Genomic DNA, 69,733 nt, shown 5'->3' with positions numbered 1-69,733 from the left:
CAACCGGGACAGAATCTGGCGCCCCGACCGGGACTAGAACCTGGTGTGCCGGCGCCGCAAGGCGGAGGATTAGCCTAGTGAGCTGCAGCGCTGGCCTCCGTTCTTCTTGATTCACAGCTCCTTCAGTGGCTGGCTGCCTTGCGCTGCCGTGAAAGCCACTCACGGTGTCTCACGTTGGGAAGGAAGAGCACGGGCTGGGATCTAGCGGCTTCATCTGCTTCTCCACGGTGCCCTTCTCTTTGCTCTGGTTTTGTTTTTGCTGTTTCAGTTTCCTGCTGAAATGTTCCAGCTTGGTTTCGTTTTCTTTGAATATCGTCAGGGCAGTTTCAATATCTCAGATGACGTGCAAGTCTTCGTATTCATTATTTCAACTCTCTCTCTCTCACAAGGTCTTGTTTAGAGTATGCTTAGCTAACCTGGTTTCTGGACTTTGCATTTGAAAAATTATCTAGAGCCTTCGAAGTCTCCCAGGAGGATTTTGTTTGCTTCTGACATGGATCTGGGAGACGCTACACGCTCAGGGCCAACCTCATCTAAGATCGAGTTTAGGGTCGCCTTCGGCTCTCCAACGACACAAAGCTAAAGCCTGCACGAGGCTGAGTTTGTGGCCAGTTCATCCTTTCTCGGAGCTGACATCAGAATCCTTGTAGTCTGGCTTCCGGGTGCCGTCCCATGCGAGGCTGAGCTGGGGAGCTCTTTCCTCCACGCCCCAACGTCATGAGCGCACGGCCTCCCTGGGTTTGAGCCCAGTGTCTTTCCAATTCCTTGTTAGTTCCTTGATCGTTTAATAAGAGAAGCTACTTGGATTTTGAGCAAATTACTAGGAACTACGTTCAACAGTGTGAAAGGGATGGGTTCCCATGATTTAGTCTGCCCTGAGTAGGATGGGAAACTCTCCTATGGCCAATCCGGGGTTCCGGGAAGCCCAGCGGGGGATGACTGGTCTTAGGCACGCAGGCCTGAGCGCTGAGTCTTGTCAATCAGACAATCGCACGGAGTCGCTGCCGTGAGCAGGGTGGGGTGCAGACGTGAATTGGAGAGCACAGCTGAGCTCAGGGCGCTGGGGGACGGGCCGGGGGACATGGCAGACACACGAGCACCGTGGGGCACACACGGCTGGCCACCCTGCCCGGCGGGAAGGCGGCACGCGGAAGTGATTTTTCCCCTGGGTTCTGCAGGGTGGGCGTGCTGGGTCCACTCTGGACTGGGGAACAGAACAAGCTACGGTCAGCATGTGGTGAGAGCCGAGAGGGAGCACGGGAAGTCCCTCTTGGTTCCTTTGCACGTTCAAACTCCCCTGCTTCCTTCCTCTATTTTTAATGAGATTATGTGTTTGCAAGGCAGAGCAACAGAGCAGGGGGAAGAGGGAAGGGAGAGTGAGATAATGAGAGAGAGAGGAAGAGAGACCTTCCATCCACTGGTCCACGCCCTGAGTGGCTACAACAGCTTGGGCAGGGCTAGAATGAAGCCAGGAACTCCACTGGGGTCTCCCACCTGGGAGCCAGGAATTTCACTGGGGTCTCCCGTTTGGGTGGCAGGGACACAAGCATTGGACCACTCTCCACTGCCTTCCCAAGCTCATAGTTTAAAGCCAGGACTAAACTGGCTCTCGGTGTGGGATGCTGGCTTCCCAAGTGGTGAGCTAGCCCTCTGTACCACAACGTTGACCCCCACCCCCCGCCCCTGCTTTCCCTCTCTGCCCCTAGCTTGTAAGTCAGGGGCATAGGTCTGCTTCCGAGGGGCGAATTTTTGCCAAGTGCTGTTGAAATCCTGAGTGCTGGGCGTGGGCCTGGATGGCCAGGGCAGGAACAAGGATTGCTGTGTGTATGAGTGCGGGGTGGGGGTGGGGACACCAATGCCATCTCTGTAGTGGGTTAGCAAGGCTGCCTCAGGCTCTGGCAAGCTCATTCAGAAAGGCAAACTTCAGTGGCTGGCGTGGCACGGCGGATAAGCCGCAGCCGGCGACGTCGGCATCCCATACACGAGTATCAGTTCAATCCCAGCCGCCCTGCTTCTGATCCAGCTCCCTGCTGATGTTCCTGGGAAAGCAGCAGAAGATGGCCACAGTGCTTGGGCCCCCGCACCCACGTGGGAGACCTGGATGGAGTTCCAGGCCCCGACTCCAGCCTGGCCCAGCCTCAGCCATTGTGGGTATTTGGGCAGTGAACCAGTGAATGGAAGATCTCCACCTCCGTAACCCTGCCTTTCTAATAAATAAACATAAATCTTAGCGAAAGGCATGGTTTAAGAGAGTCGGCTTTGTTCAGACTGTGCACCTGCGGCTTCGTGTGTTTTTATAGACCGTCAGCGCCCCCGGAACCCCCGCCATCCCCATGTGTCCACCGCGGCACGCCTCTCTTGGCCCTGGCTCTGAACCTGAGGTTCCCTGAAACGCACACACGAGCCGGGAACTTTGCAAGCAGATTCCGCACGTTGAAGTCTAGCTGAGCACCTGCTCTGAGATCCGCGGGCTGGCACCGGTGTCTCACTTCCTGATCTGCCGCTGAGACGCCGCCGGGGGGGTTGCTCCCAGCATGCCCGGGCCCCACGCAGAGCCAGCCTCCTCCGGCCACTTCGGTGAGGTTGCAGATGGAGACGGGGCCCTCGCGCTCTGTCCCCTGCTGCGTGTATTTCCTTGAGATTTTACGCACGCAGCTAAGGACAGAGCGAAAGAAAATATTACTTGTGTATCAACTGCCTATTTGATTAGGCTTTGCTTAAAGAAATCAAACATTCCAGAGACGCTGGGACCCCGGTGTATGAGTACTTAATGCCAGTACCCTCTCTTCCTCAGGGAGAGCACTGCTGTGAACTTAAGTACTTCCATGCATGCTGTTTTATGCCTTATAACATATCCACACTCCCGTAAGTATGATAGGGAACTGGCTTATTGTAGGCTTTTAATCCAAGAAGTGGAATAAGATTAATGATACTGTTGGACTGATCCGCTTTTTTCCTTTTTTAAAAAATTATTTTATTTATTTGAAAGGCAGAGTGATAGACGGGGGGGGGTGGAGAGAGAGAGAGAGAGAGAGAGAGACTTAAGCGCACTTACAGAAAATGGAGACTAATTGGATAAACATTTTGCACATCGCTCATTGAACATCTACCACTGTTTGCTTTTATTATCTGGAGTTTTGCTAACTCATTATTTACCTTCTTAAGTTATTGCGTTGTTAAGGTTTTCAGTGACCACAGCGTGTCTCTACACTGTCACGGGGGAACAGTGACATGTCTGTACACTGTCATGGGGGAACAGTGACAGCGGAAGGTTTCAGTGCCCGTGCACAGCACGAGCCGACCAAGCCACGCAGCCAGGCTCCCCTCGCCTCATCGCGTCTGTCTGCCGGGGGCCACCCAGCTGCTCCGGCCCAGTTCTGTGCTCGGCAGCTAATGCCTTGCTGTGGACTGGGGTCCCCCTCCGCACTGTTCTGGGCACTCCACAACTTGTTTCTTCTCTGATTTCCTTCCGTGCCTGGAATCCAGCCTCCTCCAGCCGCCCGCTCTCGCCCTCCCCAGCCTCTGGTTATCCCCGTTCTAAGATCCGATTGGAGAACATGTGTCTTTCTGGGTCTGGCTTACTTCACGCCACATAGTCGGCCCCCAGTTCCAATGACGGGGTCTCATTCTCTCTCCTGGCTGAATCATGTTCCCTGGCGCACCTACCCTGCACTTTCTTTATCCATTCATCCGAGAACTCCTAGGTTGATTCCATTTCATGGCTCCTGGGAGCAGTGCTGCCATGAGCAGGGGGTGCAGGTAGCTCTTTGATTTGCTGGTTTCACTTCCTGTAAACGCACACCCAGAAGCAGGGTAGCTGGCTCCAACGAACGGTGGGCCAATTTTTAGTTCCCTAAACATTTCCTCTTCTCTTTAATGGTTGTACTAATTTGCTTTCCCACCAACGGTGCATAAGGGGTTTCCTTCACCAATGTCTTTTTTTCGCTGTTGTGAATGAGATTGGTCTTACGGTTTCTTTCTCAGTGAGTGGACTGTGTGTATAAAAATGCCACGGCCTCCTGGTAGTGTCTGCAGGCTTCTCTCCATACAGAACCATGTCATCTGCAAATAGGGACAATGTGACCGCCCCTTTCCCTATGTGTGTGTCTTTTATTTCTTTCTCTTGCATAAAGGCTTGCAGTGGGGAGAATGGACATCTTTGTCTGACTCCAGGTCCTAGAGGGAACTCTTTTAGCTTTTCCTGGTTCAGTATGATGTTGGTTGTGGGTCTGTCACATATAGTCTTTCCTATGTTGATGTATGTTCCTTCTATACCAAGTTTTATGAAGGGTTTTGCTATAAGGAAGGTCAAATTCTTATAAAATGCTTTTCTCGGTGTCTATTGTTAAAATGAAGTTCCTCCTTCGTATTGCTAATGTGGGGTATCAGAGCTCTATCAACTTCTGCAGACCGAGCCATGGAGCCATCTCTGCACCCCTGGGATAAATCCCACAATGTCAATGATGCATGATCTTTTCATTTTTTAAAATTTTATTTATTTATTTTAAAGGCTGAGTTACAGAGAGGCAGAGGCAGAGAGAGAGAAAGGTCTTCCTTCCATTGGTTCACTCCCCAGATGGCCGCAGTGGCTGGAGCTGCGCCAAACCGAAGCCAAGAGCCAGGAGCTCCCCGCCCCCCGCCGCCAGGTCTCCCATGTGGGTGCAGGGGCCCAAGCACTTGGGCCATCTTCTACTGCTTTTCTAGGCCATTGACAGAGAGCTGGATTGGAAGAGGAGCAGCCAGGACTCGAACTGGTGCCCATATGGGATGCCAGCACCGCAGTTGAAGTCTTAGCCTATTATGCCACAGTGCCGGCCCCTGAATGATCTTTTTGATGGGTTGAATTCATGAGCATTTTGTTGAGAATTTTTGCATCTATATTCACCAGGGATATTGGCCTATAATTTTCTTGTGTTTCTTTCTCTCTCTCTCTTCTTTCTTTCTTCCTCTCTCCTTCTCTTCCCTTCCCTTCCCTTCTCTTCTCTTCTCTTCTCTTCTCTTCTCTTCTCTTCTCTTCTCTTCTCCTCTTCCTTTCCTCCTCCCTCCCTCCCTCCCTCCTTCCCTCCTTCCCTCCTTCCCTCCCTCCCTCCCTCCCTCCTTCCCTCCCTCCCTCCCTCCCTCCTTCCCTCCCTCCCTCCTTCCCTCCTTCCCTCCTTTCTTCCTTCCTTCCTTCCTTCCTTCCTTCCTTCCTTCCTTCCTTCCTTCCTTCCTTCCTTTCTTTCTTTCTTTCTTTCTTTCTTTCTTTCTTTCTTTCTTTCACATTCTTGTCTGATTTTGGAATGAAGGTGATGCTGGCCTGATACAGTCAGTCTGGAAGGCCTCCCCCTCCCGGCTTTTCAGAACACTTTGAGGAGAATTGTCATTCTTCCTTAAACATTTGGTAGAATTCAGCAGGGAAGCATCTGGTCTTGGGCTCTTCCTTGGGAAGATGTTTGACCACTGATTCACTCTCATTACTCATTATCGGTCTGTTAAGGATATCTATGGTCTCATGGTTCGATTTTGGTAGGTTGTATGTGTCTAGAAATTTGCCCATTTTGGGGCCAGCACTGTGGTGTAGAGGGTAAAGCCGGCGCCTTGCAGTGCCCATGTCCCATGTGGGCGCCAGTTCAAGACCCAGCTACTCCACTTACAATCCAGCTCTCTGTTGTGGCCTGGGAAAGCAGTAGAAGATGGCCCAAGTCCTTGAGCCCCTGTACCCACGTGGGAAACCTGGAAGAAGCTCCTGGCTCCTGGCTTCGAATTGGCGCAGCTCCGGCTGTTGCGGCCATCTGGGGAGTGAACCATTGGATGGAAGACCTCTCTTTAACTCCTCCATTGCTGCCTCTCTATGACTCTCTGCCTTCCAAATAAATAAATACATATTTTCTTAAAAAATAAATTTACCCATTTCTTCTAGGTTTCCAGTTTGTTGCATGCAGTTGTGCATGATACCTCCGGACCCCTTGTATTTCTGCAGTGTCACCTGTAATCTCAGCTTTCACCTCTTGTCTTATTTCTGTGGGTTTCCTGTTTCCTCAGTCCAGATGAAGATGGGCTGAGTTTGCTTATCTCTCTTAGAAAAAAACACCAGCTCTGTGTCAGGGATCTTTGGTTTGTTTCAGCTTCTGTTTCATTCACTTCTGTTCTGATAGTTGTCATTTCTCTCCTTCTCCTAACTTTGGATTGTTCTGGTTTTCCTGGGACCTTGAGATGTGCTGGGAAGTTGTTCGCAATCTTCCTCTTGTCCCTTGCAGCCACTTTGTGCTGTGAGTTTCCCTCCTAGCATTGCCTCGGCCGCTCCCGTACTTTCCCGTGTGCTGGGTTTCCGCTTTCATTAGTCTCCAGGAATTTTTAAATATCGCCTTGATGTTTTCAGCGACCCACTGTTCATTCAGCAGCGAGCTGTTCAGACTCCGTGCGTCTGGAGTTTGTTTCATTATTGTTGGTTTTATTCCATTGTGGTCAGAAAAAAAAAATATGACATGACTTTGATTCGTTTAGCTCATAATGCAGAACTATCAGATTGTTAAAGTAGACATGTAATCAAATGTACATGCCCCTTTTACCAGTCTCTGCGTGTTTTGCCACTGTTCGTTCTTTTTGATGTCTTCTATTTGTTTTTAAATATGTGTTTTAATAAGGCCGGTAGTGGGAGGTTGGAAATGTCATTTGGCTGTCTCTCCTAAAGGACACGGGGGCTCAGAGGCAAAGTCGAGATGGAAACTTGCAGTGAGTCACTCGGCTTTCTCCAGCTCAGCTGTTGCTGAGGAGAGGCCAAGGTCACTGCAGGCGTCGGCCTAAGTGCTGGAGAGATATTTCTTCCAGCATCGCTTTCGTATTCCCCGGTTCAGGCAACTCCTCAAGGAGACAAAAGCAAATTGTCTCTCCAACTTCTGACTCCCACAGCTGACGTCTTTTTTATTGCTTTATCTCATTTTTCTTCTCTGATCTTGAGAACGTAAAGTTCTCCCTCCATAACAGTGAGTTTATTTCCGTTTCCATCATTCCTGCTCTTCAAAAGTTCATGGAAGATCTAAATTACTGAAAGAAAGAAAGAAAGAAAGAAAGAAAGAAAGAAAGAAAGAAAGAAAGAAAGAAAGAAAGAAAGAAAGAAAAGAAAGGAAAGAAAGGAAAGAAAGGAAAGAAAGAAAAGAAAGGAAAGAAAAGAAAGAAAAGAAAAGAAAGGAAAGAAAAGAAAGGAAAGAAAGAAAAGAAAAGAAAGGAAAGAAAAGAAAGGAAAGAAAAGAAAGGAAAGAAAAGAAAGAAAACTATTTGTGGACTTAAAAATGTTTGGGCACCAGAATAAACTTCTCTGTTAATTCCACTTTCCGTGGACTCCTGGAAATGCCTTCTTGCTAGGTGGGAAGTCTTACCTGTAAGTTCCAGCTCGTGCTGTCCTACACATCACCCCAGCACGCAGAGCTGTAGAACCGTCGCCGTCTCATTACGCTTGCAGACCCTGCGAGCTAGGATTTTATACACAGAAGGCACAGGTGTGGGGCCTTAGCTGGGAAATTGTAACAGCCGAGGTTGACTTCAGTGTCTGGGGCTGGACTCTTCGCTCCCCTCCCTGCTATGTGGCGGGGGTGACCCGGTGGCCACGCTCAGTGGAAATGTCAGAACACCTACGTGTGTCCTTTCTATGTGGCCTGGGCATTTCCAAAGCACAGGGGCCCCACGGTAGTCAGTCCTTACCTTGTCCCTCTGGGCTCCAGCAGCAAGGTGGACCCTGCCTGGCCACGGACGCCCACGCTGCGGAAGTCACACAGCACGTCTTCCTCCTTCCTCGACTGGCCAAGAAGTCCACTGTCCGTCCTGGTTGACGGGAATCACACGGCGCTAGGAGTGCTTAGTCTGAACCAAGACATGTTGGAAGTACAGACCATACTCCCACTATCGGAGCCTCAGTGTCTAAAACAGACTGTAACACATCTCATTGTTAACTTTTTATATCTATGACATGGAAATTACACAATTTGGGGGGATATTCCTTTAAATAAAATAAAACATCAATTTCACCTGTTTGGCCATGCTGCTCCTAGAACCTTGAAGGTGAAGCTTGCCTTGTATTTGTGGTGGACAGCAGGGGAGAGAACACCCAAATTTCTCTTTCTTTTCGAAAAAGATTTATTTATTTATTTATTTATTTGAGAGGAAGTGTTACAGACAGTGAGAGGGAGAGACAAAGGTCTTCCATCCACTAGTTCACTCCTCAAATGGCCGCAATGGCCAGAGCTGCACCGATCCGGAGCCTGGAGCTTCTTCGAGGTCTCCCCCGCTGGTGCAGGGGCCCAAAGACTTGGGCCATCTTCTACTGCTTTCCCAGGCCATAGCAGAGAGCTGGATCGGAAGAGGAGTAGCCGGAACTAGAACCGGTGCCCATGTGGGGTGCTGGCGCTGCAGGTGGAGGATTCACCTACTGCACCATGGCGCCGGCCCTCAAATCTCACAGGTGGGAGCACAGACTGCCTTCGAGTGTCAAAGCCCCTGTGCGCACGCCCACACCGCCTCACTGTGCGTTCCCGCTTCCTACCTGGCCTGGCTCAGCTTGCTCAACCTTCCGTGCACGCACTCCCCGGCTTCCCTTCCTTGTCTGCTTACGTCATCCTTTGATTTTTGTCCCAGAGATCTGCTCTCCCCCTAGGGGTTTCTGTGGCTGCTCCACAGAGACCACCTCTTCTGTACTTTCTGGAGAAGGAACAAAGAATGACCTCTTGAGAGGCGTGTCTCCCGAGCGTGCCGGGTGAGCCCTGGCCCGCCTGCCCCTTTCATCAGCTCGCTTGTTGTGAGAAGAAAGGTGGCAAACACACCCCAGCGGCCTCTTTTCCTGCCCTGTGGAGCCGCAACAGAGAACAGAGAAGCGGCTGTCCATTTCCTGGCTGGCCCCAGGACTCTGAGCTGGGGATGAGGAAGAAACACAGAGAATCAAATGCCGCCTGCCTTTGATCAGAGCCTCTGTCTTCATGAAGCGGAGGAGATAAACACGGTAGGCATGAGCTGATCCTGGACACCTTCTCCTGGGTGCAGTTCTCTCGCTTGCTCCAGTTGCTCTCCACCCAGACGCTTGAATCGGGCTCTGAGTCGGTGACTCTGTCAATATGCAGATGCACTTTTACATTTGCCCATATTTTAATAAGACGGCAGGGGAGGCAGCCTTGGCCGTTCCAGCCACGTGTCATTTTACACCAGGATTCGGGGCGTAGCTTCTAGCAGACTTAACTTTTCTGAAGGCAGTTTTATGCCCACAGCCGACTTGGGTGGAAAATACAGAGTTCCCCGTACCCTCTGCCCCTAGCTCCACCCAGAACCTTCCTCACCTTCCATAGGTCCACCCATGGCAAAGAGGACAACCTGTTCTACTCAGACCACCAGTTTAAATGTCAGTATCAGTCCCAAACGCCCTCCCAGAAACGTCCAGACGACATCTGACCTGACACGTGGCCACGCTACACCCCAACCAAGTGGACATTAATGAGTGACCATCACGTTGACCCCTGTGGGGTGCCTGAACTGATCAGCTTTCCAAACTGCAGTTTGTAGTTCCCAACCCGAAGAAATCCTGGGACGAGCTGCTCACCTTACGTTTGGCAAAGAAGAGGAGGAAATAAAGAGAAGGCACATGGAAACACATAAGCCAAGCAGGGAAATCAGGAGTCCAAGGGTTCAAGGTGCGGGCTGGGGAGTGGTGACAGCTAAGAGCTGCGATGGTAGCCAGGGGGCCAGGGGATCTGCATTCCTGCCAGGGGACCTGTGAGTTACCCAGCAGGTGATAAAGGGTTGTAAACACGGCACAGGTGCGCTCAGATCTTCAGTTTCCGAAGGTCTCCGACCCTCTTGGACAGAGCACTCACTCTCTGTGTTAATTACTCAACCGCCACCCTGGCTGGGCTGGGGAAAGGCTAAATAAAAATGACTCCTGTGAGAACCGTCCAGTGTACTCCTGCACTGACCTGCAGTGACGGATGACACCACCAGGGGGCGTGGGTCTGAGTCAGCGAGGCAGGGTGTACTGCAGGCGCCGGGCCCAGGGCCTCCTCCAGTCCTTGGGCATCATTTCTGGCTAATGAGACTTTCCAAGAGGGAGAAGAGCTAGGGGGTAGTCTATGGATACAACAGACCCACTGTTAGAGAGCTTGGCCTCGGCTCCAGTTGAACCCCACTCTACCGGGGAAGATCATGGCTTAGGACAGCATGTTGGGTCTTTTAGCATCCAAGGCTGACTTGGACTTCACGTCTAAGAGTTCACACACAAAGTTGCTCTGGTAAGTAGCCACAGGTGCCCAGGAGGAAGGGCTGGAAGGGTAGGGGAGCAACAGGCTCTGATTCTCTGCGCTGGCTTAACGGTGGAATCTGTAGGGAGAAGACCGATCTCCCACTGCCATGGTCGACCCTGGCCTCTGCCCATCAGGTCTTCAGCTATTCTGGTCTTGAAGTCGGTTGACACCCTCACCAGGCATCCGTTCATCTTACCCCTGGGAGCAGTGTGGTCTAACAGCCGTCATCACCAGTTTCCAGAGCCGCTCTTGTTACCACGCCACTCGCTGCTGGTTATGTTAGCACACTGTGAGCATGTGAGCCTTGTGGAGATCATTTTTTTTTAAATACTTATTTATTTATTTGAGAGGCAGGGTTACAGAGAGAGCGGGAGAGACAGAAAGAGAGAGGTCTTCCATCTGCTGGTTCACTCCCCAAATGGCCACAATGGCCAGAGCTGGGCAGATCTGAAGCCAGGAGCCAGGAGCTTCTTCCAGGTCTCCCATGTGGGTGCAGGGACCCAAGCACTCAAGCCAGCTTCCATTAATTTCCCAGGTCATTGGCAGGGAGCTGGATTGGAAGTGGAACAGCTGGGACTTGAACCGGGGTCCATATGGGACACCAGTGCCTCAGGTGGAGGCTTAACCTACTACTCCACGGCTCTGGCCCCTGGAAATCATATCACGTCCAATTACTAGAACGCCTGGCTCTGTGACAGCCTTTTTTTTTTTTTGTGCCAGCCCAGCCCAGCGGTGGCCACTGGGCTCCAAAGCCCAGGTAGCTCTGTCCTTGGTCGATTGTTGTTGGCTTGGTGAAGAAGCGCCTTCCACGACTGTTGGGGGATGCTGGGTTCTCTGGTCCCACACAGCTAACCTTCCTACATTCCCACTCGCCTGGCCCTCCTGCGTCTTCCTCCACTCACAGCCAAGGCAGATCCAGGACCTCCCCTTCACTCTCTAAGGGCTGTCATTGGGTCAGCGCTTCAAGGAAGCATGCTAGCAGCAGGTTCCACTGGCTCCACGTGGCGGAGAGCTGAGCCGTGGGAGATGCTTCCAAGTCAACGGGTTCTCCCCATCAGCCTTCTGTTCTCTTTGTCATCTTTCTGGGCCCACTTCCCCAACCCCCCAAATCCCAGGGCGTCTGCTCCCTAGTTCCTAAGAGCACACATGTGCCAGTTCTTGAAATCCTTGGAGCAATAGACTTTTCTTCCCCAACTGGGGATTCTACGCCCGTGAAGCCTGGCCCTGCTTATTGATCTGAGGCAACAAGGGAAGATAGGGCAAGACCTGGAGAAGGACACGGATCACCTTGTGGGACTTTATGCCAGGGGTGGGCAAGCTACAGCCTGTGGGCTGAATGTGGCCCACCACCTGTGTTTGTCAATAAAGTTTTATTGGAACGCATCCACTTGTTTATGGCTTACCTGCAATGTTTTTAGGCTGAAACAACCAAGTTGAGTAGTTGTGATTGAGAGACCATGGTTTGCAAAGCCTCAGGCAGACTCTCACCAGGGCGCCCTCTGCTGGGCTGGCTCTGGTGCACCTGTTGGCCCCAGCTCCTCCCACCTGAATCTCAAGTCCCCTTCGCGCCTTTCAGACACCTGCAGACTCTGGGTCCTGGGTGTATAGCTTTGAGCTCAAGGCGCCGGCTCCTGGGACCACAGAAGCCAGAGGCCTCTGCAGAGAGGTGATGTGTGAGACTGTCCGAGCTTCCGCAATGACGTCATCTGGAGGAGAGAAGGCTGGTGAGCAGTGGGGAGCCACTCCCGGGAGGCCTAGCGCCAGTGAACGGAAGGAGGAAGGCACTGAACTTGGGGCGCAGAGGAGTGTGGGGAGAGATGGGAATGAGCTCCGAGAGAATGGGCTAAGCAGCCGGGAATCCCGGTGCTGTAACAGGGTCCTCCCTTCTTTGCTGTGCGGCTTTGCATAAGGCACTCGACCTCTCTGGGCATCTAGTTGGCTGTGGTAAGAATTCCTGTCTTCCAGCTGTGTTGTGAGAGTCAAGAGAAAGGGTTATGCTCTCTCTCTCTCTCACTGTCTAACTCTGCCTGTCAAAAAAAAGAAAAAAAAGAGAGAGAGAGAGAGAGAGAAAGGGTTATGGAGTTACCCTGTGTAGTGACATTAACGGTATAGCATCTTCCCCAGGGTACAGGAGAGGGATCCACAACTGTTTCGTATTGATGACTTTTGTCTCACTGGCAGTCTCCCTGGTGGTCCCTGTCATTGTCCTAACACAGTGTAAATTAGGAAGATGTGAGAACACTGGTTGATACAGATGCCCTCTTTCAAGTGCATAGCTTCTCTCCTAAGCCTGGCCATGGAACCACATATTTTTTTTCTTCTGAGGCTGTAACCGTCATGATTAAGAAGCAACAAGAAGGGGTCTTTGCTGTGGCATAGCGGGTAAAGCCTCCATCTGCAGTGCTGGCATCCCATATGGGCGCTGGTTCGAGTCCCTCGGCTGCTCCACTTCTGATCCAGCTCTCTGCTGTGGCCTGGGAAGGCAGTGGAAGATGGCCCAAGTCCTTGGGCCCCTGCATCTGTGTGGGAGACCTGGGAGAAGCTCCTGGCTCCTGTGTTTGGATGGGTGCAGCTCCAGCCAATGCAGCCAACTGGGGAATGAACCAGTGGATGGAAGACCTCTCTCTCTCCGCCTCTCTTTCTCTCTCTGTGTAACTCTGATTTTCAAATAAATAAATCTTTAAAAGAAAAAGAAGCAGCAACAAGAAGCCCTTTGTGTCCAGCAACCCACGTCCACCTCGTGGCTCACCGCAGCAAGGGCGGGCCGAGGGGCTGTGGTCGGCAGATGCACAGAGCGGCCCTTCCCGGGAGCGAAGGCTGAGTTGTTCGCAGTCAGCAGGACCCTCTTAGAAACCTCCCGGCCCAGCTCAAGGTTTCCGGGTTGTCACTGCCAAGTCCTGCCAGCCAAAGGATGTCCTCCAAGTTTCTATAGATAAAACCATTATAGGAAATCAATGGGCTCCTGCATTTCTCATTATAACCCAGCCGGAATGCCCCAGATACAGCCTGGGGAGCCAGGAGCTAACGATTGGACGAGGGGGAAGGCGGCCCAGGCGAGCTCCCTGCACAGAGCCTACGCAGAGGGGCCCACTCCGCCTGGAGTCGCTGAGCCCGTTTCTTCCCCAGGTTGCGGGAACAGATTTATTCTACCGCTCTTGCAAAACTGATGTCCTGCGCTGAGCGTTCTGTCCATCAAAGCTTTTTGTCTGAAAGCTTCCTGCACCCTTCTGCTTGCCTGAGTTTGCACCGTAAGGAAAGATGGGTCTGTGGTTTGCCCCGGGCTGTCTGGCAGCCAAGTATGAGGGGCGACAGGGGGTTAGCATCAAGGGGCCGAGGTTCTGAGTTGGCTGCAGTCCAGCTACAAGTTCTAGTTCAGCTCTCCATGACTACTGATGTGGGAAAGTTCTGAGTCCAGAACTAAAATAAGCCATTGCCTAAACAAGAAATTGGTAACTTACTTTCCTGGAGAGGGATCAGCTGATTACCCAGGGACCAGCTCTGGGAAGTGGGTGCTGAATTATAAGGTAAAATAACAATGATACAACACTATTAATTAATATGCAATAATATAATTAAATGATAATTAATGGATTGATTAATATTGATTATAAGGACAACCCAGTGTACTTGATTGGATCAGAACTTTACCTATCGCTCCATGCTTTTTTTTGTTTTTAAAAAGATTATTTATTTATTTACTGGAGAGGTAGAGCCACAGACAGAGAAAGGGAGAGACAAAGAGAGATCTTCCATTTGCTGGTTCATTCCCCAAATGGCCTCAATGGCCAGAATTGGGTCCATCCAAAGCCAGGAGCCAGGAGCTTCTTCTGGGGTTCCCACGAGGGTGCAGGGGCCCAAGGACTTGAGCCATCTTCTACTGCTTTCCCAGGCCACAGCAGAGAGCTGGATCAGAAGTGGAGCAGCTGGGACTAGAACCAGTGCCCATATAGGATGCTGGTGCCAAAGACGGAGGCTTAGCCCACTACGCCACAACACCAGCCTCCTTCCATGCCTTTTGTACTGTCTGACTTTTACCCAGCACACACACACACACACACACACACACTCACACACACAACCACCTGTTCATTAAACAAATACTGAAAGGGCAGTCAGTCCCTAGACCTATTTCCTTCCAGAAATAGGACACACTGTTGTGACTCTAGCCTCCAGTTCTCTGCTGAGAATGCTTTCCCCTCCTTTGTCACCCTCATTGTTTAATAAAGCAAGATGTTAGGTATTATAGCCCCATGGTAAATGAATTAAATGACAAATAAGGCACCCCGTCCTCATTAGGTCACTGAGAAGTGTGCAAAGGCCCCGTCCTGCCCGTCAGAAGGACGCATGCCTTGGGTGGAGAAGACAGGGACACGCTCGTCTCATTGCATCTTCTTAATTGACAAGAGCACTCGCGGGGGCCCCTGGGATGTGGCCAGATAAAGAGCGTCACCTCCACAAAGACGCCAGGCGCTACTGTCACGGCAGGCCGATGGAAATAGGTTTCCTTAATAGAATAAATGTCACCGCCAACTAAATTTAATAGCAAGTGCCTGCTCTGTGGGACCTATGGAATGTTGCCTGACGGCTTCTCAGAGGTGTTGAAGCCTTGGATTGTGGGGGAAGAGATAACCGGCATGCCCGGTCTGTGTAGCCATTCTCCCAGGCATCTGTGAGCGTCCACCGAGGACGAAGGAGGAGTAAGTTAGGAAAGATGGTGGCCACGTCTCAGAAGCGATGATTTGCTGCTGAATCAGCATTTTGCCCTGTCTGCCCAGTAGGATTTATGACGTGGTCTTGACCTCTGACCTCAGAGCATCCTCTTGGGATTTGCTGTTCTGATTTGAAAGCTCAGGGCAGAAGATGCTGCTCACAATGAGCCCGGTCCTAGGGCTGATCCTATAAATTGCCTGGGGGTGGGGGTGGGGGTCTCCGCCTGCCCGACCCCAGCAGCAAGTGCTTGGTTCTCAAGGTCTCACATTCTGTCCTTCCCATCAACTTCGCAAGCCTTCATCTTTATGCACCCACAGAAACTTACCTTTTCATTCCATTTTCCACGAACCCTGAAGCACCTGCTTGCCTATATGGGAAGAAATAGATGCGGAGAGGTTGGGCAACTCTCTGGGGCTTCCACAGCCAGCTTGGTGCAAAGCGGGAACCAGGATTATTCAATTCACCTTAAGGTTCCCGAGGGAGCCACTTCTGCAGGGTAAAGGTGTAATAACCCCCCTGGCCAGGGGAGGGTAATTTGGGTCAGCACTCAAGGTCAATTCTTCCCCCCAAAGAGGCTCAGCAACCAATAGAAATAGAGCTTGCCAAGAGAGGACGTCCTCCTGGGTGGTGCCTGGTTCCAGATTTCATCATTTGACTATTTTTATCCTTTGACCAATTATGAGATTCACAGAGGGCTATAGCTGTGGGCCTGCGCTCCCTCCAAAGCACCGACCTGTCACTCATTCCGCAACGTTGGCAGCCATACTGAGAACTCTGTAATTCACCCCATCATTGACCCAGCACGGAGTGTGACACACAGCAGCTGTTCTGCAGCGCCCGGCGGAGGGACTGCTCTGGGCTGTTCTATGGAGACAACCACGAAGCTTTGATCAGCGTCTCAGTGGATCCTGTCCATGAACCCACCGAGTAGAAGAATCTTCTAGAGATAAGTGGAAGATGAAGCCTGATTCAGGAGCAGCAAGGGGCCCTGGCCTCGTTCCAATCAGGCGTACGGAGGATGTGCTTGCTAGGCACGGACCATGAGTTAGAGACCGGGAATATGTCGGAATGGACTCCGGGCAGGAACCTCGCAGCCAGCCCAGCTGGGAGAAAGGCTGTAGGTGGGTCTCGGGCAATGCCTATTCCAGAACCATTCAGGGATGAGGACGCCCTATCCCTACCCTTGCCGCGACTGTGCTGCGGGGCAGGTCCGACTCCGTTACAGAACTGAGCACATTGGCCGGCGCCGCGGCTCACTAGGCTAATCCTCCGCCTTGCGGCGCCAGCACACCGGGTTCTAGTCCCGGTCGGGGCACCGGATTCTGTCCCGGTTGCCCCTCTTCCAGGCCAGCTCTCTGCTGTGGCCCGGGAGTGCAGTGGAGGATGGCCCAAGTGCTTGGGCCCTGCACCCCATGGGAGACCAGGAGAAGCACCTGGCTCCTGCCTTTGGATCAGCGCGGTGTGCCAGCCGCAGCGCGCCAGCCGCAGCGCGCCGGCCACGGCGGCCATTGGAGGGTGAACCAACGGCAAAGGAAGACCTTTCTCCCTGTCTCTCTCTCTCACTGTCCACTCTGCCTGTCAAAAAAAAAAAAAAAACCACCTGAGCACATCAGACCGTTTGAGCTTCATGCTGTTTGATCGTGGAGCGTGTCACCTTGGTCAGTGTCCACGGTGCACAGCTCTCCGGCCCTGTCCCATCTTCTGTTGGAACTGACAGCCGGCTTTGCCTCTCATTGGATACTGTCTGATGGGGGAGGGGGTGTTTAATTAGAGCTCATCCTACCTAGATGAGAGATGGGGCAATGCTGGGCCACAGGGGTTGGATGTGAATTACAAAGAGAGAAGCCAAAGAACTAAAAAGATTGGGGTCCCGGCATCTGTGGGGACCTAAAGTATGCATTAAGGTTTCTTCCTACTGACCCCCTGCCTACCTATCAACTTTCTTACTCACAATCTTCTCATCTTTCTATTCCCACGGAGAATCAGTGCTCAGCCTTCTTTTGGAACCAATGAATGAGTCAACAATGTTTACAGAACAGGGATGGGGTGTCCAGATGTGTGATGTGGACAGGGTTGGAGCTAGGAGCACCTGCGGGGGGGGGGGGGCGACAGCAAAGAGGTGGGATTGGTAGGGTTCAGAGAGGGGTGGGTGAGGAGGGCAAGGTGTCGGGTTGAGAAGGATGGCACAGGGTGAGGGGCATTGCCTGGTGGAGGGTGGTCTGTGTGTGCACCTGTGGAGGTGCCGAATCAGGAGGAGTCGGGGGGGGGAAGTGGCTGGAGTGTGACAGGCATAGTGGGGTGCAGGTGGCTAAGGGCACCGTGAGCCTAACCAGGCACAGGCTTTAGGGGACCTGGGCCTCAGTACGGTCAGTGAGATGCTGGGCTTTGCCCCCTTTTAGATGCCAGCCGAATGTTTGGTGGTTACTCAGCCAGGGAGCGCGTGCTGTCACGTTTCACCCATGTGAAGATAAAGCCATCAAGCCCCCTTCAGCGCGCGTCTCAAGAAACTGCGCCAACGCTGGAGATTAGTCAAAACAAAAACAAAAGCAAAAAACCATTTTTTGTTATTGCGCCTGCAACTATTTTCAGGGCTTGGCTGCTTCCTCCCTCTACCCCTTCGGAGCCCCTGAAGCCCTGGCACCGTCTTCCCTCGGGAGGATGGGGGCGCTGTAGACATCCGTGTGCTACCTCCTCACTCTAGGGAGTAAACTTGCATTTCCTTTAGCCTCAGACTGTGGCTTCGTTATTCTGATCTGGCATCGACGACAAGGTCGGGACTTTCTGCAGCAGAGGACACAACCATTAAAGCTCCATGCGGGAGGCCGCGAGCGCTCCGCGATGGCTATAAGCCAGCACCCTGGGCTCCCCATGAGGCGTGGAGCTTGAGCAGGTCCCTTCCTTGAGAAAATGTAGAGCCTCCTTGCAGGGCTACAAAAAGCAAGGCCCCCATTTCAACAGGGAGCAGAGGTTGAAGGTTAGAGGTTGAAGGTTAGAGGTAGCGCGTGCCCGGATGGGGAATGCACAGAGCAGCCATGTGGGATTACTCATGCCGTTGTGGGAGGTCCACTTGGAGTGAGGATGGGTCTGACTTGGGGGGAAGTACAACGGATCCCCCCAAGTCAGGATGAGGCCCATGCCGGGCAGGACAGAGCTGCGGAAGCACAGGAGGCAGCGGAGGGGCTGAGAGGGGGCATCTCAATGGGACAGGCACACCCAGGGATCCTCAGGCACCCACTGGGAAGGTCCTGCCTTCAGGGCAAGGGGACACCCTCCTGCAGGGCCGTGGGCTTGATCAGACCACACATCATTCTTAATAATGCAACCAATGGAACTGCTTAATAGGCACCAAAGCATGGAGGAGCCTGCACACGGCTCAACACGGATTTTCTTATCTCATTATTAGCAATTTCCTGGTCATGTTTGGCATTTAGATTTCAGGCAGGATTTCATTACTTATTGTTCTTCCAGCCGTGGAGGTGGAGTTCTTTTGAAGTCACCAAACAAATTAAATAGCAGCCGTGGAAAGACCTTGGCCGAGTGGACCTAGTTTTAGGCAAGGAGGTGATGGGTTTGGAGAGGGCTCTGGTGGCCCGTGTCAGGAGCAGAGGCTGTTCCAGCAGGTGCAGCCAGACCAGCCTCCCCACAGGGACCCGGCTGGGTCTTTCCCTCTGTGCTGGGGGCTCACGACTGAGAGTGGCAAAGGCGTAATAGAAGCAGCCCTTCCGCAGGAGGCCAAGGGACTCGAAACACAGACTTTAATTACAGGCTTGTATGCTGACAACACAGACACCTGGAGAGAGCTGAGGGGATTTAAAAAACAAAGGTACCACAGGGTGGGAGGAAAACTGCCTCCCTCCCTCCCCCCTCCTACCTCCCCCGTCCTCCTCCCCCTCTTCCACCTCCTCCTCTTCCTCCTCCATCTCCTCCCCCTCCCCCCACCTCCTCCTCTTCCACCTCCTCCTCCCCTCCCCCTCCTCCTCCCCCATCTCCCTCTCCTCTTCCTCCTCCATCTCCTCCCCCTCCCCCCAACCTCCTCCCCCTCCCCCCACCTCCTCCCCCTCCCCTTCCTCCTCCTCCCCCCCTCATTTAGTGTGGTAATACTTGCAGGGAAAATTTTGTAGAAAAACTAGCAACTATTTTGTCTGCCTTGCTCCAGACCTCCCAAATGCTCGTCCATATTAGAGGCGTTTACTTTGTTGGAAGGCCATGTACAAATATATGATTCTTTTTTAATTAATTCATTTATTTTTTGTTTATCTTTTTTTCTTTTTGTGCCTTTTCAAAGATATCATAAACTTGTGTCTGATTCAGATAGTGGTTGGTTTTATGTTCGCGCTGGGAGATCCCCCTCGTCACCCAGGGATCTGGTCCCTGCGGCAGCTCCAGCAGCCCCCCAGACACCCCCGTGAACGGCTTTGGGAAAGGTCCTGTCTTGGTTTCCCATTCTTCCTTTTTATGAATCACCTTTCAAATGCTCAGTTCAGTCCAGATTGGACAGCTTGTGTCAGCTTCAAACATCTGACGAGTTTCTTGTCGAAGTCGTGGGTAAGGGGGAAAGAGACTGATTTGCAACAGAACAGGGTTTTCCACCAAAAATCTCAGCTGGCCACCATCAGCTGCCGGCTCTGTGGTCTCCTCCAAGGGGTCGCTAGTCTCCTCCTACCCTGACAGACCACCTCATTAAGGACGGCCACATACTCGGACAGGGCCGTTGTCTTCATCTTCACGTTAGCGTAGAGATCTCCACACATCTGTATAAGTATCTTGATTTTTATTCCAGGTCCTTGCCCCTACCGAGAGAAGAATTCAAAGCAGAGACAAAAATGCAGGGCACGAGTGAGAGCAGGATTCATTTATTTATTTATAAGGTATATTTATTTACTTGAAAGTCAGAGTTACACAGAGAGAGGGAGAGAGAGAGATCTTCCATCTGTTGATTCGCTTTCCAAATAGCCACAATGACCAGGCTGGACCAGGCAGAAGCCAGGAGCCAGGAGCTTCATCCAGGTCTCCTATGTAGATACAGGGACCCACGTACTCGGAACATCTTTCACTGCTTTTTCCAGGTGCATGAGCAGGGAGCTGGATCAGAAGTGGAGCAGCCAGGACAGGAACCAGTGCCCACATGGGATGCTGGCACTGCAGGGGGTGCTTCACCTGCTATGCCACAGCGCCAGGCTTAGAGTATGAGAAGTCAGATGGGTTAATAGGCAGCCAGGGTGGTCCCAGGGAAAATTTGGGGTGCAGACTGCTTGCTTTCCCCTAAGGGTTGTCTTCAGCAAGATCAAAAGTGCCTACCTGCCTGCTCTTTGAAAGCTTCCAGTCTTCTCAGGAGAATAGGAAGGGAGGGAGATTCCTACTGAGTTCACTGTAAAGTAAATTAGCTATCCCACCCTTCCCATAGCTCTTTGTTTTATCTGGAGCAAGCCAGCCAAGATAAAGGAAATCAGGTCTTTGTCCCCGCCTTGTAACTGAATGTCAATGATTGTCAAGTTTTTTTTTTTTTTTTCAAAATTGTGCTTAAAAACTCCACTGCCCCCTCCATGCCCTCTAGCTGGAGGTCTTTGACTCTAATAAATCTTGCTTTTTAAATCTCCCTGCGTGTCCACTTGGAAGTCCTTCTTCCAGGTGAGACAAAGAACCGAGATAGTAACATTGTCTCCTCCGTCACTTCACCCGTAACAAGAGCAGGAGTTAAAGGTGAGAGGAGCGTGGGCCACCTCACGGGGAGACACCTGTCATGAGCAGACCAGGGGGAAAGAGAGGAGCAGCAGGAGGCCAGAGAAGGACCCATGAGCAAGCTCCACAAGCCAAAATGCAAAAAATCAAAGGGTGGTTCCCTGTGTAACCCTTTTCACGAGGTCGGGGGTGGTGCCCTAATTGAATATACAAATAGGGTGGCATCTGGGTGGGGCTTAGGGCACACGCACTTTCTGGGAGCTCCACTACTCCTCCATGTGGAGTTTAACTTCCATGTAGCCTTGCTGGCGTCTCCTCCTTCCTGGTCCCAGAAGAGACAGAGGTGCATCATGGGAAAAGGGACGTACTGGATTGAGAGGTGAGAGGTGGGGCTACAGTGCAGGGCTGTGTAGGAGTCGTCAGTAGCAACTCCCTGCTCACCTTCTCCTCCCTGGTCGTCCTGCCTGGTTCCCCCAAATCGTTGTCATGGAGTTTGATCACCAAGGCGAGCACAAGAGTGTCTTAGTTCACGTAAACTGGAATGAGAAAAGTCTATTGCTGCACAAAAATTGGAAATTCATGCATAGCTTTTTGTTTTAAAATATGTGCTTTTTCTTGACATTTTTGAGGACCTCTTGTCCAGAGATAAGGGAGAAAGCCAGTAACGGAAGTAATTTGAGATACTCAAGGAAGTTAGAGTCGAAGTGGGAAAAGTGAGGCTGAATCTGACAGTCTGAGGGTGCTGCCAAGTGTCTCTGGAAAACCGAACTCAAGGGTAAATTTATTTTGGCTCAGAAAGTGTTTGGGTTCCACACTCCTGAGAGATCTTCCAAAAATTCACGGAAAATGTGAATCGGATTCCAAAACTGTTTTAGAATGGAATAAGCTTATCTTTTATTCCATTTTTCCACAAACTTTTTAAAAAATGATTTTTATTTTATTTGAAAGGCAAAGTTACAGAGAGAGAGAGAGAAGAAAAACAGAGAGAGAGAGAGAAGAAAAACAGAGAGAGAGATCTGACCATTGATTCGCTCACCAAATGGCTGAAACAGCTGCCAGGAGCTTCTTCCAGGTCTCCCACGAGAATCAGAAGTGGAGCAACCGGGACTTGAACTGGCGCCCATATGGGATGCCGCCACTGCAGGCGGAGGCTTTTCCTGATACACCACAGTGCCCCCCCAACACAAACTGTTTAAGTCCCCTCCTTAGACCCCTGACTGCTGTAAGTTCAGGTCAGCAGGAGGGCTGGGATCCCGGTGGCTGACAGCAACACTGGGGTGTGTCTTCTTAGTTCACAAGCACGCCTGGTCTCCCAGCACCTTCACCCTTAATCTTGATATTGCGCGAGAGGCCACGCGTGGCTGGTGTGAGCCCCTCCTCCTGCATCCCCAGCCCATCCATCTGGACGCGTGTGTGGCCTGGGACACCAGCGGGCTTCCTTGGGGAACCGGCAAAAATCTCCACCCTCCATGGGAATCGGACATCTGCCCTTTCGGCACATGGCTGTCTGGTCTCAGGACGCCGGCCGCCCAGGTCACTTTGCGGGGCGCTGGCCTGGCCCTGTCCTCCCACACCAAGCAGACATTTGGTTGGAGCTCATTTCCTGACAGCAGGCTGGTTTGATCTTTCCTGCCCACTCAGACGTCCGGATTTGACTTGCAAATGTTGCCAAGTCCAAATAGTTCAGCTCTGTCTCCTTAGCAGTCATAAGGATGGAGAACACGTAGTTTCAGAAACTGTTAAGCATCTGTCCATTACATTACGGAGAGTCCCAGGCATCATTGCAGGGTGCGTCTTATTAACTGCAGTTAATAATCCCTTCTTACTGGTGCAATAGTTCTCAGCTGGGGCAGGGCTAAGCGATCATCTGGCACTCGGGCGATAGGCGCATGCTGCCTGCCGAAACGGCTTGTTACTGTCTGGCTCTGAATGGCGGCTGCTGCCTGGAAGGGCTTCCTGCCACTAATTAGAGACCCCCCCTCCCGCCCCCCAAGTCCTGCATCTTGCGTCAGCTTCCCCGTGTCCCAGGGAAGGCAGCCAACGAGAGTCGGGATCACCAGGCTCTCTGGAAATGTGTTCAGGGCTCAGAACACCCCTGGAGTCCTCTCGCATGGAGGTGGAGCCTAATTCCTCCCCCTATTACCTGTGACCTGCACGTGGGACTCCCTTCTAAGGGATTACAGCGACGGGGGGTGGGGAATAGAGAGTCATTTCCCAGGGGAGACACGCGGCCCACACCTCCTCACACAGGGGACCGGGGCCAGCAGCAGCAGTGGAGCCCATGACCCGGCACGAAGGGAACCACACTTGACCTCTGTGGTCTTCCTCCCAGAACCCCGCAGCCCTCGTGGAATCCTGGGAGCACAGCAGGCCGTGCCATTGGAAGGACATTGTGCTAAGGCCTCGTCCGTGCACCTTCCAGCTGCCAAGGTCGTCCCGGCCGAGGGAAGTCTGAGACACAGCCACAGCCAGGAGGAGCAGAGACCTGGAGAGTACACGTGGTCTGCAGGATGTCCTGGTCCAGGCAGCGGACATGAGGGGGACACTGGGCCATCTGTGTCACGAGTGGACGACTTTACCTGGTGACAGTGCGCCCACGTGGGTTCATCAGTCATGACGGAGCTGCCATACATGCTGTTAATTTTAATTTATTTATGTGAAAGGCAGAGGGATGGGAGAGAGAGAGGAAGGAGAAACCCTCCGTTCACAGATTCACTCCCCAAATTCCTGCAATGCAGGTCTCCCCCTGTGTGACAGGAGTCCAACTACTTAAGCCATCACCTGCCGTGCATCAGCAGGAACCTGGAATCAGGAGTGGAGCCAGAACTTAAATTCTGAACGTAACCAGGACTCAGTATGGGATGCTGACATCCCAGGCAGGTGTCTTCACAGCTCCACCAAACCCTGACCCCTAAATGACCCTTAATAATGTGAGACGCCAGCAACAAGGGAACTGGGTGTGAGGCATGGGGGAACTCTCTGTATTATATTTGCAACTTTCCTGTGAATCTAAAGCAACTCTTAAAACACTCAAACCTGTTTCACCCGTGCGTTTCATTTATCCGCATTCTGCAGGTAACAGAAATAAATAAATGCAACCAACAAGCAAACAAAAGCCAGGCCGTGAGCTCCCCGTGACAACCTCCCCTGCATGCTTGGAGCTTGGGCTGATGGTACTCTCTGAGGACCAGGTGGTGGCAGTAAAGGCCCTGTGGACCAGCTGCGGTACAGGGCAGGGAGTGGGCAGCAGGCACTGTGGGTGAGGGCGTGGCCGTCCTCGCCAGGGCGCACCGGCAGGCTCTGTGGGTGAGGGCGTGGCCGTCCTCGCCAGGGCGCACCGGCAGGCTCTGTGGGTGAGGGCGTGGCCGTCCTCGCCAGGGCGCACCGGCAGGCTCTGTGGGTGAGGGCGTGGCCGTCCTCGCCAGGGCGCACCGGCAGGCTCTGTGGGTGAGGGCGTGGCCGTCCTCGCCAGGGCGCACCGGCAGGCTCTGTGGGTGAGGGCGTGGCCGTCCTCGCCAGGGCGAACCGGCAGTGCCCAAAGCACCTGGGTGTCCAGGGACTCTGGAAGTGGCTCCTGCACCAGGCGGGGAGGGAGCCGATGGTACCGTGAATACCAAGCCACGCCCTCCCTCTCTGTGGAGCTGCAGGGTTTGCTGGTTTAAATGACTCAGCAGCGGCTCGCACTGGCCCTCTGAGGCAGGCAGACGTTGGCTGCTGCTGTGCCAGCCCTTCGCCAGCCTTTGAACCGGCCACAGACAGGCCGACAGGCTGACACTCCCGGTTCTGATCATTGGCCCTGACCGTCTGCTAAGTGGCTGCCACAGCTCTGGTCTCTTAGCTCCAAGCCCCAGCTTGGGGGTCTGCTCAGCCTCCCTCAGCACTGGTAGGCCAGTGGGCTCCTGTCTTTTTTTTTTTTTTTTTGTAATATTAATTTATTTGAGAGGCAGAGTTACAGAGAGAGAGAGAGAGAGAGAGAGAGAGAGAATCTTCCATCTGCTGGTTCACTCCTCAGGTGGCTGCAACAGCCAGAGCTGTGCTGGTCCAAAGCCAGGAGCCAGGAGCTTCTTCTGGGTCTCCCATGCAGGTGCAGGGGCCCAAGCACTTGGGCCATCTTCCACTGCTTTCCCAGGCCATAGCAGAGGGCTGGATGGGAATTGAAGCAGCAGGACTCGAACTGGCGCCCAAACGGGATGCTGGTGCTGCAGGCAGAGGCTTAGCCTACTACCCACAGCTGGGCTCCCATCTTTGTGCCATTAGAACAGGCTTTAGACCAGCTCTGAGCTTTGCTCCCCTCCCAGCTGTTAGCATCCTTACTTCACGGCTCTCTAATGCTGGTCTCACAGAACACGCCGTGCCAGGGATGCGTCCATGATCAGGTAGGGGTAGGTAGTCTATCCCACACTACCAACACAGTTCCTAATGGGAAAGACCAGGCAGGTTTTTTTTTTTTCCTTCCTTTAATTTCCAATTTGCTTAAACCAAGACCTTTATATAGTAAAATAAAAATAAATCACAGGTAACATAATTACAATAACTCAAATTACTCTAGGAGTAGTACAGTAAAAAAAATTACAGCGATAAAAACACACGGAAATACAAACCGATCTTGTTCGCTATCGAATTCAGCAGACAGACAATTACTCTGTTGGAATGCACCACAGGATGTGCCTCCTCTCTCCTTTCTGGCTGCCTCCCGCTGTGGGCAGGGAGCCACTGGCTCGCTCCTGGCTGCCACGCACACCTGCAGGGAGTGGGTGACCCACCTGGAGCAGCCCCGGCAGAGAGAGGCAGAGGCACATCCTCGCAAAGGGTCCCGCCCCTCCTGCAGGCTCCAATCATTGCAAGTGCCTGATGCCTGTCCCGCCCCCATCAGCTCGGCAGGAAGGAGGTGGCCCTCGCAGTGGACAGCGTCCTGTCTGGACATGCTCTCCTTGGGCAACTCTCGGCTTTGACCTTCTAGGCTAGAAGGCTACAGAGGTCACGGCCCTTCCCTTCTCTTAGAAATCAGCTGCAAACAATCCAAAGTAACACAGAATCCATCTCAGAGGATCAAGGAGGAAGCGAGGGCTTCCGCATCCAACTGTAGCCAAGGGCCGGGGGAGGGTGCGGGGTGCAGACAGTGGCCCTGACAGACTCCAGCGAAGCCAGCCCTCTCCAAGGAAGACAATGCACCCTCGGTCCCAAACCAGAAAAGTGGTGGTTTGGGGCGCAGCACACACGGTGTGAGAAGCGTGATGCCGGGCACCTGCCTGTGCTGGTCCTGGCATGGAGAGAGGCGGCGGGAGCTGGGGTGCTGGGGTGCACCACTGCTTAGCAGTGAGCGTCAGGTTGAGGTGGGAGGAAGGGAGATGGAGAGGCCCAGCCACTGTGACTTCTGCAAGACAGGAAGGGAGTGGAAGTGGGCAACGCCCCACCCCTACCCTGCAATTTCTTTCCTTAAGCAACCTGGCGAACCCAACGGAGCGAGGGTGTGCCGACCTCCAGCCGGGCCTGGGACCCCATGCCCGGGCCTCCAGCACACAGCTTTTCCCTAGGACTGAAGTTCTCCCTTGTTTGCTTTGTCCTCGCAAGGCTGAGTATTGACTGGTAAGAGTTAGTTATTTTCTTGAAAGGCAGAGTGACAGGGAGGGGATGGGGAGAGGTCATCCATCCATTGAGTCACTCCCCAAATGGCTGCAATGGCCAAGGCTGGGCCAGGCTGAAGCCAGGAGCCTGGAGTTCCATCTGGGTCTCCCACATGGGTGCAGGGGCCCAAGCACTTGGGCCATCTTTGGCTGCTTTCCCAGGTGCACTAGCAGGGAGCTGGATCAGAATTAGAGCAGCCGGGACTCTGGGATGCTGGTGTTACAGGTGGCACTTTAGCTACAAGGCTGACCCCAAGGGCAGATATTTAAATTTTTAAAAATATTTATTGATATATTTGAAAGGTAGAGTTAGTGCTATGTTCAGCTAGCGTACGGCTACTCTGCCAAATTTTTATGAAAGTTTCTTTGAAAAGCTTGATGTGATTTTTAAAATTTTTATTTTTAAGTGTACTTATTTTTAAGGCACCGATCCACGTATTCAACGGGTGATGAGCCAATCAGGTTATTAGCATTAAATATGTCTTCATTCTCTTGTAATGATAGTACGCATTTAGGGGATCCACTGTGAGAACATACTACACGCAGATCCAATCGTGACAATCAACCCTGCTCTCTGCTGTCTTCTGTCATCACCCCACACGTGGAGCCCAGGAGCTCCTCTCCCCTAAATGTTCACAAAGTACAGAGAAGGTTATCGGGAACCACAGTCACCCCACCGTGCTGTAGAACACACTGTTTTCCTCCAGCGGTGTGCTGGCAGGAGGTGGCCCTTGGAATAGTCCCTGGTCAGTTAACAGCTTCAGAGACGCAAAGATAAATTTCACTCGGCCATGAGCAACCAGCAAGGGATCGGAACAGGAGCTGTGCCAAAGTTAGGAGGAGAGGATGGGCAGAAAAAGAAATGGCGAGTGAAGAAACGCATGGGGAAAATACTGCCATTAGATCGTGCCAAGGATATGCCACGGTTGCAAAAAAAAAAAAAAAAAAATGGAGCGAAACAGTCAGCTGTGTTTAATGAAAGCTCAATGTGCAGATAAGAGGTGAGGAAGAAAATGGCCGCAGAGGGAGATAAAACAGGGACAGGGCAGGGCAGGCGTCGTACCCGGAGGAGCTGGTGCATTGATGCGACCTCAAGTGGGTGGTGAACGCTCGAGATTTATAAACCACAATTTCACATGCCCTTTGACTCAGGGGTTCTACTGTTAAGAATCTATCTTCCAACTACCTGCTTTGTAAAGGAGCGGAATGATTTGTCTGAGTATGTTAACTCGGGGCCGGCGTTGCGCCCCAGCAGGGTAAGGTATCGTTGTGACGCCAGCGTCCCACATCAGGGCACTGGTTCAAGTCCCTGCTGCTCTGTTTGCAATCCGGCTCCCTGCTAAGGAGCCCAGGAAAGCCGCAGAAGATGGCCCAAGTGCTGGGGTCCCTGCCGCCCGCGGAGGAGACGGGATGGAGCTCCTGACTCAGCCCTGGCTGTTGTGGCCATTGTGTGTGTGTGAGGGGGTGAACCAGCAGGTGTAAGACTCTCTCTCTCTGTCACACTGCTAATTCAAATAAATTAAAAAACTTAAAATTTTTATATCATGATATCTATTACCAGTTCACAGCAGTACATTAAGCACCTTATTTAACAAGAAGCAAAGTGACACCACAAAGCCCCACAGAGCAGGCAGTGCCGCCATTCCTACCCTACAGAGGCACTGAGAGCCAAGTTGTCAGGGTTGGAATTCCTGCTCCGACTCCTGCGAGCTGTGTGGCTGTAGGGATGTAACTGAACCTCTCTGTGCCTCATATGGCAGGACCGGCGGCACTGCCTACTTTGTGAGGCCTTGTGAGGATCAAGACAGAACCCTAGTGCGCAGTGCGGGGCTCACCGCGGCATTCAGGTGCAGCCAGCAGGGGGCGTGATGCATGATGGCTGGCCTGGAGCGAACTGACTTTGGGCGCCGCTCTGTGATCCAGAGCCAACAAAGCTGTCTTCTGCTTAGCCGGTAGATAATTCTGGATGGTCCAGGTGTGTCGGGCAGCCCCGATAGGCTAAGGAGATGGTTACTGCAGTGGAAACCTGGAGGCCTGCCCACCTGTGCTAACTCTAAAAATATTTTTGTGTGTCTCAGGGATCCAGATAACAGGTAGTGGAATGATGGAGAGCTCAGGATGAGACTGTTCCCAGACCTTCAGCTGGAGTGGCCTGGCTTTATCTGCTCCCAAAACAGCACTGGAAACACCAGCAATCCAAGCACAGCATAAATAGATTTTCCTTAAGTACCCTTCTGGTCGAGTTTCCCTCCCCTGAGCTCTCCTTGGCGGGCAGCGTTATTTAGGGCCGCTGAGTTGAGATCCGATTTCTTGCTGAAGCTCAATCTCGCGGAGAAAATGTGAGATCAGCGTTAGAGAAGTGCCGCTGTCCAAACGACCTTGGTGAAGTCGTTTCATTCTTGGTGCCATGATTTCTTCTCCCGTCTGCCAAGTCGCGATAAGAAATAAACACACAGACCCAGCCCTTGCTCATCAGCGGGGTATTGTGATGAGCGCGGGCTGGGGACTGCCCGGATAAAACACCCTAGAAACACACAGGTGATCCCGCAAACAGGTGCCGTACACCTCCCTCTTACGTCCCGGGACCTGCACTAGGTGCCAAGGACTTAGATATGGATGAAAGTCGTGTGATGGAATTCTCACAAGGACACCTGCAAACCTGATACCTGGTGCAAACGTATGGGCTCTGACCCTGTTTCCAGCCCTGGTTCGTTGCGTGGGACAGAGCAGAGATCAAAGTCCACACAGAAAGTGCACGCCTCTGCTTTCCCTTTCACTTGGATGTTATTGGGTGGTTGGATGCTGTTGGGATGAAATGTCCGAGAGATCTACACACCTCTCTCGGGAACTCAATTTCCACTTCATCTCTCAACACAAGCCATGACGTCTGAGCCTTATGTAAGCATCCTTGGGCAATCATGCACTCAGGAAGGAGGAGTCGGGTTTTTCCTTAGCAAGGTGCATGACTTATCCCCTTTGGGCACTCAATCAACAGACAATGGGATGCACTGAGTCCCACAAACCACAGCGCCTGCAATCTGTGGATGTCCTCACTCACTCTCGGAGCAGGATGGTGCATCTCATCGCTCTCCACTTCATGTGCTGAAATGAACGCACTCGCCCAGGACAGCATGAAGCTCCTCTTCTCCTCTGCCAACTGTTCCCCCTTTTTGCTCCTTTGGGGCAGCTTGTCCAAGAAGAAGTATCACTCATGTGGCCATCCAAGCTGGCAGCCAGGGGGATCAGGGACTCTTCTGCACATCCCAGAATCCACCCCCCCCCCTTTAAAGATTTTATTTATTTATTTGAGAGGTAGAGTTACAGACAGAGAGAGACAGAGGTCTTCCGTCTGCTGGTTCACTCCCCAAATGGCTGCAATGGCCAGAGCTGAGCCCATGTGAAGCTGGGAGCCAGGAGCTTCTTCCAGGTCTCTCACATGGGTGCAGGGGACCGAGCACGTGGGCCATCTTCTACTGCCTTCCCAGGCCATAGCAGAGAGCTGGATCAGAAGTGGAGCAGCCAGGACACGAACTGGTGCCCACATGGGATGTCAGTGCCACAGGTTGAGGCTTAGCCTCCTGCGCCACAGTGCCAGCCCCACATCTCAAACTTCTTTAGGCAAAGATCTGTGGTAGCCTTGTTGTATCAGAGCGAGTGCTGACGGAGGAGCGCCGCACACTGATACCTTTATTGCCGGTGGCTGAGAGAGGGCCTGGCTTTATCTGCTCACAAAACAGCACAGATCAGACTAAAGACACATCTCCTTTGACCTTGGGGTTCTTTTATTGAGTAGACCGATGTATCACATGGACGCCTTATAGGGCTTCCTACTCAACTTTAGCTGAATGGAAGGCATTCAGATTTCAGAAATAAGGCTGATGCCTTCTTAATGGAGTCTCCCTATGACACCCCCAGAAGTGCAGAGCACCCTGCTCTTGCCTGTTCCTCCCCTCTAGACCTCCCCACTTTGTCCTTTACCAATGGGTTCCAGCCCTAAAAGTCAGGTTCGCAAATCGCTGTTCCTTAAATAGCTGTCATGGGCTTCATCAACAAGGGACCCAAATCCACTTCCCCTACACCGAGACTCCCCAGCTGAGCCACGCATGGACCAAAAGGACTGTGACCTACAGATGGCGGACATGACCAACATCACATCCCCTCACAGAACCAAAGCATGGGAGAAGGAAGGGGAAGAGAAGAGAGGGCGGCTTTAGGAGGCAAAGGGGTCCGAGGATGACAACATCCGTTTTCTGGACTGTTCCCCATACCTGTGGTCCTGCTGAAGACCCCACCAATGACAAGTGTCCTGACTTCTCTCGACCAACCAGACCCTTGATGGGGGAGACAGAAATGGAGGTTGCCCTGTGCCTCCAGGCTGGCTCCAAAGACTGGACTTGATTTAGGGGCACTGGGAAATCTGCCTCATTTGGTAACATTGCCAAGTTCAAATACTTACTATAAGTAGGACCCTCCATTTCAAGGGCTAGAGATCCAAAACAGGAAGTCAGTTGTCCAAGCTCATGGAAGTGACTTATATCATTTAACAAAGGTCTAAAGCCAGATCTTCAGCTTCCAAGTACAGTGCCGTCTCCCTTCAACACCTTGGATATCCACAACTGGCTAACGGTGTTGTGAAGTGACATGTGGGGGTGTCGCTGGACCCACAGGGGACATGGATGCTTCCTGGACACTGGGGGCTGGGGCCATGCCTGCCTTCATGGTCTGTTGCCAGCCCACAGTCTGCCTCTCCTGGGGGCACAGTGCCACACACTTAAATATGCCCCCACCCCAACTCACGCCTCGAGTCCATAGAGCGGTGGTGACCGTGACTGATCTGATCCTGCACAGGCAGAAGTCTCGTCTCCCCAGGTGGGCAGGACGAGGCAAGGATAAGGATGTGGAAACTTCGAGGGGTGCAGGACGCCAGCCGCCCAAGTGCCCCTGAGGGCGGCACCTGGCTGAGAGGTGCACTCTTGGCAAGGGGTGAGGAAGTGGGAGGAATATTTCTTGAGGCCTGAAGAAGGGTTCCGGGGTGCAGGCTTGGGGGGGAAACCGGCACCCAGGATGGGAAGGGGCCTGCTACTCACTTTTTGTATGTGCACACATTAATCGCCAACTTCTGGCTGGAACTGGGTGACGGCAGGGCCAGAGACACTGCTTCTTGCTGTTTTCTGTGCTCCAAATGGATTTTCCAGAAAGGATGTCAAATAGACCTCCTGCCCAAGCTGAACCTGGGGAGGAAAAAAATGTTTTTTTCTTACCCATCCTGAGCTGCAGGCTTTCCCTCCTAAAATTTGGCCTTGGTGTTGGTGCGTCGCAAAGGAATGGGAGAAAGAGCAGGGGAAAAGGCAGGCACCACAGGGCTTCCTTTCCCGAGCGTTCGACACAGGTTCTGCTATTCTCATTTCTGGGAGAACTAGATGGGGATATGGCAAAGAATTTGTGGAAAAAATGAACTTTAAATTTATCCCAGGTGCAAAACATTTTGAAATTGTGTATGTGAAGGGCCTTCAAAAAGGTGATAGAAATAGGATATTGTTTTTAAAAGTTTTATTTATGTATTTGAAAGTCGGAGTTACACAGAGAGAGAAGGAGAGGCAGAAAGAGAGAGAGAGAGAGAGAGAGAGAGAGAGAGGTTTTCCATCTGCTGGTTCACTCCCCAGTTGGCTGCAACAGGTGGAGCTGCGCCCATCCGAAGCCAGGGGCCAGGAGCTTCTTCTGAGTCTCCCACGTGGGTGCAGGGGCCTAAGGACTTGGACTATTTTCTACTGCTTTCCCAGAGCATTGCAGGCAGCTGGATTGGAAGTGGAGCACCAGGGACTCGAACCAGTGCCCATATGGGATGCCAGCACTGCAGGCAGCAGCTTTACCCACTATACCACAGCATCGGCCCCAGAAATAGGATATTACAACAACAACAACTTGGGCTCCGGCTGGAGTCCTGCCTGTTCCACTTCTGATCCAGCTCCCTGCTAATGCACCAAGAAACGCAGCAGAAGATGGTCCAGGTACTTGGGTCCCTGCACCCACATGGGAGACCTGGAACAATCTCCTGGCTCCTGGCTTCAGCCTGGCCCAGCCCTGGCTGAATCAGCCATTTGGGGAGTGAACCAGCAATGGAAGATCCCTTTCTCTCTCTAATTCTGTCTTATAAATAAATAAATAAATGTTTTAAAAAATTAAAAAAAAAACTATACACGGATCCAAACACTCATGCTCCCTTTGCCACAAGCGCTATTGGGACCACAAGACAGAGCCCGCACTATTTACAAATATTGAATGTGAGACAAGGCGTAGGGAGTCGCTCAAACTTCACCTCTATTTTCCTTTTTTTTTTTTTTTGACAGATAGAGTTACAGATAGTGAGAGAGAGACAGAGAGAAAGGTCTTCCTTCCATTGGTTCACCCCCCAAATGGCCGCTACGGCCGGCGCACTGTACTGATCCGAAGCCAGGAACCAGGTGCTTCCTCCTGGTCTCCCGTGGGGTGCAAAGCCCAAGCACTTGGGGCATCCTCCACTGCCCTCCCTGGCCACAGCAGAGAGCTGGCCTGGAAGAGGGGCAACCAAGACTAGAACCCGGCGCCCATATGGGATGCCAGCGCCGCAGGTGGAGGATTAGCCAAGTGAGCCACGGTGACGAACCCTATTTTACTTTTTCAAATCCCTTTGCCTTCCCTAGAATGCCACTGAACTTGCCCCACAGTGCAGTTAAAATATAAAGGCAAACGGATTTTCAAACTTGGGGGCAGAGAGCGTGGCTGGGAACGAGGCGTTCTGCACCGTGTCTGTGCAACTGCAGGCTCGCTCCGGTCCGGAGCTGCTGCGGCGCCAAAAGCGAGGCTCTGAAATGGAGTCCTGCGGGCCGCCAGCCCCTCGCCCGAGCCGGCGCTCGGATCCCAGGGAGCAGGACCCCGCTCATGGGAAAGCCACCGGCCGCGCCCCGGCGCAGGGGGCGCCTGGCCTGCGTCCTGGTCCAGTCTCAGCGGAGGCTTTGAGTGCCTTCCGAGGTTCTTCTGGTCTGAAGCTGAACCGGTTTCCAAAGTGCTGTGGGTGTGAGCTTCGCCGCCGCAGGGACCCGCTCCAGACGCACGCGGGCCGCAGAGGCGGAGGCTGCGTTCCGGCCCCACTGCAGCGCACGGGCGACTGGCGGGAGTCCTCCAGGGCTGGCCCGTGTAGCCAACTGGACTTTTGGAAAATCTACCCTGGGTCTGGGCACAAGGCATGTGTGTGTGTGCGCGCGAGCGCGCGTGTGCAGACGAGGAGGGTGGGCGAAAGGGCAGTCACGTGGCCGCCAGTCTCGCCAATCTGGGCACCAATTAAGCTGACACCGGCCAAGAGGGGAAAAAAAAAAAAACAATCAATGAACGAAGTGACCACTTCGCCCTGATTTTTGCAAAGCACTGCGGAAGCTCGGGACAGGGCCAGCCCGGGGCAGCCGGGAAGAGGAGAGCCCAGGACGCGGCTCGCCCCGACTTGGCCACTGGGGGCCGCAGTCACCTTCAGCGTAGGGAAGTGGGGGAGACTGGAGCCTTGCGGGTGGCTCTGGCCACCCGGCTCCCTCCAGCGCGCAGCCTCCGAGGCTCGCTCTGCCCGCAGCGCTGCAGCCTCGACCGGGACCGAAGGGACGTCGCCTCCCGGGGGCCCTGGCGGCGCCGAGGCTCTCCCCTTCCCGGGCCGCAGCCTGGGACAGGGCACCCCCTTGGCGCTCCCGCCGCCTTGGCGCTCTCCGGGCCCGCCCCCTCCGCCCCCCGGGGCGCGCGCAGTCGCCGCCCGTGCGCCCTGCCAGCCTGCGCGCCCCGGGCGGGCGGTGATGGAGCAGCCCGGCCCGGTTCTCCGCCGCCGGGTTCCCGGCCCGCGCTGCTCGCAGCCTCCAAGCCCGTGACGCGGCGCCGGCCGAGACACAAAGACCGAGTCTGGGGCCACCCGGGGGGACTGGGGCTGCGTCCCGGAGCCGCTGGGAGCCCGAGCGCCATGCGAGCCGGAGCAGGCTGCCCGCTGCCCCCGAGGAGCCCCAGCGCGCGCGCCAGCCGCCGTGCGCCGGCCTCTGCCCGGGCTACGGCCAGGTGGGCGCTGCGCAGGTGAGGGCAGGGGGCGGCAGAGGCCGAAGCTGCCCCAGCCCCCGAGGGTGCAGTCCCGGCAGCCTCCCCGGAGGCGCGGCTTTGGAGCCCGAGCGGACGCCCACCGAAGCGCGGCGGGAGACAGTGGGGTATCGCATGGGCCCTGCGCCGTGGGAGCCTCGGAGGTAACTTCGGAGAGCCCGGGCCGGGTGGGAGCGCACGTGCGCGCGTGTGCGGGGTGTGTTCGCGGTGTACCCGCGGCTCGGTGCACACGCGCGGGTCTGCGAAGTCCGGAGCTGCAGGCGCGCCCCCTGCCCGCGCTCGGCCCCGGGCACTGCAGGCTGCGGGGGACCCTTCCCGCGCTGGGTGGAGGAGGTGTGTGGCATGCTGGGCTTCGTCGTACCTGGTGCCTGGTGGCGAGATCAGGGATTCGGGGAGAGAAACAACGGGACCAAAAAAAAAAAAAAAAATTGTGCAGTTTGGGGCAAGTTTCCTGGTTACGAATTTGCTATGGAAAACGGTGTTTGGAGGGTTAAATGTGCGAACGATCCGTGCCCAAAGCCAGGCACGTCAGAGGTGCAAAGTGAGGTGGAAAGCTGGACAAACCCCAGGTGGACCGAGCCCTGTCTCCGATCCTTGCATCGAGCTGTCCGGTCACGTGGGTGTGCAATGGGCTCGTCCCGAGGAGACCCGCTGGCGCAGCCTCCCTCACCTGCTGGAACCCACCCAGGCCGGGCTTGGCCGCGGGGCGCGCGCTCAGTCCGCCTGCGATCCGCCTGCGCCACCTGCCCCGCTGCCGTCTCGCCCAGGGCGCGCGTCCCCCTGGGGCCCGCGGACCCATCCCGGCCGCCGCTGGTCTGCTCCCGGAGGGGTGCAGGGCGCTTCCGGTGGCATTTAGGGCGCGTAACTCTTGCTCGCGCTCCGACTGGCGTGGTCTGGCTGCGAGATTGTGGGTTGTACGCACAGTGGGGAGGTCGGTGGGGGGGGCTCAGGTACTCCTCCCCGTGGGGAATGAGTGGCATCCGGCGAGGATCCAAGGGGAGGAGGGTCTAAGATTCAGTCTCCGCTAGGAACGATCCGAGCGGCCGAGGCTTCACGCCGTTTCGCCTGCGGATGGGGTGGTGTCGCCCGGAGCCCGTGGAACCGAGCGCCCACCCTTGTGGCTGGGGCTTGGGGGTGCCTTGCCAGGGGCTCTGCTGTGGTTCTGTGCGTGAGGGGCAGAGTTGGCAGAAGTTGGGCAGCCAGCGGCTGCGGCCGGGTGTACGCCCCTTCCTCCAGCAAGCAGCCTGCCTGTGCCACCGCTCCCTGCTGGGCGCGATCCGGAAATGGCCCGGTTCTTCCCAAATCTGAGACTCTCAGAAACACAGGAGCTTGCCATGCAGGTAGACGACAGCTGGCTGCCGTGGCCACGGGATGCCTTTGGCCAGGCCAGGAGCTGGGTCTGGCAGCCGTATCTCGGGGACTGTTGAAACCACGCCAAGTGAATGAGAGGGAGATGGTATGTGGAAAGGGATTCCCCCACCTCCCACCCTGGGGTGCCTTTTTTTTTTTTTGTAAAGCAGAGGAGGGTAGAGGCAGAGAGGGGAGTGAGTCTGCAGGAAGAACAAATTTGGAGATCGCCTTAGGTTCCTGGAGCTTGTGGGGAAAGGTTTCAGCGTCTGGTAAATAAAGTCTGGTTTTTATTGTGTGTGTCGGAGAGATTTGTGTAGTTCCGGGACCATGTGACAACATGCCAGTCACCAGGGAACGGATAGATCAACAGTTTATTCGCATTTCCGATGAATTCAGTGAGGATGTGTGTAGCTCTTCATGGTCAGAAGACCTTGGGTGTTATGGATCTTTCGGATTTTAAAGATATGATTTTTTTTTCCTGACCAGGGCTAGAGGCGAAATTGATGCGTCTTGCCAGCTGCTAAAAGCCCTTTGTTTGTTAGCTCTCTGATGCTCTCTCTGCAGCACTGAGGTCCCCGCGAGGTTGTGATGGCGTTCCTAGCTCCAGCCACGGCACACGGAACTGGTCTGGGGGCATTTCTCACACGGGAGTCCCCCAGTGAGCCCTGCCTCACACCCTGACACACGTGGTCCAGAAATGAGGGCTGCACCAGGGACTCTGTGCTGCTGGGTGGGGCTGGGCGAGGACGCGCCAGCTGGGAGGCGTGTGTGTTCTCAAACTGGCTGGGAAAAGCCCCAGCTGCCCCAACTTAGTTTTCCAAGTTTACCCTGAAGGCTCAGTGTTAAATTAAAAGAAAGGGGCGGGGGAGAGGAGAGGGGAGGAAGGAAAAGTGTTCTGAGTTTAAGGCAGACCGAAACAGTTGCTTCCCGCCTTGGCATGACTTGGACTCACACTTCCACCTTGGTAAATCACTTAACATGTTGTGTGTTTGCCTGCACGTATATATAATATAGCACCAGACAGGATTACTGGACTCCCCCTCCCCCACCATCCCCCCTTCTCAAAAGTGCAGAATCCTTTAAATCAACTCTAATGTGAAGGTTAAGTGCATGCGATCAGTTAGGAGCAAGGGAGGGGCATGACAGCTGACTCACCCCCAGTGTGGCCCCGAGATACCTGCTGGAACCTCCAAGGGTTCCTCGGAACACAGTCTGAGGATCACCGGAAGGCGTCTCTGAAATCTGGCATCCTCGTCCTCCGAGCATTGTCACCCAGCTCGGGGTGGGGGTGGGGGGGCGTGGTGCGTGGTGTACCTTTCACCTGCACCTGGTCCCCCGGGTAGGTAGCCTTCTGAGTCTGCCACAGTGGCTGGCCCATCACTGGGTGCTGAGTCAATGCTTGATGAACGGATTAGGGGACAGAGGGAAGCTAGTCTGGTTGAACAAGGCCTCACAGATACGAATCCTAGGAGGGCAAGGATTTAGGTTTGTTTGTTGTGTCTCCAGTGCAGGGCCTGGCACAGGCAGATCAGGGCTCGCTGTAAGATCTTTGCAATAGTGAAAGTTGGTAACTGGGAATGAGTTACGCTGGGATATAGTAACCCGTCCACGGCTGCTGGTTGTGAGTTCTGTTCCTGACGATTCTGGCTCGCTCTCTTCCTGGGCACTCCGCTGCCCATGCATAGTAAAGCATAGCCCTGTGGCTTGTTTGGCCAGAGAAATGCGTGTGGAAGCTTTAAGAGTCAGCGGCTGCCTTCCCCTGGGCCCTAAGGACAGTCACCACGCCCGGAGGTGAGGTCCTGCGTTGAGGTTGGTGCTGAGCAGAGCTTGTGGCTGACTGTGGACACGGAGCGGGGATGCCACATCGTGGTGTGTGAAGGCCCTGGACTGTTGGCATTGGCTATTGCTGTAGCACAGCCCGGCCCGTCCTGACTGGTGTAGCACAGAGAGAACTGGGGCTGGTGCTGGCTTTTTTTTTTTTTTTTTTTTTTGACAGGCAGAGTGGACAGTGAGAGAGAGAGACAGAGAGAAAGGTCTTCCTTTGCCGTTGGTTCACCCTCCAATGGCCGCCGCGGCCGGCGCGCTGCGGCCGGCGCACCGCGCTGATCCGATGGCAGGAGCCAGGAGCCAGGTGCTTTTCCTGGTCTCCCATGGGGTGCAGGGCCCAAGCACCTGGGCCATCCTCCACTGCACTCCCTGGCCACAGCAGAGGGCTGGCCTGGAAGAGGGGCAACCGGGACAGAATCCGGCGCCCCGACCGGGACTAGAACCCGTTGTGCTGGCGCCGCTAGGCGGAGGATTAGCCTAGTGAGCCGCGGCGCCGGCCTGGTACTGGCTTTTGATTGGAGTGCTGCGTCAGGTCAGCCAGGCTGCTGGCGTGGCTGACGCCAGCAATCAGGATTGGGCTGGGGTCACCACACAGGGCCATGGGCTTGCCTTTCTGGCCGCTTAGAGAGCCGTGTTGGTAATACAGCCACATCGCTCTTGTAGCGCGGGAGCTAACCGAAGGCCCGAGGCGTAGCATCAAATGCTGGTTTAATAGTTCAGGGAAGAAAGTGAGTGTGATGAAGGCGTTCTCCCATCAGGGGGACGCGCCCGCTGAGATCCTGCCAAGAAGCCACTCTGTGAGCCCGAGGGTGTGGATGGCCAGTGCCACCCAGCCATGACAACTAGAGAGGACATACCCCAGCCATTTAGCACCGTGCACAATGACCGTGTAGCTTTTCTGCCCACAAGCACGCCATACGGCAGAAGCCCTGTGGGCGAGTCCTCCGGTGGCCTCAGGCTTGAGAGGGGCTTCCTCAGCTTGTGGCCCAGCAGCTGGGGTCTTCCCTCCTGTAGCTTACTTTGCGTGCTGGCTAGCAAGTAGGAGCTCCAACTGCAAGTGCAGCGTGATGACCACGGTGAGGCTCCGGGCTAGCCCTGGGATTTCCAGAAAGAAAACTTTTACACAGGATGCTAAAAATGCATGCTTTATGGTTCCTTGGGGGGAGGATTCTATAAGTAACTGAAAATAAACATAGAAAACAGGCAGGTCAGTGGGTGGCGGAGGCTGGTGGCAGCCTGCGTGTTGACAGACAGGGGAGAGGCTACCTCTGGGAAACACAGCAGGAGGCAGGTCCCGGGAGTGGGCGCTGGGGTGGTGTGGGTAAGTCGTGAGTGGTGTGCAGCCTGGGCCAGAAAGGACAGCTGGGAGGTCCTGGCAGGTGCCGTGGACAGTGTGGTATGGGAGGGGGGAGAGTAGTGAGGGCGTGGCTGGCAGCCGGGAGGGTTATGGAGAGGTGGTGAGTGGGGTGAGTAGTGGCTCACTAGGGAGAGGTGAGGGGTGCCGGTGGATAGTGGCTTGGAGTTTGGTGGGTTGTGGGGTATAGAGTGAGTGGATTGGGGTGCAGGTAGGTAGTGAGTGGTGAGCGGTGTGGTTAGGGAGGGAGTGGTATGGGTGGTGGGTAAGTGGTGACTGGTGCGTGGTGTGAGTAGGTGGTGGTCTAGGGTGTAGGAGTTGGTGAGGGGTGGGTAGGTGGTGAGTGGTGAGGGGTCAGTGTGTGGGTAGGCCGTGGGTTTGGGAGTGGTAGATGGTGAGTGGTGTGATGTGCTTGGCAAGTAGTAAGTTCTGATTGTGGGCAGGCTGTGAGTAGGGTGGGGTGTGGGCAGATGTCGGGGGTGTGGGGTGTGGCAGGCTGTGAGTGGGGTTGGCGTGGGCAGGTGTTGGGGGTATGGGCAGGTGTTGGGGGTGTGGGGTGTGGCAGGCTGTGAGTGGGGTGGGGTGTGGGCAGGTGTCGGGGTGTGGAGTGTGGCATGCTGTGAGTGGGGTCGGGCATGGGCAGGTGTGGGGGTGTGGGGTGTGGCAGGTTGTGAGTGGGGTAGGGCGTGGGCAGGTGTTGGGGTGTGACAGGCTGTGAGTGGGGTTGGCGTGGGCAGGTGTTGGGGGTGTGGGGTGTGGCAGGCTGTGAGTGGGGTAGGGCGTGGGCAGGTGTTGGGGGTGTGGGGTGTGGCAGGCTGTGAGTGGGGTTGGCGTGGGCAGGTGTTGGGGGTGTGGGCAGGTGTGGGGGTGTGGGGTGTGGCAGGCTGTGAGTGGGGTGGGACGTGGGCAGGTGTTGGGGGTGTGGGGTGTGGCAGGTTGTGAGTGGGGTAGGGCGTGGGCAGGTGTTGGGGTGTGGCAGGCTGTAAGTGGGGTTGGTGTGGGCAGGTGTTGGGGGTGTGGGGTGTGGCAGGCTGTGAGTGGGGTGGGGCGTGGGCAGGTGTTGGGGGTGTGGAGTGTGGCAGGCTGTGAGTGGGGTGTGGGCAGGTGTTGGGGGTATGGGCAGGTGTGGGGGTGTGGGGTGTGGCAGGCTGTGAGTGGGGTTGGCGTGGGCAGGTGTGGGGGTGTGGGGTGTGGCAAGCTGTGAGTGGGGTTGGCGTGTGCAGGTGTGGGGGTGTGGGGTGTGGCAAGCTGTGAGTGGGGTTGGCGTGTGCAGGTGTTGGGGTGTGGGCAGGTGTGGGGGTGTGGGGTGTGGCAGGCTGTGAGTGGGGTGGGGTATGGGCAGGTGTGGGGGTGTGGGGTGTGGCAGGCTGTGAGTGGGGTGGGGTATGGGCAGGTGTGGGGGTGTGGGGTGTGGCAGGCTGTGAGTGGGGTTGGTGTGGGCAGGTGTCGGGGTGTGGGGTGTGGCAGGCTGTGAGTGGGGTGTGGGCAGGTGTTGGGGGTGTGGGCAGGTGTGGGGGTGTGGGGTGTGGCAGGCTGTGAGTGGGGTGGGGTGTGGGCAGGTTCTCAGTAGTGAGTTGTTTCCCATGGTGCCTGCTGTTTGTCCATGTCTCCATCAGAGCCCATAGGGCCCTGTGTGAGCTCTGGGAGGAATGGGGCCATGGCTTCTCTGGGCTGCCTAGGACACAGGGCGTGGGGGCACTCATGGACAATTCTGAGGCCGCTGTGTGGGAGTCGGGGGGAAGCTGCTGTGTCCGTCTTCCGCACCGTCAGCCTGGGCCAGCGTGGGCCGTAGCATCAGGAGGCAGTCACAGAAGGGCAGCACACCCCGAGAAGCATGGGCGGGGGGCATTTGGACCTCTGTTGCAGAAGGGCCACTCGGCAGCGGCTCCCAGCAGCGCTGGCCCCCGATCCCAGGCTGCTGTGGGAGCCTCAGCCGTGCCTGGACACCCGGGGATCTTAGCGCAGGTTTCCTGGCCGCGTCCCAGACCCGCTGAGTCAGAATCCCCGGCGGGGAGGCCCGAGACTTGGCCAATCCCCTGTATCTCCCAAGCGCTGTTGTGAGTGGCCTAGGAAAGATGATGTGGGGGTCAGAGCTCAGGCCTTAAGGATGCTGGGAGCTCCCAGTGGGCCCAAGGCCTCCAAGTGCTGTCCTTGCAGAAGGCATTCAACCTGCGCGTGTTCCTGGTGGGTGGGACTAGGACCCATGGGTGCAAGAACAACTTAGAACTGTGGACGGGGCCACCCTGGGAACTTGTGTCTGCTCTCAGGCGGGCAGGGAGAAGGCCATGGCAGGGTGGCCTCTGTTCTGTCTCTTCTCGCTCCAGGCTCTGGGTCTGTGGACTTCAAGATGAGAGCAGAGGAGAGTCCTTGTGAACACCCCCGAGCTTTAGCGCCCTCTGCTGCCAGTCAGTGGGAGTTCTAAGGGTCTGGCTGGACCTGGGTTGATCTTATCAATGCATGCAAAGCCCTGGCCATAGCACAAGGATGCCGCTGCCAGCTCCACCCACCTGCAGTGTTAGAAGGTGCAGGAGGCCAGCGGCCTTTCCTTCTCTGCGGGCACAGGTGGCCAGTGGCTCAGGCCTTCTGCTCACGGCTCCTGTGATGGGACATCCCCAAAGACGTCCATCTCCTAACCAGCAGAACCTGCGAACCTGATACTTTATATGGACAAAGAGGCTTTGAGGATGTGACTTGGTGTGGCTTGGGGGGTTGGGGAGATGGGGCTGGATGAGGTGGCGGGCGGGATCGGTGTGATTCCAAGGGTTTGTAGGCGGCGAGGGCGGGGGAAGAGGAGGCAGAAGAGTCAGGTGGCATGGACATTGCAGTGGGGTTGGGAGGAGGTGGCAGGTGGCGTGGACATTGCAGTGGGGTTGGGAGCTGATTGCTGTGAGCCTCTGGGTACAGGGAACGCAAGGAGACTGTTCCCAGAGGTGCTGGGAGGAGGGTCACCCTGCTGACCCCTGAGTCTTGAAACCCCTTTTGGACTTCCAGCTCCCAGAACTGTGAGATGATAAGTCTGTTGTTTTAATTGTATTTGAAAGGCAGAGAGAGAGAGAGAGAGAGAGAGAGAGAGAGGGAGAGGTGTTCCACCTGCTGGTTTACTCCCCAAATGGTCCCTAGTAGCCAGGGCTGTGCCAGGCTGAAGCCAAGAACCTGGCACTCAATTCAGATCTCGATGTTGGTGGCAGGGACCCAAGTAGTTGAACTACAACTTGTCTTCCGGGGCGTGCCTGAGCAGGAAGTGGAGTTAGGATTGAAACCCAGGTGCACCTGTATGTGGACGCAGGCACCCCCAGCAGCGAGCTTGTGTGCACCATGAGGTCTGACCTTCAGCCTCAAGGATCTGCCCTCCCTGAAGGTTCCATGGAACCCCGTTTGGGAACCGCAGTGCTAAGAATGGAGTGCCATCCCCAAAGCGTGCACAAGCCCTGAATCCACACAGCGTGGCCAGCTCTAAGAATGTGCATTTAGACGTGTCTCTGAGAACAGAGGAAAACAACTCATAGACAGATGGCACGAGGCTGGCCTTGTGGGATGGCGACAGCAGCTTCCCAAGTAAGGAGTCAGGCGTTCTCACGTCGGCTCCCCCTCCCCTCCCCTCCCAGTAGGAACCTCCTCAACCCCACCCCTCCCACCTGTTCCTGGGAGGTCAGGGGTCAGGAGGGAGGCTCACCCAGGGATGGTGCTGCGTAGAGAGAGGAGGAAGAGGGATCTCCCTGGAGTTTCCCTCTGAAGGGGAACATGAGTAGCATCTGAGTGTTAGGAAGCTACTTTTAGGGACATTTTAATCAGCTTTTTTTAGAAAAAGATTTATTTATTTATTTAAAGTCAGAGTGACACACACACACACACACACAGAGAGAGAGAGAGAGAGAGAGAGAGAGAGAATCTTCCATCCTCTGGTTCACTCCCCAGACAGCTGCAATGGAGATGAAGCCAGGAGCCAAGAGCTTTTTGGGTCTCCCACGTGGGTGCAGGGGCCCAAGCACTGAGCCATCCTCTGCTGCTCTCCCAGGCCATTAGCAGGGAGCTGGATCGGAAATGCAACAGCCGGGACACAAACTGGTGCCCGTATGGGATGCTGGCCTTGCATGCAACAGCTTTACCTGCTGTGCCACAACGCTGGCCCCTTTTAGAGACATTTTGAGAACGAGCCGAATCATGCTGGAGTTAAGTGTTATGTCAAGATCATAGACTGATGCATCATAGACAATCTGTGCACACCGGGGTTCAGAAAGTACTTGTATGAACAACCAAGCACACCAGGCATGCTCCCACCCCGGGGCCCTTCCTCTTCCTGGGCTGGGTGCCTTCGTCCTCTTCCCTTCTTCCCACCGCCTCGGTGGGCACATAGCTTGCTCCGTTACTTTCTCGGAGACTTCAACCAAGTGTAGTCTTTCCTCTGAGGCCTTCTCTGAATACCTTATTGCTGTCGTAACCCCCTCCTTCTGTTCTCTCTAATATCCGGGTCCACTCCACGGCGCTCTCTGCCGTCTCGTGTATGAGACGTTTTAACTCTTCTCTGTGCCTCTTATCTGTCTGCCCCACTAGACTGTAACCTTGCCGGGAAAGGCTTGTCTTCGGTGTGGTTTGCTTGGCCCTGTCTTACATATGCCCGGCTGCATTTTCACTTGCTCAAACAGTGCCCGATAATGCCAGTTGCAAAATCAATATTTTTTGAATGAATAAGTGGATGTCCCATTTGACCTTGTGGGTACTCCGAGGGGGAGGAATCGGTGTCTTCCTTTTATAGATGAGAAACGCAAAGATTAGAGATTACAATCTGCGTCCCTAAGTCCTCATTGCCAGGCTTGGCCTGAAAATCCATCGTTTTGTATTTTTAAGTAGAAATCACGTGTAGGCTGGGTGGGTGTGTGGCACAGAGGTGAGGTGCCCATGTCCTACGTTTGGGGACTGGCTCTGCTTCTGCACCCGCTCCATGCTCCTGCTCACCCTGGGAGGCGGCAGGTGATGGCTCGGGGACTTGGGTCCCTGCCACCCACTTGGGAGACCTGAATTGAGTTTCAGTCTCCAAGGCTTTTAGCCTGGCCCAGGTCTGGCTGTTGTGAGCATTTGGTAGGTGAATCAGCAGATGGAAGCTCTCTCTCCGTCTCTGTCTGCCTCTCAAATACAGAAATTAATTAAAAAAGAAACACCTCCAACTTTCTTAAAAGAAGAATATTTAAATAATACAGAACTAAAATGAAGAAGAAAGCTCCCAGATACAATTATCACTAACATTTTAATACAGACAGGGTGTGTTATGTACACAATTTTATATTATATTACATTATATCATTTTTTAAAGATTATTTATTTGGAAATCAGAGTTACACACACACACACACAGAGAGAGAGAGAGAGAGAGAGAGAGAGTTCTTCCATCTGCTGGTTCACTCCCCAAATGGCCACAATGGCCAGAGCTGAGCTGATCTGAAGTCAGGAGCTAGGAGCTTTTTCCAGGTCTCCCACGTGGGTGCAGGGGCCCAAGGACTTGGGCCATCTTCTGCTTTCCCAGGCCACAGCAGAGAGCTGGATCTGAAGTGGAGCAGCTGGGACTCGAACCGGCGCCCATATGGGATGCTGGCTCTGCAGCCAGTGGCTTTACCTGCTACGCCACAGCATCGGCCCCATATTATATCATTTAGTAGGATACTTTTTCACTTAGGAATAAACCATTAAAAATTAAGCATGGCAATAAATACATTTCTACAACATGATTTATTCATGCGGGTGGTATTCCACCGTATCAGTTTCCTATGGTTTTATACGGCTAGTCATTGGATACAAAGGTTACTGCTGATTCTTTTCTTATTTTAGGGAACAATAAAGAGACCGTAGCTGTGGCATCTTTTCACATCTGATTATTGTCTTTAGACAAACACTTAGGAGTGTGGATTTGCGTCTTTGAAAGGGCGTGCATATTTTCAAGCTTATTGCTGATTCTTTCCTGGGGCAGTCACTCAAGTTTCTGCCACTTCAGCAGTAAACGGGCACACCTGTTTGCCCTCATTGTATCCACCATGAGACGTCTTGGCATGAGACGTCTCCCTACCCCAAATCAATAGCATTGGTCATAAATATGAGAATCAAAGTGCTAAATACTGGTTATCAATCATAACTCAAGCCAGCAGTTATCATCAGCTCTGTTGGGATACTGTTCAAGGACAAATCCACTTTCAGCATCGGTCCTCAAAACAGCAACTCCAAATATTAGGTGCTTTGCTCAGCACAGAATCAAACCGATCACATTGGTCCTCGGGCCAGCGCTGAGGCGTAGAAGGTTAAGCCTACGCCCGCAGTGCCAGCATCTCATATGGGCACCGGTTCGAGTCCCGGCTGCTCCACTTCAGATCCAGCTCCCTGCTAATGCGTCTGGGAAAGAAGTGGAAGATGGTCCAAGGGCTTGGGCCCCTGCACCTACGTGGGAGACCTGGATGAAGCTCCTGGCTCCTGGTTTCATCCTGGCCCAGCCTTGGCTGTTGTGGCCATTTAGGGAGTGAACCATTGGATGGAAAGTCTCTCTCCTTCTCTCTGTGTAACTCTGCCTTTCAAATAAATAAATAAATCTTAAAAAAAAAAAAAAAACAACTTCCTTAAGGAAACTTCCAATTAACCACATGCTTAAATTGAAATTCAACTAAAAGTGAAAACAGCATTCCAAACACTGGATTTCAAACCCAGCAGATCTTATGATGTTATACTTAGAAGGTTAAAAAAAAAAAAAACAGAATAGCATTTAATTTTCAAGAATGAAAAGAACAAAACATCACTGTGTCAATCCAGTACTTGTTTCTCCTAACAGATCTTAGAATTCTATGGATAATGTGCACATGGGTGTGTCTGAACAATGCCTATGAAAGTGAAAATGCAGATTTTTAAAAAGATTATTTATTTATTTGAAAGGCAGAGTTACACAGAAAGAGAAGGAGTGGCAGAGATAGAGAGAGAGGTATTCCTTCTGCTGGTTCCATCCCCAAATGGCCGCAATGGCCTGAGTGGCACCGATCCGAAGCCAGGAGCCAGGAGCTTCTTCCGGGTCTCCCACGCAGGTGCAGGGGCCCAAGGACTTAGGCCATCTTCTTCTGCTTTCCCAGGTCATAGCAGAGAGCTGGATCAGAAGTGGAGCAGCCGGGTCTCAAACTGATGCCCATATGGGATACTGGCACTGCAGGCATGGGATGCTGGCACTGTAGGCGGTGGCTTTACCCGCTACACCACAGCGCCTGCCCCGAAAGTGTAGATTCTTATGGTAATCTAAGCCAACCACAAGAGAGGAAGACACGTTCTGGTGGTGCCATCTCTCCCTTCACTGATGTTGGGCTTAAGTCAGTTGAAATATATTTCTGTACCACAATTTAAGCTTCAATAAAAAATTGCTTGAATAAAATAAAACAAAGAAAGAAATGACAAAAACTCCATAGTAGTTAGTACTTTTTCACTTCAGAAGGAAAATATTTTGATTTTCCTAAGACGTAAATAATAAATGAATCAAACAAACGGCTGTTTCCTTTGCTCTCAGCATTTATTATGAGGCTCGTGTTTTCTTTGCCTGTCTGTAAGTTGATCATTTTTCTTCTGGACGGCTCATTCTTTCTTATTAATTTTTAAGAGCTTTTGGTAGGATGCAAGAAGTTTCTGAGTTCTGTTGCTTGCTTCAGTCTTTGTGCTGTTTATTGACAAGGCAAGCAAGCACTGTTCATTTATCCAAATGGATTAATCTTTTGCTTAATGATTTCAACATCTGGGGACTTTCGCGGAAAATCTTTACCACTGAGATGATCTAAAGCTGGGCTTGAATTTTCTTCTTTTAATTTCAACTATAATTGCCTTTGGCACGTGGCGAGGAGCGATGGCTAGCTTCCGTTTGTGCCATTTTATTAGCCATCTATTCCACTAACAGTTAGCTAACAAGCAAATGACATATTTATATTTATTCAATAAACCATTATTTTCTTATTGACCAGAAATGCTACCTTCAGCATATATCAAACCCTTTCCTGCGTCCATTGTCTGCTTCTTGTATTTCTGTTCCATTGATTGTACCTGTCAAATTACACTTATAGAAACTTGGAAGTCAGTTTTAATATTTGGCTGGACAATTAGCTAACCATTTTAACCATGATTCTTTGTTTTCCTTTAAAGATTATTTATTTATTTGAAAGGCAGAGTTACAGAGAGAGAGATAGAGAGAGAGAGAGAGCTGCACCAATCAGAAGCCAGGAGTCAGGAGCCATAAACTTCTTCTGGGTCTCTCACGTGCATGCAGGGGCCCAAGGACTTGGGCCATCTTCTTCTGCTTTCCCAGGCCATAGCAGAGAGCTGGATCAGAAGTGGAGCAGCCGGGGCTTGAACAGCGCCCATATGGGATGCTGGTGCTTCATGTGGCGGCTTTACCGCCTACACCACAGTGCCAGCCCCAGACCATGACTCTTACTTAATGTAAAACAAATAATTATTTAATGTTCCCTCTAATAGGCAGAGCCTCTTCCCATAAGAATGAAAACAAAACTCAGAAAGACATAAACAACACAGAAAATATATGAAATCATCTTATCTATTTTCTTAGTGGTTTCTGCTCTTTTAGAATTTTATTTATGAAGAATTTCTCTTAGCTCCATTTTTGACAGATCTCAATAAAAACAGATAAGTGAAAACTTGTTTTCCTTGTCTTTCAAATTTGCTTTTTAATTAGTATGTATTTTTTAATATAGAAAATAACCTAGTAGTTGCCCCTATACCGCTGAGATTAAATAGATGCTAGCAGATGCTAGCTTTTGTCATTTTTGTTTAGTGCTTGGCATTTTTTTTTTTCTGAAAGAGATTATGTTATGGTTCAGGTGCCATCTGCTACTCCTTTTTTTTTTTTTAAAGGGATTTATTTATTTATTTGAAAGGCAGAGTTACAGAGAGGCAGAGGCATAGAGAGAGCAAGAGAGAGAGAAAGAGAGAGAGAGAGAGGTCTTCCATCTGTTGGTTCACTCCCCAAATGGCTGCAACAGCCAGAGCTGAGCTGATCTGAACCCAGGAGCCAGGAGCTTCCCACGTGGGTGCAGGGGCCCAAGGACTTGGGCCATCTTCTACTGCTGTTCCAGGCCACAGCAGGGAGTGGGATTGGAAGCGGAGCAGCCGGGATCTGAACCGGCACCCATATGGGATGCTGGCACTGCAGGCCAGGACGTTCACCCGCTGCGCCACAGCACTGGCCCCACTTCCCCATAGTTGTTATAGTTACAAACTCCTGGAAGCAAAACGTTTGTTCCCGACTCACCCTCTATCAGGCAGGGCTCTATGGTTATCTCCCTTTGGCACTTTATTTTATTCCCATGTTTTCTGGGTTTTATTTTAAATTTTTTTTTGACAGGCAGAGTTAGAAGTTAGACAGTGAGAGAGAGACAGAGAGAAAGGTCTTCCTTTTTCCGTTGGTTCACCCTGCAATGGCCGCTGTGGCTGGCACACCACGCTGATCCGAAGCCAGGAGCCAGGTGCTTATCCTGGTCTCCCATGGGGTGCAGGGCCCAAGCACTTGGGCCATCCTCCACTGCACTCCCGGGCCACAGCAGAGAGCTGGCCTGGAAGAGGGGCAACCGGGACTAGAACCCGGCACCCCAACTGGAACTAGAACCTGGGGTGCCAGCGCCGCAGATGGAGGATTAGCCTATTGAGCCATGGCGCCGGCCTATTTTAATTCTTGAAAAATCTGGTTTTGGTTTTATTCTTTTCCTGCTAATTCAACATGTTGGTAGGGCTTTCTTTTTTATTTCTGGTATCCCTTCAGTGTTCAGCTACCTACAGGTCAGTTTTATTTATTTATTTTTAAGGTACTTATGTTGCTTCTGGGATTTGAAAAATCAGATTTTAAATTCTGGAACATTCCTAGATTTGTCACTTTGATGACTGTGTTTCTGCCACCTTCTTTTCTCCTCCCTGGGGCTCCTAGAGCCCTTGCTGGGCCTTGTCTTTCTGGGCACTCGTCGCTTGACCCCGACTTCATATTTTTTATCTCTGTGCTGACTTCCTTAGCTCTGTCTTCCACTTACCTAACTTTCTCTTCACATAACTCTAATATCTGATTTAATCTGTCCACCTGCTTTTCATTTCTGTGACTGTTTTTCCTAGAAGTATTTCATTATTTTTCCATACCTGTATGTTCTTTTTTGCTTTTCATAGCACGTGCTTTTTCTATTTGGATTTTCTCAATGTTCTCCCATCTTTCGTTACTGTAAATATACGTGTGCCTTTTTAGATGGTGCTTCTGCTGTGTGAATTCTCGACGTTGGCTCTTGCTTGCCGTGTGACGGCTGACTCTTCTCTTGTGTGTTAACATTTTCAAGCATACAATGCGCTGTTTATGGCTCCCTGTTCATCTGTGGCATCGTGTCCACTTTGCACTTGTCCTTTGTTACCCCGGGGGGCGGTATTGTCAGCATGGCACTGATTGTTACGTGAATTTCTTAGCTGGAGAGTCCTAAAGCAACATGACCTGGGCCCTCTGATACATTCAGGACACTGGTCTTGCTTGGTGCTTCCAGGGTTCTGCTCTTTACTTAACCCAGCACCCAGGTCCTGCGGCCTGTGCTGGTCAGCAGGTGCTCTGCTGTGCGCACATCCTCTCACCTTGATGTAGACAACAGGCGTCAAGGCTGTTGGCTTCTCCAGTGTCCCCTCTCTCCACGTCCCCCGGGCAGCCACCGGGCCGACTGTCCTGCTTAGCTCTGACTTCCGGTTCCTTGTGTTTCTGACACCTGAGCATTTAGTTTAGTTGGCTTTTGTTCAGGCTTAGCTATGTATGTTAAGAAAACAGAGATTGGCCGGCGCCGCGGCTCACTAGGCTAATCCTCCACCTGCGGCGCTGACACCCCGATTCTAGTCCCGGTCGGGACGCCGGATTCTGTCCCGGTTGCCCCTCTTCCAGGCCAGCTCTCTGTTGTGGCCTGGGAGTGCAGTGGAGGATGGCCCAAGTGCTTGGGGCCTGCACCCCATGGGAGACCAGGATAAGTACCTGGCTTCTGCTTTCAGATAGGTGAGCGCCAGCTGCAGTGGCCATTGGAGGGTGAACCAGCGGAAAAGGAAGACCTTTCTCCCTGTCTCTCTCTCTCACTGTCCACTCTGCCTGTCAAAAAACAAAACAAAACAAAAAACACCACACAGAGATTGCATTGGTCCGGCATTTCTAGGTGTTTGTAATGGGAGATTTTTCTCATTTTCTAAGCTTACCTTCTTGCTGGATCTGGGAACTACTGCAAATTTATTTTTTTAAAAGATCTATTTATTTTATTTGAAAAGCAGAGAGAGAGAGAGAGAGAGAGAGACGGAGAGAGACGGAGAGAGAGAGAGAGGTCTTCCATCTGCTGGGTCACTCCCCAAATGGCCACAGAGGCTGGAGCTGCACCGATCCAAAGCCAGGATCCAGGAATTTCTTCCAGGTCTCCCATGCTGGTGCGGGGGCCCAAGGACTTGGGTCATCTTCTGCTGCTTTCCCAGGGGCGTTAGCAGGGAGCTGGATAGGAAGTGGAGCAGCTGGGACTCGAACCGGTGCCCATATGGGATGCCGGCGCTGCAGGCAGTGGTTTAACCCACTACACCACAGCTCCAGCCCCTGCGTGATTTCTTGACTTCTCAGTTAGGGGCTTGGCACCAAGGCTGAGCTCCACAGGGATGCATCTTGCAAAGGGAAGCATGGCCCTGTCCCCAGCTCAGTGCTGCCCCCTGTGGCAAAGTCTTGGGAGGAAAGCTGTCTCTCAGAAAGAATGCTCCCGGCAGTTTAGAATTTTATGAGAGGCAAAAGAGGAAGGTGGAAATCCCCCATCACGGATTCGAGTTCCCTAGATTGACAGCTTCCTCGTATAGTCCTAGTTTTACTAAATTCAAAGTTTCACTAGACCATCGTAAACAACCATCATTCTGGAAAAAAAAATTAGGTAAAATTCAAAACAACAGGCCGGCCAGCACCCAGCCAGAGTTACAGAAACACTGCAAATGAATTCTCTTGCGTGTGCTCTTTGTGGGGGCCGAGGGAGAACACTGCGATCGCATTACCTCTGTACTCTGTTGGTTTCTGCGAGATCGATGCATTACGGCGTGTGGAAAGCTCTCATACGAGCTGAGGTTGGCTAATCTGGTGCAGGGTTGATGCCATCATCCTCATCAGGTTTCAGCAAAGATTAAACCTTTAGAGGAGCCCGTGGAAAGGAGATTCGGAGAGAGCTTGCTTTTTGTCCAAAGACTCCCAGCAGCAGTTCTGCAAGTTGCATCCCTCAATCATCTCTTGTTCTCCTGGTCTGTTTTGATTAACATTTGGTGTCAGCAGTTGGAGTGGTTCAAAATGCATAAGGTTGTAGAAGGGGTCGCCTCCATCTCGGCCTTGGATCCTGGACAGCAGCCACACTGATCGTGCCGGGAGTGTGGCTGGACGAGGGAAAAGAAATCAGGCGTCGGGTCCCTGCCCTTCCCCAAGCCGCAGACTGCTGGGCGCTGGAAACATCAGAGAACCTGGGCTGCGCATGTGCAGAGGGTCTGGAGGGGGAGGGGAACGTGACCCCGGCCGGGGCATCCTAGAGCCTGGAGGGCGCCTGGGAAGCCCAGAACTGCTCCCTCCAGCAGTTGCTCTGCCAGGGCTCCCAGCTCCTACTGCTCAAAGAATCCAGCCTAAACTCCCAGCCCCAGCTAAACCCCACCAGCTTGCCCTGCCCATCTCCCAGCCTATCCTCACCAGAGACTCCGCCCTCATCCCCTGCACCCCTGAACCTCCTGCTCTGGGCCTGGAATACCTGCATTGTCCCTGTCCCACATCATCAAACACCCCCGTCCCCTGAGCCTCTGGGAGGGCAGCACCGTGACCTTGCCCAGCTCTGCCTGCCTAGCATGAGCCGGTACTCAGCGCTGATTGCCTTCAAGGAGACGTGAGGCAGGTGCACGGGGTGAGGGCCAGGGAGGGATGGGCTAGGAGTCCTGGAAGATGAGGGGGCCTAGAGGGCACCCTGTTTATTCAATCTCTGGCCTCAGAACTTGCTCATGGAATCGGTTTCTGGACTTTCTTCCTAGTGAACAGGCAGTACGACAGCTGATTTTCCTGCCGGAGTGGTGTGGAGGGAGGGAGGGAGACCCTGATCTCTGGTCTAAAGACGGTGGCAAATGAAGTCTTTCAAGACGTTGTAATGTGAAGAGAGAGAAGCAGAGATCCTGCTCTTTGTGACGTGCCTTGTCCTTTGTCTGATGGGAGGGAGCGAATCACATAAATGTAGACAATGACTAGGCATCAATTAAAAAAAATTTCATGGCCTGCAGGGGGCGCTGTGAGGCATAAACCCACTGGCTCTGGCGGATTTCTTCTGCCATTTGTTGAATGGCTGTCATTTGGGCATCTCGTTATTAAGTGCTTACCTGTGCTTGCTGGTCACATGCGTGGTTACAGAGGAGGAGGCTGAGGCTGGGGGTTGTGTGCGGGCGGGGCTGGGGTCTGAGCCCAGGTCTGTGCGCTTCTGTCACTAATGCTCTCCAGTCACCACACTCCAATGCCCCAGCTGCCCTCCCGTCTAGAAGCGGCTTCTCAGTCAGTCAGAGGGCTGTGCTGAGATCCTGGTGGCCTGCTGTCCTAGACCACGCCCAGGAATTCGGATTGACAACTCTGAGTGCGGTACCCAAGGCCGCGGCTGGGTGCCAGGAGGGACAGTGAGTGTCACGTGGGGGCAGGGAGCAGTGGCTGGGCGGGCTCCACGGGTGAGGTGGTTAGAGACACTGAGGAACCCATGCCACACGCGTGCCTTGTCCCGCGGCTCCCTTCGTGACACGCTTTCGGCCTCTGTGCTGATATCTGCACCCATCTGTTTCCTTGAAACCTAAACGTGACGGGTGGTTCTCCACCTGGAATAAGACCAGGCTCTTGTTGGCGGGCTCAGAGGCTGGGGCGGGGGAGCCGGGGGCTCTGCATCCCAGCACTCATGGGAGAGACCAAGCAAATGCTGGGAGAAGCCCAATGGCAGCGGCTGCCCCAGGATGGGGGCGGGGAGCCCTTGGCCTCCAGGTGCTGCAGCTGAACCCAAGGAAAACGCAATGTTACTGTGGGAGATGGCTGGACCCGTGGGGACCCGGCCAACCTTCAAATCAATGAAGCAGTGCTCAATATCTTCTTTCTTTAAAAAAAGATTTTATTTATTTTTTGAAATGTAGAATTGGAGTGAGGAGAAGAGGGACAGAGAGAGAGAGAGAGAGAGAGAGAGAGAGAGAGAGAATCTTTTATCTACTGGTTTACGGGTTCACTCCCCAAATGGCCACAACAGCTGAGGTTGGGCCAGGCTGAAGCCAGGAGCCAGGAGCTCCATCCAGTCTCCCATGTGGGTGCAGGGGCCCAAGCACCTGGCCCATCTTCTGCTGCTTTCCCAGGCGCGTTAGCACGGAGCTGGATCGGAAGTGGAGCAGCCAGAACTCAAACCGGTGCACATAGAGGACACCAGCATTGCAGCAGGTGGCTTAACCTGCTACGTCACAGCACTGGCCCCAAAATTTGTTTCCTAAGCAGTGTGCGGCTGGACAGGGGACACTGTCTGTATCCTCATCAATCGCACAAGCAATTTCCGGATTTAGCATCGAGGGACCTTGCCTTCTCTTGGGAAGATTTTATCAAACATTTGGATTGATATTTACATGTTCCCACGCCACATCAGTTGGCGTAGATGGTTTTGTCCATGTCTGGTGATCACAAATTAATATGTGCTCTTGTAGGAATTCTAGAGAAGATGGAGAATTCAAAGAAAAAATAAAAATCACCTGCCAAACAAAAGAAGCAGGAAGAGGCAGAAGGGAGTTTCTGGTAGCTGTGGGTCTCCCTAGATCTTTACAGGGGAGCTGGTTACAACACAGGCAGTGGCATTCGTCAGAACCCAAGCCTGTGCACACTTAGCATGTCTGCTCCTGCTGGGTGTGCACTTTACATAAAAGAACAATCTAGGGCAGTGATTGAACTTGGACTGTGGCTATGCATGATGAAGTGGTCAGAGGGACATGGTCAGATGTCAGCTGGTTACTTTAAAGGAGAAAGAAGAAAGCAAGAGAGAGAGAGAGAGAGGTCTTCCATCCGCTGGTTCACTCCCCAGATGGCTGCAACGGCCAAAGCTATGACGATCTGAAGCCAGGAGCCAGGAGCTTCTTCTTGGTCTCCTACCCGGGTGCAGGGGCCCAAGGACTTGGGCCATCTTCTACTGCCTTCCCAGGCCACAGCAGAGAGCTGGATGGGAAGTGGAGCAGCTGGGACTCGAACTGGTGCCCATACGGGATGGCAGCACTGCAGGCCACCGCTAGGCCACAGCACAGGCCCCCTGATAGGTTGTTAGTCATGCAAATGTCTTCTTTATGTGTGTTCCTGTGATGTTTACAATCCTCTTCTCCACCTCCCTCTCTCGTGCTGTCCCCCCTGTAGACCCTGCCCGGAAGTTCCCGCGTAGGCAGAGCGCCCTCCACACGTTCTCAATCATGGAGGCCAATCAGGAGACTTCTCTCTTCCTGATGAAGATCTTGGAGGAGCTGGATAGCAAGCAGAACACGGTTTCCTATCAGGACCTGTGCAAGTCCCTGTGCGCACGGTTCGACCTGACGCAGCTGGCCAAGCTGAGAAGCGTGCTGTTCTACACGGCTTGCCTCGACCCCAATTTCCCAGCCACGCTCTTCAAGGACAAGATGAAATGCAATGTGAACAACCAGCAGTCGAAGAAGATCATGGTGGCGGCAGACATCGTGACGATATTCAACCTGATCCAGATGAACGGCGGTGCGGCCAAGGAGAAGCTGCCCGGCAGCCGCCAGAAAATACGCAGAAAGGAGGCTTCGTTTGAGTCGTGCCGGTCGGACGTGGAGATGTGTGCAGCGGCCGAGTGTGAGTCGCTCAACTGCGAGCTGAGTGACAGGCCTTTCAGCCGGGGCTACCCCTCCAGGCAGTCCTCCAAGGGCCGCAAGATGGAGTGCAAGGACTGCCCGCAGTTCGTCCCTGCCTCCGAGCCGAACTTCCTGCTGGGCGTGGGCAAAGAGGGGAAGCACCGGGCGGCCTCGCTGGACAGGCTGCAGGCCCTGGCCCCCTACTCCGTGGCCAGCCCACGGCCCTGTGAGATGCAGAGGACCTACTTCCCCATGGACATCGAGAACGAGTCCATCTCCGACCAGGACTCGCTGTCCATCGGCCAAGGCATCAAGGACGCCTTCGTCTCCAGCGAGGAGCCCTTCGTGGTCCCGTCCTGTGTCCAGAAGAGGAACATCTTCAAAGAGGACTTTCACAACCTCATGCCCGTCTCCCCCAGTCTGGTGGGCCCTGCCAGCAAAGCAGAGGGGGAGTGTGGGGAGCCCCCGGGGCGGAAGGAGCCCCACAAGCCGCCCTTCTTTAACCACAGCTTCGAGATGCCCTACAACAGCCAGTACCTGAATCCCGGCTATTCCCCGGTGCCTGACAAACGGCGGGTCAAGCACGAGAGCCTGGACGACCTTCAAGCCTCCACGTACTTCGGACCCACGCCGGTGCTGGGGACCCAGGAGGCCAGGCGCTGCCCCGGGCGGCCCAGCAAGCAGACCCCGTGGCCAGCCAAAAGCTGGAGCCTGAACACGGAGGAAGTCCCTGATTTCGAGCGGTCCTTTTTCACCAGGAATCCGTCCGGGGAGAAGCTGTGCTATCAGAATTCAAGCAGCCCGGCGCCCGGTTTCCCAGCCCCAGACAGACGCCCGGCTTACCTGGCGCCCAAGGAGCAGCCACCCATTCTCCCGGTGAGCTACGCAGCCAAGCCCAACGGGCTCAAGGCTAAAGAGATCCCATCCCCCGTCGACCTGGAGAAGCACGAGCCGGTCAAAAAGTTCAAAGACAAGAGCATCAGCTGCACCAGCGGGCAGCTCAGCTCCGACACCAGCAGCGTGGGCACCCAGACGGAGCAGCACGTGCTGGAGCCCAAGAAAGCCAAAGACTTGTGCGCCTCCGGGCAGGGCAAGTACGTAGACAGGCACGCCAGGAAGCACTCGGACGACGACTCGGAGATCGTCAGCGACGACATCAGCGACATCTTCCGATTCCTGGACGACATGAGCATCAGCGGCTCCACGGGGGTGATGCACTCGTCCTGTTACAACAGCACCGGGTCCCTGTCCCAGCTGCACAAGTCCGACGGCGACAGCTCCCCAGAGCGCCACCGCCCCAAGGTGGCCAACGGGGTCCCCGGCGGCGGCAAGGGGGACAAGGCCCTACACCACTCGGAGGAGGAGCTGAAGACCAGCGTGTGCAAACTGGTGCTGCGGATCGGCGAGATCGAGCGCAAGCTGGAGTCCCTGTCCGGAGTCCGCGAGGAGATCTCCCAGGTCTTGGGCAAACTCAACAAACTGGACCAGAAAATGCAGCAGCCGGAGAAGGTGAGCGTGCAGGTGGATCTGAACTCCCTGACGAGCGAGGCTCCGTCCGACGACACTGCCTCTCCCCGCGGGTTCCGGGCGCACGGAGGCTCCCACGGACCCACCCTGGAGAACAGCGCCGACTGGTGCTGCTCCGACGCCAGCGGGAGCAACAGCGAGAGCCTGCGTGTGCAGGCCTTGAAGAAAAGCCTCTTCACCAGGCCGTCCTCCAGGTCCTTGACCGAGGAGAACAGCGCCACCGAATCCAAAATCGCCAGCATCTCCAATTCGCCCAGAGACTGGCGCACCATCACCTACGCCAACCGCGCGGGCCTGGGCGGCGAGGAGAGGAAAGACGCGGGCCCGGCAGACAACAAGGACTGGCATCGCAAATCCAAAGAGGTAAATAGAAATTTCACTTGGCCTCGATGGGCACCGGCTGGATCCCAGCGCTTGGTGCGAGGCGGAGCCACGCATGCTCTGTTAAGCAACGGGCGGGGGCGGGGGGGGGTGCTTCTGGGCGGGCAGGCTCTGTTAGAACCAAGGCGATGGCAGGTGCAGTGTGTGTGTCTCGCCAAGTTGTTCAGCTGGGAGGACCGCAGGCTTACGTGCTGCCGATGCCAGAAGGCCCCGGGGCTGTGAGGACAGACTCTCAAGGGTTGGGGGCTGGGCGGGAGCGGGCAGGTGCACCGGGGATGTCTTCCTGTCCCTTCAGAAGCAGCAGGGCCCAGCCCATGTAATGACGGCGGTGACTGCCGAAGCGTGCAGAGTGACCTGTCCCCTTCAGGGACTGCATTGCCTATGCCACGGCATCGCCCACCCTGCTTTTAAAGAATGTGTTGTGCCCCAATTTCTTTTCTTTTCTTTTCTTTTCTTTTCTTTTCTTTTCTTTTCTTTTCTTTTCTTTTCTTTTCTTTCTTTCTTTCTTTCTTTCTTTCTTTCACATCTTTCACATCATTTATTGGAAAGGTAGAGGTCAATCAGGTAGACAGACAGACAGAAAGAGATCTTCTCCCATCTGCTGATTCACTCCCCAGTAGCTGGGGCTGAGCCACCTGCTCTGTGCTGGGCTCCGTCCCACCTTCGGCTCAAGGCTTCCTCTCGCCTCCTGGGCCTTTGGCAGCTTTCCCAGGAACCGGTGCTTTCCCAGCCTCGAATTCTCTGTGCTCAGACATAGTGCACATAAAACCATTACTTAAGGACGTATTGTATCACTCACGGGGGTGACCCGGCTACAGTGCCAGGCTCCTGGCTGCAGCCTGGCCCATTCTGGACTGGCCTGTCACAGCCATTTAGGGCATGAACCAGTGGATGGAAGCTGAGTCTCTCTGTCTCTCTGCCTTCCAAGTAAATTTTTAAAAATCTAAAAATGTAGATATCTCATGTATGGAGAGTGAATGCTGAGCTGGAAGGGAGACGCCTCAGTGGCAGGAAGAGGTGTGAGCAGCATTTCAGCTTCTGGTCTTGGGACAAGCACAGGTTCAAATCCCAGTTCTACCACTTCATAGCTGCGTGACACTGGGTCAGTCTCTCTGACCCAGGTGTCCATATCTGTACTGGGGACAGCAACAGCTGAGACCCAGTGTGAGTGGGGAGGTGCAGTGAGGTGGCACGGGCCCTGCACCGGCTTGGGCGGGGTGGTGGACACACAGTCAGCCATCGGTGACCCAGGCTGCTCCTACAGCGGCTGGCGTGGGTTCTTATCCCGCCGCTGTCTGTGCAGCCCTGCACGCGCTCTGGGTGTTGGGTGGAACCAGCGAGCAGAGAGATTCCAGGCAGGGAAGCCTCTTCGAAGGCCCTTTAGCTTTGATGAGTGAGAAAAAAACGAGAAGGCAGCCCCATTTCCTTGTTTGGGTTTTGCCGGGTTCCTCCTGCGTTCTGTGTCGCCGGCCTTGGTGGCCGGGGGTGGGAATACACAGGGGGATGTTTCTGGACAAGAGCCAGGGGCCAGCATTGCCAACAGGCGGGCTCCTCCCCAGCCGGCACAGCCACTTCCTCTGGCGTGCGGCCTGGACTCCTTTTCCCACCGCTCTGTTGTGTTGTCCTGGTACTCGCACCCACAAGACTGCCTGTCTTACTTCCTGGACCCCTGTCCCCTGGACACCTCCCTGCTGCTGGGCAGGAGAAAGAGGCCAGCAGGGCACCCCCTGCCTTCCAGGAGCTCACTGTCTAGTGGGGGAGACAGCCGGGGCAGGCAGGCAGGGTGGGGAGACCGGGCTGTGCCCCAGCAGGTGCAGCAATGGCCCCACACGCAGCTACAGGCCCAGGGTCTGTCCATGATTCTAAGAGATCCCAGAGGTGGACACCATGCCCCCATCTTGCTGGGCCAGGGAGCGCTTCCTGGAGGAGGTGACACTCCTGTGTGGAGATCGGATGACCTGAAGTTAGAAAGTTCCAGAAGGCTTCCTCCTTCCTGGCAAGCCAACAGCATGCACGGGTCCGTCTGGCCCAGGTCACGACAGAGGGGTGTGAAACAGCAGCAGTTAAGCTAACGCTCTTTGAAGCTGGAGGATCAGGGGGACACCCCAGCCCCACCCCAGAGCCCCTGTGCGTCCTGGGGCAAGTGACTGAGGGTGGGGTTTATGACGGGAATGGCGGGGTACGGATTAAACAAGCCCTTCACTGCTCACGCTAGGACTGGAATCAGCAGGAGCTGAGAGGCTTCCTGTGTGTGTGCGATCGGCTGCATGTTGCCGCCTGGCTGTGTGCAGGGCCCGGCGTCACTGGGGAAACCCCCGCCCCCCCATCCGTGCCGCTTCTCTGTGTCCCTCCCCCTCTGCAGGCTGACAGACAGTATGACCTTCCCCGACAGCCCCGACCGCCCAAGCAGCCCAAAGACGGCTTCCTGGTGGAGCAGGTGTTCAGCCCCCACCCCTACCCCGCCTCCCTCAAGGCCCACATGAAGAGCAACCCCCTGTACACGGACATGCGGCTGACCGAGCTGGCCGAGGTGAAGCGGGGCCAGCCGTCGTGGACCGTGGAGGAGTACGCACGGAATGCGGGCGACAAGGGCAAGCTCGCAGCCCTGGACCTGCAGGTGAGCCTCTCGCAGCACTGGGGCAGGCGGGCGGGGGCAGCCGGGCTGTGCCCTGGCAGGTGCAGGCAAGGGGCCACGGATGGCTTAGACCAGCCCAAGCCCTCCCCTTCCAACTCCCCGGGGCCCCCACTACTCCTGCCCCGCCCCCACCCCCCACCACGGAACTTGACCTTGAGTGAGTCGGAGCTGGAGTCCACGCGGGGACTCTTGGGCTTGCTTTGTTCTTGTATCTCTGGGCTGGTTGACTTGCTAACAATGCGTTCAAGACTCTGTCTACAAGCGCAGATTCTAGTGTTTGCCCACGAGACCCGAGCCAAACTGTTTCATGCCATCCGAGCTGATTTCTCCTTCCATGTGTAGCGCGTGGGATAAGCATATTTGTGGGAGCTATGGACTGTGTTTCCATTCGGAGCAGCCCCAGGTAAGAGCCACAGCTGGAAACTCTGTCCAGGCTGTTGTGTCTTGTTCACCCAGAGGCAGGGCTGGGTTGGGGCCACACTTTCATCGTGGTGGGCGGCTCTACGTGGTCCCATTCGCATCACGTCTCTCTGTGTCTCCACCTCACCCTGGGAACAAAGGCAGAACCTGTTCCCCAGAAGTGGGCTCGGCCTTGTGGGCAGTGAGGTCCCGCCCTGGGGAGTGCTGGTCACCTGCTGATCTCAGCGTTGACCCTGAGCATGAGGTGCAGTGGCGGAGAGCTGCCTGCAGGGGTCACTGTGGCAGGACTTCCCTGAAATTGACCTAGCTCTAAAAACCCAGGGGACTGTGGGAGGCGGGGGCGTGGCCGGGTGAAAAGACTTTGAGTTTCCAAAGCGCTGAGTTCAACTTGATCGACTGTGCACGGTGCACAGCACCCTCTCAGGTCCAGGCGTGGGGGCGGACTGCGCAGCAGGAAATTGTATGACCGGTTGACAATCGGGGGACTGCAGACCCCAGGAAGCACTCGAACCTGAATCCACACTGAGCCGCTGGACGAGCTGTCCCACGCCCTTCCCCTCCCGTTCCCTCTCCACCCCCCCACCCCCACCCCCCAGTCTCCCATGAGGAGCTTCCTGGCAAAGAAAAAAAAGAGGAGCTGCAATGGCATTTGTTTCTCGTGGGTCCAGTTATGGGAATGGGCAACTCGGGCCACATCCGGAGCGGGCGGTTTGTCCTCGTCCCTCCCATGTCATGCGTGTTCTGTGCCGTGTGTGTTGCGAGTCCCTTGTCCCTTGGGGCTGCTTCCCCCTCTGTCATCTTGCCACGGGCAAGCAGGCTAGACGAGGGTTTGGTTCCCCCGCAGGTGGGCTCCTGGGCTGGCGAGTTAGAAAGGCCAGCAGGGGTGGGCGGCTCCACTCGTTGCTATAACCAGCATTTCGCCAGTGACGCGCGATGACCTTGAAAGAGCGAGCTGAATCGAAGGACTCATTGGCTGTTAGGGGAAGATGCAGGGGGAGATTCTGGCCTCCCAGACAGGTGCGATCCTCGTGTGCCAATGTCTATAGGCATAAAGACACAATTACAAAAAAAAAAAAAAAAAAAAAAAAAAAAGAAGTAAAAATAGGCGCTCAGGTTGCAGAGGTGAGGTTAATTACAGATGCAAAGGACAGAGTGTCCGGTTGCACAAGCTACAGGGAATGAGGGCGCAGGAGCCCCAGGAGGATGCCCGCAGCGAAGCAGGGGGAGCCGTGCACAGAAGGCGAAGGTGGAGGGGCTGTCTTGGGGCAGCTTTAGCGTCTCCTCGGGCTCCCCCGTCATCAGCGTGGAGTGTGCCCGCTGTGGTGCCCGCCTGAGGGCGTGGGCATAGGTGCCGGTGTGGCAGGCGCCGTTGACGGCTGAGTACGCTCGCCGGGGTCCCTGGAAACCTCGCAATTACCTCCCTGCTACTCGGTGCCACTGGAGCTTGCAGTTACGGAAAAAACTAATTAAAAAATAGTTTATTTCACAGGCGGAGGCCTAGCCCCTCATACAGTGTAGCGAACGAGGGAAGCAGGCCAGTTTCCCTCTGCAGAGCCGGAGTGCAGCAGGAACGGGATCCGATGTGTCGTTTGCCCTGTGTGTCTGCTGGGCCAGCTGTTGGCAGAGCAGGGAGGAGAGTGGATTATCTCAGCTGCACCCCCGGCCTGAGCCTGGCCCCTCACCCATGGCTGCAGGCCGACACCCCGCGGGTCTCCTTTGAGGAGTGTCCACTCGATTGCTGGTTCACTCAGACTGGTTCCTTAGTGCCCTGCAGAGGGTGGAGCTCTGTGGGGGCGGGGGCTGTGGTCCAAGCATGAAGACGTGTACTTTAGTGGCCGGAACTGCCCAGGGCAACTCAGGACAGGTCCCCCACCCAACACCCCACCGCCAGGACTCCAGCCCCGGTTCCTGTAGCAGGGAGATTTTTGCAAAGCCTGCGTGGCTGAACAGAACACCCTGTAGCAGGGGACTTCACAATGTTCGTGAGAACATGGAATCCTTTGCCACAATTTTTTTTTTGAGACCCCCACTTGGCTTCTTCCTAATATGCGTCTCTGTGGACTCTGTAAAGAGCCTGGTTTGTATCATGGGCGCCCTGGTGGCTGGTGCCACCTGCCAGCCCTCCAGGGAACCTGCGGAAGTCAACAAGCAGTCTGCAGCATTTTGTGTGCGTGAGGAAGGGGTCCTGGCGGAGTTCCTGGGACCCCAGGAAACCCCTGTTTCCATCCTACAACGCCGCCCTGTGATGCGCACTGGCGCCAGCAAACGTTTCCTGTGAAGGGTCGGGGAGTCAGTGCTTGGGCTCTGTGGGTCTTCTGGCTGCTGCTTCGGCAGCTGCAGGCGGCTCATCCCCCAACGGGCACGGCTGCGTGCCCGTAAAACCTTGATTTTTTGGAAACTTGAGGTTTGCATTTTCTATCACTTTCACACTTTATGAAATATTATTGTTGTAGTGATCTTCTCCCGCTATTCAACGATGTAATAACCATTCTTCCTTTAAAGACTGTACCAAGATGGGTTGACAGGTTGGAGCTGGCCTGCCAGGCCACAGTCTGCCAAGCCTTGTTCTAGAAGATTCTTAGCGACAGGATGGGAACAAAACCCAAGGAGGGGCAGGTTTTGGCCCAGTGGTGAAGACACTGGAGACGATGCCTATGTCCCGGCTTTGGCTCCTGACTGTAATTTCCTGCAAATGCAGAGGTGATGATGATGGCTCCAGGAGACGGCTTCCCACTGCCCGAATAGGAGGCCTGGATTGAGTTCCTGCCTCCGGGGGGCTTCAGCTCCCGCCCAGCCCAGCTTTGGTCATTTTGGGCATTTGGGGAGGGAACCCGTGGATCGGGGAACACTCAATCTCTCTCTCTCTGCCTCTCAAATAAAAATAAATGAATAATTAGAGCCCTAGGAGCACGTGGGTTAGCAGGAGGCTGGCAGGAAGCAGATGGATGCAGGGAGCAGAGGGCTCGGGAGGCTGCTGTCTGCAGTGGTGTGAGCTGGGGTGGGGGCCCCCAGCAGGGAGAAGGCACTGTGCACTGTTGCATCTGGAAGGCGGCTGTGTGAGTGGTGAGACCACAGTGCCGGAAGCCTGGGCATTATTCGACGTCAGCCCCGAGACAGAGCCGTGCCTACGCCGTGGGAGTGGGTTACAGCCATTGGTCTTCCTGCAGGCATTTGTCTCATCTCAGGGAGCCTGGGAGCCGAGTCCATGCTCCTGTGTCCATGGGGGCTTTGTCTTTGGTAGAAGCTGCACCAAGTTTAGCGTTGTGGTTCAGGCAGGCCTGGCGTGTGGGGCTGACCGGTCCCAGGTCTGTAGACCGTGACTTTGAGCTGTGGCCTGTGCTTGCTCAGACAAAATGTTTGAAATGGAAACATCTTGTGTTTTGTTTGAACCCTTATCTTGGAGCTGCCTTTGATTTTCTCCGAGAAAGAGATGGTCTGTTAGCCTGCCTTCCAGCAGGTCTGTCCTTACCGCCTGGGGGGAGAGAACATTTTCCGGTGACTCCTTTGGTGGAGGGAGGGGGTGGCTGGCCTTGGCCTTCAGAGTCCTGTATGTCTCAGCCTCACTTCGATTTCACAGTTGAAGATTCTTGCCATTTGCAGCTGGGGAGGGGCTTGGGTTCTGTGGCTCGTGGAGCCTGGGGCTGGTGGGGGCAGGGTCACGAGCGTGGTCACCTCTGTCCGTGGCAAGCCACACTATTGTCACACAGTGTCATCGCCCTGGCTTCGGGCGTTCACCCTGTCTCTCCTGTCTTCTCTCTGCTTTTAGACGCAAGAATCTCTAAACCCCAACAACTTAGAATATTGGATGGAAGATATTTATACTCCAGGGTACGATTCGCTATTAAAACGGAAGGAGGCTGAATTCCGGCGAGCCAAGGTCTGCAAGATAGCGGCTCTGATCGCCGCCGCCGCGTGCACCGTCGTCCTGGTCATCGTTGTCCCCATCTGCACGATGAAATCCTGAGCCCGTGGACGCCCCAGCTCCATCCGGCTCCTCACGGCGGCGAGGCCACGGTGTGCGGACATGGAGATGGCACCACATGTCCCAACAACGCTGAAGGTAGCCGTCTACACCTTCTCCGGAGAAATCTACCTGTTAGCTCTGACTTAATCACGCACCGATGCAGCAGTTTTTAGAAGTGCAATATCTCTTCCCACTGAAAGAATGTAACGGACTGTCGGTGACTCCGAATGGAAGAGCCCAAGCGGAAAAAGAAGGGGGAGGCTGACCTCACCCTTTCTCGTTTGGTGAGGTTTCTTGGTGGGGAATAAGTTACACAGGAGGTATTTAATAGCTGTGTATTTCGAAGAAGCTTGGGGAGACAGCAAGGCGAGACAAACTCTCTTTTCCTTAATGTCCGTGTTCGTTGCTGGGGCAGGGGCAGGGCGTGGCTCCCGGCAGACCACTGCTTCTCCGCTGACTCTTACCAAGGGCTTTCTGCTCTCATCACGACGGACACGTCTGAGTCCTTGCAGATCCTTCTGGAAACATCCTGACGCTTCCTCCTCGTCCCGAGGCAGCAAGGAGTGGGACCGCCGAACTGGGTGCATCGCATGTGCTTCCCGTGCACATGGGGCCGAGGTGTTCAGGCCGGGAGACCCGCCCCTCCCCGGCCACCGGGGAGCTCCCTGCTGATGGTCACAAGGTCAATGCTGGGGGATCACGGCCACCCCCGGAGGCTCTCCCGTCCGTGCTTTGGGCTGTGGCTGCACGCCTGGATTTCCTGGCTCCTGCTGGTGCCAGAGGCTCCGTTCACACCTGAGATGAAGACTTGTCCTTGTGCCTTGAAGAGTACAGACAGCGGCCACACTGACATTCTAACTGTCCCCGTGGTTCCCGCGTGCCCCCAGCCAGCCTCTGTCCGTGGCCGAAGCTCGTTCCGTCGTAAGATAAAGGCACTGAGACCTTCTCAATATACTCCACCGTCCTGAAGACCTGTCAGCAGTGCAAAAAATATTATCTATTTAACCAGTTATCTATCTAGATGTCTATCTAAATGCCAGTGTCTCTTTCTTGTCTTTTCTGTTCAATGATTGAGAGCGAGGTTTCTCCAGTGTACATGAAGCTGTTGCAAATTCCCGGAAGTTTCATCTCAGTACCCCCTGCGGAATGGTGCTTTGATAGGACCGGACAGATGGACGCATCATCCAAGATAAAGAGGAGAATGATGGACAGAACCCAGTCGCCTAAAATTCTGCTGGCAGTGTGGAAAGCAAATAAACTTGGGCCCTGACAACGGTCCCTGCGGACGGTGTTTTAAATTCCTGTGCGTGGGACTTGGGAAGCACCTCCATTTTTAAAGCAATAGGACTCCAGCGTCCGTCCTACGAAAATTCCGAGTACTGCTTAGTTTGCCGTGTCTGATTCTATTGCTCGCCACTAAGGGGTCATCAGTAAATTCTGTGATGTTAACAAATGAGGGAGGCGTTGTCTCTAGAGCCCTTCTGTGTTATCCGTTTCTGTGGTCGTGTTTCTGTATGCGTTTGCCATCAGGTGATTGAAACTTAAGCCTTAGTATGGAAAACTGAGGATATATCGTTGAAAATGAAATCTTTTGTCTATTGTCAGAGTTTCCGCCTTTTGGTGCTCTGTTTTGGGCTGGGCGCTTTCGACAAGGCTGTTGCTCTCACTCCAAAGAGGATAAGCCCCCACACCACGTTCGGACCCCTCCGTGCCCCTCTTTGCCACAGGTTAAGCTACCAGAGCATCAGCCATGGTAGTTCTCAGCCTCTTGCTCTATTGTGTGCGGAAGAGCTGATGGGTACCAGCCCAGGATAAGAGAGACCGGGTCAAATCCCAAATCCCAACCGGACTCTTCCGCTTGACAGGTAGGATCACGGGGGCTGGACCAAAACACTTTCAGCACTGCCCTTGGGTGAGTCTGTTCCCAGTGGGCCCAGTTTGGGCCCTGTGCCTACCTAGCTACGTAGTGAGGGCGTGGCTCTAAGCCCTGCCCCGAGCCAGAGACGGAAGGCCCACAGAATCTTCTTCTGCAGTTTTTGAATCTGGGGAGGCAGCCAGAGACATTCCGTCCTGCTCCAAGTCCAGTGCAGCTTTAAAATACAACTCAGTGTCGTTGTCACATGATGGAAACGTCCATACCTGCTCACAGCCCAGGAAACCGGACCGTGAAGGCCAAAGGTAAGGTTGTATTCTCTGGAAAGGGGTCGCCCTCTCCCCAGTGGTGCCGGGTCCGACATGGAGGTTACAGACCTTCCCCATGGCTTGAAGCTAATGGATGACTGGAGTCTTGAGGTCATTCGAAGGTGAAGTTCATGGTTGATGCTGTCTCGCAGTCAATTCCAAGCTCTCTGGACCTCCCCTGGTTCCTCCTGTCCCTCCACTTGCAGAGTGGAGCAGGTCTGGCTGGGGTGGAGACATCTACGCCCACCTTCTACAGTGAGCTCCCTGCAGGCGGCACAGGGACCGTCCTGTTTATCACTTGTTTTGGGTGCCATCTTCTACTGCTCTCTCTGGCATTTTTATGTAAGGTACAGTTTCCTGTACCTTAGCAAAATTCATCTTCTTCTACTTATATTTTAAAAGACTTTATTTATTTGAAACTCAGAGTTATAGAAAGAGAGGGAGAGAGAGAGAGAGAGATCTTCCATCTGCTGGTTCACTTCCCCGATGACCTCAATGGCCTGCACTGGGCCAGGCCAAAGCCAGGAGCCAGGATCTCTCACAGGGTGGCAAGGGCCCAAACGCTTGGGTCATCTTCCACTGCCTTTTGCAGGCCTTTAGCAGGGAGCTGGATCGGAAGTGGAGCAGCCAAGAGAAGAACTGGGATGCCAGCGTTGCAGGCTGCGGCTTTCCAGCCACAATACCAGCCCCTCACTTACATTTTTAAAGCATACAATCCAATTCAGTTATGACCGAAGGCATTATTTTGAAATCAAATTCCTTAGCCGGTGATTCAATTTAGAATCATTTCATCCTCTTTCCCAATCTGAATTTGGTCTGAACACAGCCTGGCAGAAAAGCGAATTTCCCAGCACTCAGTTCTCAGACATTTTACACCAGCCCTCCCTTCTTTAAATTGCAGAGACAGTTCAGCAAATCATATTTACATCACTCAAGACCACCTGATCGTAAGCCGTTAGCACTTTATAGCTTGCAGCTACGCGATTGGTATCTGACGGGCTGGTTCAGTCACGGCTCTGAGTATCTTGGCCCTAGGTCTGATCCCCTCTTTTGGAATCAAGACACTGTTTTTGCTCCCCGTTTATCAAGACAAGAGCAGTAGCACCTCTTTTGGTTGGTTGGCTGAAAAGGAAACAGCTCCGCCACTGGTGAAAGACTCCATGCAGTGGTACAGAGACATTTGTGAAGGCGGAGCTTCAATGCGCTTCCTCTTATAATCAACCCGCAAGAATATCGTGGTCGATCGTGTGAATACCAAATCCATATATCCTGTCTGTTGTGCTATGGACATTTGCATTTCAAGGCACAGCTGAGAGTCATGGTTGGTATGACGGTTGGCGGTTGGCGGTTGGCGGGAAGGGTATTAGCTATTTCTTAACTAACAAAGAGAAATGCAACAAACTTACTTATTTATGCCTTATGAATAACAGAGTGTGAAATGCAAGGTGAGGTTGTGTGTGTAAGACCCTTAAGCAGTGGGGATCCACGGAAGCAGGACTGTGTCTTTTCTACGTGTGTTCTGTACAGCTCTTAGCACACTCTTGGTGCTTGATAAATGTTATATAATACCAATAACGAAGCACATTTTTAGATCTTTTTTCAAATGGCTTGTGTACAATTTGGTTAATGTACAATGGTTGGTTTGAAGCTATCATGTAAAATCTGCCTCTCCAAAATATAATCGTAAATAAACGGAAAATACAGAGAAATCTCCTGCTGTGTGACTTCATTCTCTCCATAAATTATGGCGTGTTCCGTCTTCTGTGTGCAGCCCAAGTGTTGGGCTTGGTGGTGTTTTGCAAACTGAGCAATTTGATGCCCTCAGCACCTAGGGCAAAACCACAGAGCATTCGAGCAGCCCGAAAAGATTCTTATGCCCCTTTCTGGTTAAAACCCTGCAGAGGAAAATCCTATCCAGACTCCTAAGGGTGAGTTACTTTGGCCTCTCTTTGAGATTTACGCTACGCACAGCAGACTCTCTGGTGGCTAAGACAGCCGGGGGATAGCCATGTGGTTACAGGTGGCTGTAGTTTTATCCTTCCTACGTTACTAACTCACTGTAAGTGCACCCTACTTCGTGCGCCCATTCCACCATTCAGGGGACCGGCTAAGTCCTTCCAGCTGGGGATGCTGAATGTTCCAGTAGATATCTTTCAGTAACCCTTTGTGGAATCTTCCAGAAGTCTGTGGAAAAGGCATGTGATGAAGAAATGACACATGGATTTATTTTGCACCAAAATAACCGTACCTTTTAATTCAGTTCTCCCATGAACTTTTTGAAGTACAGCCTTGTACGTGTTCGTGTCTGTAACACATACACCTAAGAATAAAACTCCTGGGTTGTGAGATGTGCATAAGCTTTGCCCAAAACTTTAGTCCTTAACATAGTTCCATCAATGCACACTCTCATCAGTCATTTATTTCGTAGGTCCAGTTTCCCCGCTGTGATTTCAACAAGTGGTATTGTCTGTCTTTCATTTAGCCATTTTGCTGTTGTGTGTAGATGTATCTCATTGTGTGTGTGTGTGTGTTTTTAAAAAGATTATTTATTTGAAAGTCAGAGTTACAGAGAGAGAGGACAGACAGAGAGAGATAGAGAGAGAGGTCTTCCATCCTCTGGTTCACTCCCCAGATGGCCACAACAGCTGGAGCTGCACTGATCCAAAGCCAGGAGCCAAGAGTTTCTTCGGGGTCTTCCCACAGTGGTGCAGGGGCCCAAGGACTTGGGCCATCTTCTACTGCTTTTCTAGACCATAGCAGAGAGCTGGATCAGAAGCAGCTGGGACTAGAACTGGCACCCATGCCGGCAATGCAGGCAGCGGCTTTACCCTCTACGCCACAGTGCCAGCCCCCATTTTTGAATTAATATGGAAATTTATGATTTTTTCCCCATTATATGGGACCAGTTGGGTTATTTTAAATAAATCTTTAGAGACTCCAGGGTCACTAAGAGGCTCTGTGATTTCGTCCAGTTAGGTCTGTGCTTCTGGAATTCTTGATTGTATGTGATGTGAGGTAGGGGTTAAGATGGGTCCCCCCCCACCCCGCCCCGGTTATCTATCTACAAGCACCCTTCAGAAAGAACACCTGTGTGATTTTCTGGGCCTTGTACTGTGCTCCATTGATATGCTCATCTTCTCTGATGTCAACATCCACCCCTAAGGCGATTCCTTGACCATGAAGTGCACAGGCAGGAGCTGACTTGGGCTTTAGCACATTTCTCACGTGTGAACTCGTGTCGCGGAGGATGACGAAGAGAGGAGGTGTCTGCCTCTGTTTCATCCCTCCTGCCATTCACAAATGTCACTGGCTTTCCTGCCAGAGCCATTAAAGAAAAGTGATTACTTTAAGCATGAGTCACCGCACATTGCAAAAAGCAATTAAAATCCTGACATCCACAGCCAGAAGGAAATCTTTGACAAGATCATGGAATGCTAGGGTTACCATCCTCGTACAATGGTATCAGAATGCTTTTCAGTTTTACAATAAAATGTTAATTCAGACCCACAGATTCAAAATTTGTGTTTGGCTGGACTGCTTCTAGCTTGCATTTTGCCTGTATACTCTGAAATACTGAATTAAGAAAACAAGATGTCTAAGTCATCTTGTAGGGAAAAATATTTATCCTCGCGACAAGGACAAGTCAGTAGGCAATATGCTATTGTAAGGCATTTTAATCTGTCATTAATTCAGCTTTCCCCTCCGAGTACCAGTGAATGTCAATGCTTGGTCAACTCCCTTCACGTTATTGAATATATTTTTTTATACACATGTTCGCCATTTCCAGGTGCTCTAGAATTCAGGTTGGAAACAGCTCCTACTGGCTCTCCCGAGCGAGTCTGAATGGGGGAGGATCTG

The 69,733-nt window shown here is 53.6% G+C and overlaps 1 protein-coding gene across 3 annotated transcripts; it reads left to right on the top strand.

Moving 5' to 3' along the window:
* The first annotated feature begins 33,628 nt into the window (after positions 1-33,628).
* Positions 33,629-67,603, top strand: MINAR1 (membrane integral NOTCH2 associated receptor 1). 3 transcript variants are annotated; one of them, XR_011380496.1, is made up of 5 exons: positions 33,629-34,512; positions 54,316-56,657; positions 59,038-59,292; positions 59,559-59,713; positions 63,497-63,625. XR_011380496.1 is itself a non-coding variant. In XM_070053396.1 (5 exons), the coding sequence occupies exons 2-4, from the start codon at positions 54,369-54,371 to the stop codon at positions 59,662-59,664; spliced, it is 2,556 nt and encodes an 851-aa protein (XP_069909497.1). In that variant the 5' UTR covers positions 33,629-34,512; positions 54,316-54,368; the 3' UTR covers positions 59,665-59,713; positions 63,497-63,625. The 3 variants fall into 3 exon arrangements, 2 of the variants coding, with proteins under 2 accessions (XP_069909497.1, XP_069909496.1); XM_070053396.1 differs by having other exon boundaries at positions 59,653-59,713; XM_070053395.1 differs by lacking the exon at positions 59,559-59,713 and having other exon boundaries at positions 33,630-34,512; positions 63,497-67,603.
* The last annotated feature ends 2,130 nt before the right edge of the window (positions 67,604-69,733 follow it).

The sequence above is a fragment of the Oryctolagus cuniculus genome, chromosome 12 (assembly GCF_964237555.1).
Source record: "Oryctolagus cuniculus chromosome 12, mOryCun1.1, whole genome shotgun sequence".
Lineage (NCBI taxonomy): Eukaryota > Metazoa > Chordata > Mammalia > Lagomorpha > Leporidae > Oryctolagus > Oryctolagus cuniculus.
The sequence above is the reverse complement of the archived record's forward strand: the minus strand, read 5'-3'. Positions and strand labels throughout refer to the sequence as shown.

Excerpts from the sequence above, each read along its gene's own strand:
- MINAR1 (XM_070053395.1), top strand. The coding sequence starts at position 54,369 with ATGGAGGCCAATCAGGAGACTTCTCTCTTCCTGATGAAGATCTTGGAG. Across the intron at positions 56,658-59,037 it reads GGCATCGCAAATCCAAAGAG|GCTGACAGACAGTATGACCT; the intron begins GTAAATAGAAAT and ends CCCCCTCTGCAG. Across the intron at positions 59,293-63,496 it reads TCGCAGCCCTGGACCTGCAG|ACGCAAGAATCTCTAAACCC; the intron begins GTGAGCCTCTCG and ends CTCTGCTTTTAG.